The following is a 72,089-nucleotide window of genomic DNA, read 5'->3' as shown; positions in this document are numbered from 1 at the left end:
GCAGAGAAAAAATAACTTTATCAAGGTCCTAGAGCTAGTATATAATGAAGCCAAGAACCCAGGAAACCTGAACTCAAAACAGGTACTGAACATCAATGCCTATTTCTTTATAATCTGATGTTGTACAATTATCTGAATATCAGATGAGGTAATACATGTAATTAGCTCAGGACCTGAAATGAATACTTTTAACATAGGGTAGCTATTTTAAACTACTTCAAAAAACATAGTTAGTCCTGTGGAAGGAGAAAGACATGGGCACAGATAAAACCAATAAAATGTTATGAATGTGTATTAGTCTATTATTGCTGATGTAACAAATTACCACACACTTAGTGGCTTAAAAAACATGAATTTGTTATCTTACCACTCTGGAGGTCAGAAGTCTCAAATGGGTCTCAGTGGGTTAAGCTCATGTTTTTAATAGGGTTGCATTCTTTCTGGAAACTCTAGGGAATAATCTGTTTTCTCTTTTCCAAATATCCAAATGCTACCTACATTCCTTGTCTTTAGACCCTCCCATCTTCAAAGACAGCAATGACATCATTGCTTCCTCTGCTTCCATCATCACACCTTTTCTGACTGACATGCCTGCCTCCTCCCTCTTCCATTTTTAAGGATCCTAGAGATTACAGGGAATAGTCCAGGAGAGTTCCACCATCTCAAGATGTGTGACTTCATCTCATTGACAAAGATCCTTTCTCCACATAAAATAGCGCATTCACAGTTTCCAGGAATTTGGGTGTGAATGTCTTCCGCGGTGGTGAGGGCACTTTGTTCTGCCCATCACAATGCATTTTATTATTTATGTATTTATTTGGCTGCATCAGCTCTTAGTTTCGGCACACGGGAATCTTTGTTGCTTCACGGGGGATCTTTCTTTCAGCTCACATACTCTAGTTGTGGTGCTCAGGCTCAGTAGTTGTGACACATGAGCTTAATTGCTTCATGTCATGTGGGATCTTAGTTCCCCGATCAGGTATCGAACCCGTGTCTGCACTGCAGGGTAGATTCTTAGTCACTGGACCACCAGCAAGTCCTCCACAATGCATCTTAGAGAAGTGTGTTCAAATACACAAAGGACACACATGCATACACACGTACGTGTGTGTACACAAAAATTACAAAGCAGAGAGTGAAGAAAGTCAGGAATGTTTTTTGAAGAAGCAATACATGAACATAATTTTTGTTTATCATTTTTTTTCATTAGTGAAGCAAAAAGGGAGGAAAGATATTTCCCAGATAGCCCAAACCTGAAAACAGTTGTAGTTTCAACAACTGGAAGGTTGGATTCTGGGGGTAGTAAAGTATGGAGTGGAAACCAAAATGCTAAATAGTGGAGAGATAATTAATTTCACTGAATGACAAGCTAAGGTGTTGGATTTTATTTGTTGATAGTGAGCTTCTTTTTCTCATGAGACACAGTAGGGTACACATTGCAGATACTTAGTCAATACTGCTGATTCACAAACCACCCAACTGAATAAACACAGAGGTTATCACAAAGTTTGGTCAGGAAAAATAAACCTACTGATAACTCCTTCTCTGTTCTGAAAGCAGTATCTGACTTGAGCATTTCATTGATCTCCATTATGTTCCATGGAGAAGTGGAGGAGCATTATTTGTCCAAGAGCTGCTCTAAGCAGCCTTAGTTACATACTGTGGTTGATTTAAAGGAGCTCTTGCTCTCTCAGGCCAAAATGTACTGTGTGATGGTCAGTTGCAATGGTCAACTTGGGACCTAAACAAGTATGATGGCACATTAATGTGCCAACTTGGGGGCATCCCACCCGACATCTTGGTTCTCATGCACAGAGTAATGTCAGTAAGCTATGAATCCAGCTGTGAACAAGACCGTGTATGTGTAGGTGAGACAAGGATGCTCACCAACAAGGCAAGGTGTGTTCTCTGGACTCACTGAGTATTCCAATCACATTCTTTCACCTCTCTGTGCTGACATGCTTGTCTGAAAGCAAGCTGTGCCCTGTGGCCACAGAAGTAATAAACAAAATCATCAGTTTGATAGCTTCTTTCTACAAGTGGCTCCAAGTTCTAGAGTTGTCTAATCATTGCAGCTCCAAGCCTCAGGAGAGGAATGGACAGGTGCTATCAATCATGTTCTGAAGAAAGAGAAAAGGACAGAGCTGTGGCTTTACCATAAATTCCCTCCTCTGACCACTTAGTGCATTTTCTTTCTCCAGACTCATTTGCTAATCTCAAGGTTGTCTCAACACTTTGTCATTTTTATAATTTGTTTCTTATCTGTTCATCTTTCCCTTTGTAGAATCAAGGAGAATACTGGAATTTCTTGAGTTGAACCATCCTGATCACAGTTTTCTGCCTCAGTCTCTAAAGCAGACAGAGAGGATCCCCTTTTCAAAGAAAATAACCATCCTCTATTCATTTGCTTATTCACTGACAGAATATTAGCTGAGTTATTACATACTCCGTATGTGACAGTTTGAAAGATACTGATACAAGGCAGAAGCACTGTTGCTATTTTCACCAAATGATCCAGTTGGTAGGGAAATTTGACCTTGGCAAAATAAATAAATGAATAAAATAGGAACGCTTCACTGAACCTACATCCAGGGCAGGGTTGGGCCTAAATTAGAATGCTTTATTATCTGTAGATCCCCACATTGACTCTATGAGGTATAGATGATACTGTCCTATTTCTACTAACTTGTCAGAGAGGTCATAATTGTTGGAACTGGGATTCAGCTTCCAAAGCTTGTCCTCTTAGGATCACGGCTCAGAAAAGAAGTACGAGTGCCCCCAGGAGTCTGCCATCAATTAAGATTTGACATTTCCCCAGAAGACCAGAAACCCACAGCCCCACATCCAGGCAACCGATTTTATAGCCAGAGCTGCATGTTGCATCTCATCATCATGGTAATGAGATGCATTCCTCACTAACCTCTCCCTAGACCTCCCCAGATCTCCCATCCCCAGGGGAGCTCCTTGAAGATCATTTATGAAAATCAGCGGTAAGCACCGGTGGCCTTTTGAAACCTCTCAGAGAGTGCTTAATGCAGTAATTGTTTACTCTGGTTTGTAATGAGAGAGAGTAACATGGCGATGTTAGAGACTGATTAATTTTTCTGAATGTATTCCAGAGCAGAGGCACCTTGAAGAGCAAAACTCATTCTCTCCCCATGTGGATTGCCCTTTCTTGATTCAGGCAGCCTTCCTGTACCCCACTGGCACACCTCAAAGCGCAGCTTGCTTTAGATTTGCATAATGTAAAATTGCAGTGCTAAATTATTATCATATGTAGCATCACTTATCACTTTCTTACCTCCAGACTGGCGAAAATGTTTCCATGGAACCACTGATATAATGAAGGTGGTCCATGGCTCGCTACTTTACTCAGGGGATCCACAGTTTTATTTCTCCCCTGGACAACAAGCAGAAAGCAGCTAGCATTTACAGGGCTCAGAGTGGCCATTTTGAGATAGCTAAGAAGAAAAATAAATACTGAACAGATGTTGCAGGCCATCAAATAAATAAGAAAAGGATGTTTTTCTATGAAATAAAGCAAGTGAATGCTTGGATAGAGCGGAATTTCTAAGATATGTGTGTATGTGTGTGTCTTCTATTTGGAAAAGGCTCATTTATGCCAAGTAGGCTTTTGTTACAGGGCAGCATGTCTGTTGCTGGGAACTGAGGCCTTGTAAATTGGCCCTCACCAGCTGCTTTGTCTTGTCTTCTAAATTGCTTGAAAACCTATTAAGATATATGACCCACATAAAAGGAGGACCAGAGGGTTTCTCTATGATGGCCCTTGGGGATCGGATTTTACTTTATCGCCTATTAATGCAGAAGGGATTTCATCAGTCAGCTTACCCTTCTTTCACCCCCAAGGGTTATAAAAATCCCAAAGATTAGCCTCCCTGGGATATAATCAAAGACGTGAATACCCAGACAGTCGTTTGACAGAAGGATATGCAGGGAGTGAAGGCAGGGAGAAAGCATGGGTCATGGGGTAGAGATAGAAGTTGAGTTTGTGCAGAGAGTTGGTTGGCAAGACAGAGCCTCAGAATATCAGAAATTTTGTCTTGTACTTAGAAATGTATGAGCAGATCTTTGTTACTGATTTTCTAAGGAGATAGCCGGTCTTTTGTTTTTCTTAAAAAGAAGGACATCCTCACCAAGCCATCTCTGTTTAAAATCCTGGCTTCAGTGGCCTGGATCATGCTGCTATCTCAGCATTTTAACCAAGTTTAGAAGTTGTATGTTCAGTGCATGTGTGTTCTAAGTCACTTCAGTTGCGACCCCATGGACTGTAGCCCACCAGACTCCTCTGTCCATGGGATTCTCCAGGCAAGAGTAATTTAGTGCATGGTCATGGCCTCCGCCATAGGATCTTCCTGACCCAGCGATCAGGCCCCTGTCTCTTATGCCTCCTGCATTGTCAGATGAATTCTTTACCACTAACACCACCAGGGCTGTGTGTTCAGATGGAGCTTCAATGCCCTCATGCTTAACACTGACAGAAGAAAGCTGAGGCTGGCCATTCAGCCAGAAGAGGTTTGAACTTTGAGCCGATATGTTTAATTTCCTAAGCCAAAGGGCATAGAAGGTTGGTCTAGGGCTAGGTTGGACTTACCAACATGCTTTGCTTGGCTTCTACTGTATTTAAAGCTATTGAATTGCCAGTATATATAAATTGAGAGATCCAGAAAAACAACTGGTTTTCTAGGTGCTCTTGATAAGCCTTCATTGTCCCCTATGATTGTACACCCTCCCGCTTTGTCCCTTTTATGCTACTTCCTGACACCGGTGAATATTTCAGCTTGTTATACTGGAATGAGCCAACTGCGTCATTCGAGCCTTGTTTAAAGATGTGTGATGGGTCCCTCAACCCTCTACTTCTATCTGCATGACAGCCTCATTGAGGTCACCCTCACTCTAATCGCCGGACCTCCCTGTGCCTCAGTGTCCCAATTTGTTCTGTGCTTTGGGCCTCACTTCTTTTGCCAAGGACACCACAGAGATTTAATAGAAAGGGTCTGTGAGATTTCTAAGTTCCCAGAAACAAAGACACCTCTCAGGTCAGACATGTCACATTACTACTCTTTGAACGGGTGGTTTTGATCTCGCCTCTGAGAGCTGGTCTTGGGGCTTCTTCCAGCTTCAGCTGTATTGTGCACTCCGGCATCGTAAGGACACAAAGCGCAGTCGCTCCCTCCACCCCTTTTATTCCTCAGCCCACAAGATTGGCAGCCCGCTCTCCGCAGCCCTGCATTTATTACTTGGGAGATGATTGCCCTCCGTTTATCTGTGACTGGGTTTTGCTTAAAGAGGGTGGCTTCCTGCCAAGACGAGATGCATGCCTAATGAACTTGAATGCTCAGAAGCCTGGGCCCCATAGAATCCCTTGATGCTAGCCTGCAGCCACTGGAAAAATGGAGACAATTCCAGAAGGTTAATCCTGACTGAGTCACTTTCATAAGTTTGGTTTTCCATGCACATAATTCTGCTCACAGAATTGTAAATTCTTGTTTTCTTTTCTAAAAACTGTACCCTAGGAATCGAGATGGGTGCTTGCTAGTCTCTTTTTTTTCCCCAGTAGAATTGTACTTTCCATTGTGTTTGTTTTTCTTGAGAAAAAGGCCAGTATGAGTGTGTATAGAAATGTAGAGTGGGTGGGAGAGTGTGGGATATACGCTTATAATCCAGACAAAATTCTTCTGTGGTAAGGAGGGAGATGAAGCTCTTCAAGTTTCTCATCTAGAAGCGAACACTGGGCTCGGAGTGCACAGTGCATCTGACTCAAGGTAGGAAATTGGAAAAACTGGGCCAAACGATGACCGCATAGATTTCCGATCTCACCTTGCCTTGTCAATCCTGTAGAAGATTAGATGGTAGGAGTAGAATGAGTCCTGAAGATTGAGTGATCTCAGGCTGTGTAATACCCTGGTATGGGCTTTGCAGACGCACAACTGATGGTTTGCAGAACGTAGTGGCTGTTCAACCCGTGTCTGAAAGGAGACAGATCGCAGCCTACCAGTTGTGACCCTGAAGTGACAAAGCCAGAGCAGCCACCCGGCCCCATTGTTAACTCTTTGATTTACATGTGGGAGGCTTCAACTCATCTCATTGGCAATAAAGTCGCAATAATGTGGTCCCTGACCTCACGGCACCCCCGATAAGCTCCCTTCCCCCCAGGGCATTAGCCACACACCAGGAGGAAAATTAGTGCACTGAAGCAGGGATTTACCAAATGTGCTCCCTGGGGACTGAAAAGAGTTAATGCAATTTTCCAACCTGCCTAATTTACTCCAAACGGGTATTGTGTCCTCTGAGAGAATTGTAGTCCATGTGTGCCTAAGGGTAAGGAGGGGGTGCTAAAGTAGGGAAAATACAAAATGATACTCTTGCCCAAGATATCACATTACAATATATTTACATACAGCTCTTTTCCTAGCCTACAAGTGCTTTAGCATTCCAACAGTCTTGCAAAATAGATCTTTTCTTTTTTTCCTTTTCTATTTGCAACACCTAAAGAGTATGAAAGAGCACTGAAAAATCAGCAAACCTGAGTTTAAAACTTATCTCTGCTGCTATCTTTCTGTCCCTGAGCCGGTCACTTTCAGCCTTGTCAACCATAAAATAAATAATTAGAGTTAGATGACTTCTGAGGGTCATTATGCTTTATGATTTAGTGGTTTAAGTGTTTGCAAATATCAATATACTCAGAGCACCTCTTTATCACAACATTATTAAAATGCATATAGCATCTTTTCTCCTCATTACTCCGGGAACTATCTAAAATAAATTTATGTATTCCTCCCTAATAGAATACTTAAGAACAAATGAAGCTGGTAGGGCTGTTAGGTCACTTTTATCAGCAGCAAACACAGCAAAATTGCCACCACCTTTGATTGCATCTACGTCTGAATGGTAAGAAAGGCTTGACGACTATAAACCAGGCCACCCAGGACCTTCTAACTTTTTTCACCTCTTATCTTGCCCTGATTAGTGACCCCAGTGCCTGTCAGAAACACCTGGAGTTTAAATATATCAGGTAGGCAGGTAGTATCTTTGAAGGGTAGATATAGTCACTATACACAAAGCTATCTCACGAAAGTAGAAAATCCCACAAGTGATTCCAGTTTTATGGGTAAAAACAGAATAAAGAAGAGACAAAGGAGGGCCGTGGATGGAAAAAAGTAAAAAATTATTTATGTTGTCATTCAAACAATGAATAACACTTTCTGAAAACTTTGTTCTGAGTCCAAAATATAGTCTAGTTTTCTGTTGTTGATCTTTAACTTCAGTTTAATAGGGTAGTTATACGCACTTGTAGGCATTTGAATTTAAATTAAATTTATATAAAATTAAATATGTAGGTGCTCAGTTTTACTAGTTAACTCGAAAGTGCTTTTTCTTAAATTTTATTCACATATGTGGACTACTTTATTCAACAGTGCAGATACATAGCACTCTCAGAAAGTTCTAATGGACAGCTCTGGAAATAAAGGAATGCATATTTAAATCTTCAGGAGCTGTTTGGTTTCTCATTTAATCATTCATTCCAAATATATTAATTTAAGCTCATTGTGCTGGATGCTGAAAAAATTAACCACTTACTAAATGCTCATTAGAGACTAGGCATTGTGAAAAGTACTTGAATACATTATCTGGATTTATCCTTTGGTGCTGGGCATTTTATATCTATTTTACAGAAGAGAGAACTGAGGCCCATGATCCAATAGTAGTTGGTCAGTTCAGAGCTAGGATGCATTATTAGTCTTTCAGATGCCAAAGCCTATGTTACTCCGGGATAAAAATGGTTTCTGGCATATTATCTGATGAAAAATTAAATTCCTAGACTCAACCACATTTGTGAGAACTCTTTGAGGTTGTGTTTTTATAATTTTGGAAAGAATTCTCTTTGATAACAAGAACCTAGGCTTTTAATGTGTGGATCACATCAAAGGCAAGGCAGAGCAAGCGAAAGGGACAAAAAGGAAACAAAAGGAAAAAATATAAAGACAAGCATACATAAATAACTCAAGTATTTGTATTTTAGGTGTGTATGTTTAATCACTCTGGAACTGCTGAAGACTTCACTTTTGTCCCCTGAGCAGCAGCATCTTTCCCAGCCTCCTAGGTAGAAATAAGTGTTAGGTACTTGATATGCAGTGTGTTTCTGCCCTGTAAAGCAATTCAGTTGAGAAGCAAAGAATTGCACTTCAGACTTTATACGTTTTATCCCTTGGCAACCCACTGTAGTGATATTACAAACACCGATACTGTTAGGCTAATGGAAGTAAATATTGTAAAAGCTGTGAAAGATGCTGTAACGTACTTGCTCCTTCATGTAAAAATAATTTACTGAGCACCCACTCTGTGCTAGGCACTGTGCTACACATAGACAAGCTCTAAACAAGATGTCATTAAAATAAATCCTTTCACTTGAGAGCTCACAATTAAATATCAGACATGGGTGCTTATTCCACTAGCTATAAAATTATATAATATAATCAGTGCATGCTTGCATGCTAAGTTACGTCAGTCATGTCTGACTCTGTGACCCTGAGGTCTACAGCCGTACCAGGCTCCTCTGTCCATGAGATTCTCCAGGCAAGAATACTGGAGTGGGTTGCTGTGCCCTGCTCCAGGGGATATTCAGGACCCAGGGATAGATATTTAGGTCTCCTGCATCAGCAGGCAGGTTCTTTACCACTAGCGCCACATGGGAATAGTATTGTTAAATGTTGAACCAGCTCATCAGGAAAAACAGCTCAGATTTGTATCATTTGCAACTGTCATGCTACAAATACATACTCTTACCATGATGAATGTTACCTAGGTAATGCTCAAAATCATTCAAGCTAGATTTTAGTAGTACATGAACTGAAAAACTCCAGATGTATAAGCTGGGTTTAAAAAAGGCAGAGGAACCAGAGGTCAAATTGCCAACATGTGTTGGATCATGGAGAAAGCAAGGGAGTTCCAGAAAAACATCTATTTCTTCTTCACTGACTATGATAAAGCCTTTGACTGTGTGGATCACAACAAACTGTGGGAATTTTTTAAAGAGATGGAAGTACCAGACCACCTTACCTTCTTCCTGAAAAATTTGTATACAAGTCAAGAAGACACAGTTAAGAAGTCACAGTTATAACAGAACATGGAACAATGGACTGGTTTCGAATTGAGAAAGGAGTATGAAAAGGCTGTATATCGTTACTCTGCTTACTTAACTTATATGCAGAGTACATCACTCAAAATGCTGCACTGGATGAATCACAGGCTAGAATCAAGATTGATGGGAGAAATAGCAGCAGCCTCAGATATGCAGATGATACCACTCTAATGGCAGAAAGTTTAGAGGAACTAAAGAGCCTTCTGATAAGGGTCAAATAGGAGAGTGGAAAAGCTGGTCTGAAACTCAACATGAGAAAAAACTAGTATCATGGCATCTGGTCTCATCACTTCATGGCAAATTGAAGGGGGAAATGGAAGCAGTGACAGATTTTATTTTCTTAGGCTTCAAAATCACTGTGGATGGTGACTTCAGCCATGAAATTAAAAGATGCTTGTGCCTTGGAAGGAAAGCTATGATAAACCTAGACAGTATATTAAAAAGTAGAGATAACACTTTGCTGACTAAAGTTCATATAGTCAAAGCTATGGTTTTTACAGTAGTCACATTCAGATGTGAGCGTTGGACCATAGAGAAGGCTGAGCATCAAAAAATTGATGCTTTCAAATTGTGGTGCTGGAGAACACTCTTGGGGGTCCCTTGGACCACAAGGAGATGAAAGCAGTCAATTTTAAAGGGAATCTACCCTGAATATTCACTGGCAGGGTGATGCTGAAGCTGAAGGTCCAATATTTTGGCCACCTGATGTGAATAGTCACATCATTAGAAAAGACCCTGATGCTGGCAGAAAGCCTGAAGATGAAAGGAGAAGGGGGCAGCAGAAGGTGAGATGGTTGAGTGGCATCACCGACTCAATAAACATGAGTTTGTATGAACTCTGGGAGACAGTGGAGGTACAGAGGAATCTCAAGTGCTGCAGAGTTGGATACAACTTAGCGACTGAACAACAACGACAACCATGACGGATAATGTGTTACTAACATGACATCACTGAATGTGAAGCTGGGCAGAGATTGGTAATCATGAGCAATAGCAGTCAGCTTCAGCGTACCATATATTGAATTATACTATATTGTGTCTTATGATAGATCATGTCATATTAGAACATACACATACATATATAAATATGTGTATTATATGTGTGTGGGGGGGTGGGGGGTGCTTCCCTGGTGGCTCAGATGCTAAAGAATCCACCTGCAGGGCAGGAGACATGGATTTGATCCCTGGGTTGGGAAGATCCCCTGGAAAAGGGCACGGCGACCAAGCCCAGTATTCCTGCCTGGAGAATCCAATGGACAGTGGAGCCTGGCAGAGTCCATGGTGTCACACAGAGTCAGACACAAGTTAACGATAAGCGTAACATATATCAGAAGTTGGCATTCTTCTGTAAAGGACCAGATATTAAGTATTTTCATCCTTTGGGCCACACAAGGGAATGGCTTCCGACTCCAGTTTTCTGGCCTGGAGAATTCCACGGACAGAGGAGCCTGGCAGGCTATAATCCGTGAGGTTGCAGAGTCAGACATGACTGAACAATTTTCACAAATATATATTCAAATACAGTGTAATGTAAAATCATCTATGATAATTCCATGTTACGATGATATAGTCTACTAGTTAAGAGTTTAGGTTTTAGGCCTCAAAATGCAGTCAGTCTTGTCATCTATATGGTATGGGCCTCCTCTTATCTGACCTGCTGAAGTAACTCATTCTGCACTCTCTGTTTAACCACATGGATTGCTGCCCTCAGCATACAGATGTCTTCTTCAGCCAAAAGCTTCTCTTTAGCTTTCCCACGCACTCCACCTCTTACCGGTTAAGCTACCTTCTTTTCAGCGGCCAAATGTACTCTGTCTTCAAACCTGTTTAGTCAGTTGTCCTTCTTATTTTAATTAAGTAGTTTAAATGAAGAGCAAATGAACTGCTCAAACGCAAAGAGAAAAAAAGAATCTAGGTTTTGGGATCAAACAAATTTTGACCTTAAATTTCAGCTTAACTATCTATTAGCAGTGTGATTTGAGTAAATTACTTAAGCCTCTTAAGCCTGAGTTGTCTCAAGCAGCAGTGCTAGTCTAGTGGTTTTTCCGGGGGAATATTGTGCTTCAAGCTGATTTGCCCCCTCCTTTCCCCCCAAAATAGCTAGTAGCTACCACACATGAGCTCCTGCTGTTAGGAGCACCATCTTCCCTACAACCCACTGAGTCACTCGGGATGACAGCCATATATTGCCAATCCCTCCCGAGCTCTTAGTATTTCTGTGAAGAGCAGGCAGACACCATTTTGTCAATCGCCTTTGTTTACTGAAGCCCCAGAAGCTGGTGAGGGAGATGTATTAATGGTGGGGCTTCATCTCTATTGTATTTTACTGAAATTGCATTTCAGCTGCAGAAATGCCAAATGCCTGCCAGTGAAACATAATTTCTTGAAGTACCACATATTAAAGGGCATCATATTTCATCTCTCTGTGCCTGTGGTTTATCCAAACAAAGGAAATGGGTTGTTACCACGAAAGCATAACTCAAAATTCCAATTATGACTGTTAAACCACATGTGAAATTACTTTTAATAATTAAAAATAGCTCTTGCCACTCTGCGGTCCCAGCTCAGCATTAGGTATGGTGCCATTTTAAGGAAAGCTAATAATCCCAGGAAATCCCAATGACCTTAATTGCCTTCACATCCACCCTTCAGTGACCTTTATCGCTTAGATGGTTAAAATCTGAAATAAATGATACTAATATATCTGATGTGCAACTGCATCATGTTTCATTTATTTTATGCATTTGTTATGTTTCCATGACAAGTTTTCTTTAAAGAGGTGAACATTCTTTGTAAAGAATTTTTATTGTCTATTTTTTTAATTCAAATTTTATAGCAGAGAGAGCAAAATTTCAGTAAGGAAATCATCATTTGAGAGAGGAGGCAAAACCATGGAAGGAAAAGAAACTAACTGAAAAGGTTGGAGACATAGACATGTGTAGTTAATTATAAACTCCACTGGCAAAATGCAAATGTAGCATCCAACCATAAAAATGCATGAGAGGGCAGTGAGAGCTATTTCCAGAAGCAACAAATTAGTAGAAATACTTGAGTCTTGTATAATAATTTACTTTAAGATTTAGAGAGCCATAGCATCAAAGCCAGACTCCATCTTGGCTACTTATCATAGGAGTCAGTTTTTATACCTGTGTATCTCATATCTAAGAATATTCTGAGATTCAAATGGTAAATAGTCCCTAGTATAGGCATCCCAAATTTAATTGCTTCTCATACTTCAAATAATTGGTGTCACTTTTATGAAGGCACTTCATTCTTCTTTTCAAAAATTACTCTCTTTTTACATGCATTTAGTCATTTACATGCATACTCTGTCATTTGTTTGTTCATTCAACAAATGTATCCTGAGCATATATTATGTGCTAAGATTGTATTTGTTGCTTGAAACATACAGATGACTTGTATATCATCTTGTCTTTAAGCAAGAGAACAGAGTGAGGCGAGAAGAAAAACATCATAATGACTAAAAACTAAAATAGGATAGATGTATGTAATACTGAATGGTATTTGGCAGCATGTCTGTAACCCTGCCTGGTTGAGGGAGTCAGAAACGGAGAAAGACGGTTATTACCCAGCTCCTTCTGCCTTTCTCACGAAGGTAACAACATTAGGTAGGACTTGGAGTTGGAGCATTGTGCTTGGGACATACAGTGAAGGCTTTATGGCCTCTGTCCATGGTGCCGAAGGAAAGCCTTTGGTTCTCCCTTCCAGCGGTCTCACCCACACACCCATGCACACACCCAAATGTACACTCATGAAAGCAACCATGCGTCCTTTGATCCTGATGAATACTTTTGCCCGGAAAAAAAAAATGATTTCCAACTTTTTTTTTTTTTTTCCTGTGTGCGTGCATGCTAGGTTGCTTCAGTCATGTCTGACTCTTTGTGACCCTATGGGCCATAGCCTGCCAGGCTTCTCTGTCCATAGAAGTCTCCAGGCAAGAATACTGGAGTGGGCTGCCATGCCCTCCTACCACACTTAGAATTAAACGAAATCCCTCACTCTGACTTATGAGGCATACATGAGTTAGTGTGAGCCTGTCTGTGTGGCTTTGTCTCAGTCCGCACTTCTCATTTATGCTAATCTCCAAGAGCACTGACTTTCTTTCTATTCCTTGAACAGGTCAGGCTTGTGTCCATTTAAATCCTTAGCATAAGTTTTCTCTGTGCCTGCCATATTTCTTCAAAGAGCTTCAGAGGCTTGAATCCTTTTTGTCAATTACATCTTAGTCTAAAAGCAACCTGTAAGAAAACTTACTTAGCAATGCTATCAAAAATATCCCAGTCTCATCACCCAGTTAGGCTCTATCATTCTTTCTCTTGATAATAGTGGCTATCTGAGTGTGACAATTTCTTATTTATGTGAGTTTATGATCTGCCTTATTCAGAATATAAGCTCCATAAGAGAGGGAATTTGGCGGCTCATACTAAAAATCTACTCACTGTACACAGAAGTGAACCTTTAGCCATTTGCAGTCAACCTATAAACCAGTCTAGTAATCCTCTCATGTGGCTATTCACATCCTTGTATAATCTTCTCCCAAACGGAATATAGCTGATCTGGTTACCAATGGGACAGTATGGAAATTGCAATGTATGACTTACAAGACTGGGTCATAAAATAGATTCTGACTGCTGCCTGTGTTTGAAATTGTTCACTCTGGGCAGTCAGGCACCTTTTCACTCAAGCAGACCATGGGGAAGCCCAAACAGGGAGGAACGAGGAGGGAGGATCCCTGCTAACAACCAGCACCATGGGAGTCAATCATCTTGGAAGTTGATTCTCCAGCCACTATACTGATGGCAAAATCATAGAAACCCTGAGCCAGAACCACACAGTCTGCTCCTGAATTCCTGACACGCATAGCCATCATGGTGTGTGTGTGTGTGTGTCTATGTGTCTTCATCGCTCAGTCTTGTCTGACTTTGTGACCCCATGGACTGTTACCCCCCAGGCTTCTCTGGCCATGGAATTCTCCAGGCAAGAATACTGGAGTGGGTTGCCATTCCCTTCTCCAGGGGATCTTTCCGACCCAGGGATCGAATCTGGGTCTCCTGCATTGGAGGTAGATTCTTTACTGTCTATGATGCCCATAGTCATCATGAGATAATGAATATTTACTTTACTCTGTGCTGCAAAATTTCAGAGTCACTTACTAGGCAGCAACACATATTAATACATCCATGCTGTGTAACTGTCAGGCTCTTCTCTTGAGACACTGCCTCTCACGTAGCAAACAGTCAGTATTTGTTGGGTATATTAAAGAGTGGAAGGATGACTGAAGAAAACTCCTTCATTTCATTTAATTGCATTTACAACTAAGACTAACTGTAGCATCACAGCAAGATAAAAAAATGTAGCCGATTATAAACATGTTTACTTTGCAAAAGAAGGCCACGGTGAGATCAATACCACATACGTGAAAACTAAACTCAGGAGAGGCCTGCTTTCCTATTTAACTCCCATTTTCCTTTGTCCTAACAGAGTAAATGAGAGGGAGGGCATTTGTCTCATTCGCTCTTTACTCAAAGGTCTTTAACTTCTATTTGCAGGTGTTTTTGCCTTCTAATCTTTCTCCTCATTGTTTCTCCGGCCTTTGTCATGATAACAGATGTACTTTTTGTACTCTTTCAAACCCGGCCATTTTGGTTAAGAAGGAAAAAGATTTAAATCAAACTGTGGTTCATTTGTGGTGCCCTCCACAGACATTTATAACTGACAATTGAATGCATCAGTTGCTTTAAATAGCCTGACTAATAGTCATTCATAACAAAAAACAAAGGGGCTGGCTGGTGAACACTTCTGCAGAATGGAGGGAGCTTGGGATAATTTAGATTTAGAATATAAGTTTCCCCAGAAATCTCTGAAACATGTCTGTATTATAGACACTGATTCAAACTTAAAGCAGAGAGCAACATTTTGGGGCCCAACTGGCGCACTCGTACCTCTTTGCAATAAGTTCTGCCTCTGTAAACATCATGGTTCACATTTCAAACATTTGCCCTGCCTCTTCTGAGGGCTCATTTTCACTAACAGTGATGAGTAACCTCCATTTCAACCTGTATGAATTCCATGAAAGGCAAAGACACAGCAAAACCTTTTTTGAAATTTGCTGCATGTTGGAAAAACTGAGTTCATCCTTGTTACCGCGGTGGGTCTTTAGCTGCCAATTTTAAATGGAGAGACACATTGAGAAGCATAAGGTATTTTGTTTTAATGGTATTTTATTCCTGTGTTTCTCATTTTTGGACAGATAAAATAGAATATCGTGGAATCAGCACCATTGTGATATCTTGCAGTGTTAAATTCTCCAAGTAGGAAATGCTTAAGCTTCTGTAGTTTTTGACCATGGATTCACATTTCAAATGAAACTACATTCGGGGTGTGAAAAACAGCAGATGCAAAGGGAATTTTTAACTATCTCTCTTTACTATTAGGAGGAAAAATAAAATTGGCAGCAATAGACTTGTTTATCTTTTGCACTTCTATTCTTAATGGTAATTATATGACCAAACGATATACATTAGCAATGGCAGCAGGAGTAGCAAATTACGGAGCTTTACTGGCACCATCCTACAAATAGAAAACAGAACTGGAAAAAAGAGAGATTAGAGTTACCATTGATCAGCTGTAGTGATTTGAGGTTAGCGTTTTGCAATGCACAATCATAGTAAATTCCAACTAATACAGGGTTTTCCAACAGCAGCACTGCTGACGTTTGGGGCTGAGTAATTCTTTGCTGTAAGGACCAGTCTTGTGCAATGCAGCATGTAGGTATAGCTGCATCCCTGGCCTCTACCCATTAGATGCCCGTAGCATCGCCCCCCATCATGACAATCCAAAATGTTGCCAGATCTGGCCAAATGTTCTCTGGGAAATGAAATAGTACCCTTCTCCAAGTTGAAAATTATTGCTCCAGAGTATCAGTATATAAGTAAAATCACAGAACATGGAGAAGCATTAAATTAAACTTTCATTGTTTCTATCAAAAAGATTCCCAGAAAAGGTCAGCCAGCAGCATTGACCAAACAGAAGCAGAGGCTCACACAGATGAAAGGTGCTTTAGGTGAGAGATAAGCTCCTTTTATTATTGAATGGCTCCCTGAGATGTTGAGGGTGGTATAGATTCACTCAGAGTTGCAGAGCTGGCTTGAGTCAGGCTGGAAACTTGATGTTTTCCTACATGCATACTGTTCTCTCTTCCTATCTGTACCAGCTGAGTTTCTGTAAAGCCTGGGTTTACATCTTAATTTTCTAGTAAATGAGGAAGGTTTGCATTCTCTTAGCTTACTAGAATTACCAATCGTGTTGCAAATAGAAACCACCACTCCCTTCTGGAGCAACTGTCTGCCCCTTCAAGGGGGTGAGTAATGGGGGTTCTTGATGTTGGATTTGTTTTTCTGTGCTAAATGACTGCTATAATTGTGCTAATGGTATGAGTTTGTGCAAGCATGCTCAGTCATGTCCGACTCGATGTGACCCCATGGACTGTAGCCGACCAGGTTTCTCAGACCATGAAGTTTCCAGGCAAGAATACTGAGTTTAAAGACTATGAAGTGTGGCATGTTCATTACAAATCTACAGAATCCAATCTCATCACCTGAGGTCAAATTTTGGCTCTGTTACTATCTGTGTGACCAGGGGCCTATTAGGTAACTTCTCTAAGCATGTGTTTATAATTGAAGTGTGGAGGGTAAAACTGAACTTAAATCATAGGGTGACATAAAGATGAAATGAAATGTTGTGCATAAGTAGCTGATCATAATTTTCGCATATAGAAAGCATTATCTAAAGTAAGTGCTATATTGCTGCTGCTTTTGTTAGTGTGTGCATGCTTAGTTGCTCAGTCATGTCCACCTCTTGGCAACCCCATGGACTTAAGCCCGCCAGACTCCTCTGTCCCTGGGGTCCTCCGGGCAAGAATCCTGGAGTGGGTTGCTATTTACTCTTCCATGGGATCTTCTTAACCCAGGGATCTAACCCGTGTCTCCTGTGGATCCTGCACTGGAAGGCAGATTCTTTCTTATTGATAGTACTGTGATTAAATTGAATGATTTCCAAATGTGCATGGAGAGATGTGAGTATTCTTTGTAGAATACACAATGCAAGTGAAAAAGAAAAAGTGTTTGCATTAACAGAGAGAGTTCCCAATCCCACCGAGGACTGACAAAATCTCTGTAGGAAATATCCAAGAAATCTAATTCTGAGAAAAGTATTTTAAAATACAAGGCATTCTCAGAATTGTTATAGTTTAAACTAGACTTCACTACAGAAATAGTTTTAATATGCTGCTGATAGCCATGTAAATCCATGGCTGATTCATGTCAATGTACGGCAAAAACCACTACAATATTGTAAAGTAATTAGCCTCCAACTAATAAAAACAAATGGGAAAAAAAATATGCTGCTGATGAATAAGACAAGCTAGCACAAGTCTTTGTGTTTGAATGGGGAAAAAAATAGAAGATTTGTATGTTCTTTTTAAATCTCATGTAGTGTATGACTCCTCTTATGCCAGGTTCAGCCCCTCTCCATGGCTCACAGCCTTCCCCAAGATAGGTCGGTAATGAGACATGCAAATTGCTGATGCCTTTGCCCTCACCAATTCAACAACTGTGGGACTCTGAACTATTAATAAAATGCAGTAAAATATTCCAACATGAATTGTAGCTTGAAAAGAGATTTTAAAATGTCATGCCTTCTCTGAGAACCCTTCCAAATGAAAAATGAAATGATAGATGGCAGAGGGACACAGGAACAACTACAATTTATAGACTTTGAAATAATTTCAGAAATTTCCTGTTGCCTCATATCATTTTTTAATAATTAAAAAAGACAATACTGTTGATTTCACGTAGTCTGTTGTCACTCTGCTTGTGAGACTATCTAGGCATGTAATTTGGTTGCCTTACTTATTAGGCTTCATTGATATCCACTTAAGACCTGGCTTTTGTGCAAAATATAGGCCCAGTGTTTTCATTTTGGTTCCTCAGCAGGTTGTAATGATGCCTTGACACTTTATGATAAGTAACTAAAATACTATGCTGCATCTATATATTTAGGGGGCAATGCATTATTTAACATATATATGTTAATTATATATGTGTGTGTGTATATATATATATACACATATATATATTCCATGGTATTGAATGAGCAACAATTGAAATCCTGCTGTTCACAGGCAAACTGCCGTTCTCCTCTGCATAATAAATAGCAAATCCTCATTGTTTGTCATCTGCCTGCTCACTGTCCTGATAGCTTCTCATGTGGAAACAAATTAATCCATGTTCAGCTCTAAAGGAGATAGCAGGATGTGATAGAAAATGGCATGGATTTGAAGTTAAAAGAACCTGATCTAACCCACTTACCGGCTATCTGAACTTGAATAAGGCACGTATTTTGAGCTTATCATATAGAGGTAAAACGATCCTGACTGACTCCCTCCGAGAGTCACCTTGAGAAACAAATGAGGTAACATACATGAATTACTTTATAAAATGGGCAGCATGATGCAAAGTTGAAGTACTATTGGGAGGGGCAAGGAATGTGGAACCTGTCTATCACCAGGGTTCAGCCATGTCTGAAACTGACTACTGAATGCTGGAGCAATTCTCCCAGGAGTCTGTTTGCGTAAGAGCCTTGGCGCCTGCTTGAATCAAAGCCATAATAAGAGATGATAAGACTGGCAGCAAAAACAAAAACAAAACAAACTTTGATCACTTGCGAAAGTGAATGATTATGAAACCAGTGCAAGAACTGTCATTAGATTTCTCTTCTGGTTCCATCTCTTTGGCCTCTTCTATGAGTCACATGCAAAGAGGGTAGGGATGTTCTAAACAAAGGCTGGTAGAGCCTGTAAGAAATTTGGAGAAGCAGCAGCTCTTAGAGATCATTTACATACAGTGAAACTTAAAGTGAGAAGACACATTTCTCTCACGTACCATAAGAGAACATCATTTAACTTTGACAACTCAGATGTTCCAATTCATCACTGACATGGCAGTGCCTGACATTGCACACCTTCCAAGGTCATCACTGAAATATTGGCGAGCATCTGTACAAGACCTTGACAGCCACCAAACCTATCAGATGTATTACAGTTCCCACTCATAGGGGGCTACCTATCTCCTGGTGATGTGTAGTAGCCCTGACACCCCAATTTCGGCTATCTGTGGCTCTGTCTTTGCTTTCTGAACCTCTTTCTTCTTGTGATTTTTTATCTGGGTTTGACATGATTTGGAATGACATTAAGATTTGCTTTACATTAAAATTCAATTTAACCTAATTTAAAATGTTGAATAAAGAGACAGATTCAAAATCACAAAAGCTTCCTCACATGATTGTTAGGGTTATTGAGAGAGCATCTTTTTGCTGAATTTTTTTAGATATGTCTTAATTCTTTCTCCTATAGAAGCTGGCTTGTTCAGTGACTCTTTTTATTTTTAATACACTGATAGAATTATTCCATCAAATACCACTGTATGTCAGTCACTGAGTTGTGTCTGACTCTGCGACCCCTGGTGGACTATAACCCACCAGGCTCCTCTGTCCAAGGGATTCTCCAGGCAAGAGTACTGGAGTGGGTTGCCATTTCCTTCTCCATCAGATACCACTAGAAAGAACTAATTTCTATTGTTTTCCACCAAGAGAAGCTTAACTAATACATGAGGAAAGAGAACTTTACAGGTGACTGGAGATTCAACTTTAGTAAGGAAGGGGGAAAATCAGTGTAGTTTGAGTTATTCAGCTGTATATTATTCTGAAAGTTTCTGTGAAGGTTATTTTCATGAGGAGATTAATATTTAAATAAGTGGACTTTGAGTAAAGCAGATTGCCCTCCTCAATGTGGGTGGGCCTCATCCAGTCAGTTGAAGGCCTGAATAGAACAACAACTTACCTTTTCAAATAAGAAAAAATTTTTCCATCAAACTACCTTTGATTTCAAACTGAAGCTTTCTTCTGGGTCTCTAGACTACTGGCCATATCCTGCAGATTTTAGATTTTTTGGAAAGATCCTGATGCTGGGAAAGATTGAAGGCTAAAGGAGAAGAAGGCAGCGAAGGATGAGATGGTTATATAGCATCATTGACTCAATAGACTTGAGTTTGAGCAAATTTTGGAAGTGGAAGATAGGAAAGCCTGGCATGCTGCAGCCCATGAGGCTGCAAAGAGTCAGACACAACTTAGCAACTGAGCAACAATAATCATAAATCAATTCTTTAAAATAAATATGTCTCTCTATATGTAGACATGTTGTTGATTCTGTTTCTCTGGAGAATCCTGACTAATACACTGTCACCTGGTGAGTTGGCATAAATATTAGGCCCTCTGAAACAGCAGTTCTTAGACTTACTGCTATAAAGTTGATAAGAATCTGTTGAAGACAAAGGAGTGAAACTATTGATAATTAAAGTGGAGATTTTATAAAACCCCTGGTTTCTCTTGTCTGTACAGCAGACTGGGATGTAAATGCTCTCTAAATGGGTGCATGCCTTATGTTATTTCCCTTTTTCTGTTGTATCAAATTACCAGAAATGTATTGGCTTAAAACAACACAAATGCATTATCTTACTGCTGTGGAGGTCAGCCGTTTAAAATGAGTTGGCAGGGCTGTGTTTCTTCTGGAAGTCAGAGGAGAATCTGTTTCCTTGCTTTTCCAGTTTTTCAGGGCTACCTACACTCCTTGGTTTATGGCCTTTTATAAGAATTCTATTATTATACTGGATTCACATGCATAATCTAGGTCAGTCTCCCCAGCTCCAGATCCTCAACTTCATCAAGTCTTCAAAGTTCCTTGTGCCATGTAAGGTACCGCATTCATAAGTACTGGGGTTTAGGACATGGACATCTTTGGAGGGAGCCATTGTTTTGCTTTCCATAGTGCTGCACATGGAAATGTGGTCCTGTAGGGGTGTTATAGCTCAGATAAAGGTCAGGGGCTATTTTTTTGAAGGTAAAAGAAAGAAAACCCATTTACTTATTTGTCTGTATTGTCTTGAAAATATAGATTTAAAATCTTCTCTTTTAACTTGGGACAAGAGAAGTAGTGGAAGCAATCACAAAACAGGAGAGATAATCACTGAAAGCATAAGAATGCTTACTAACTAGTGAGAATAAATGTGTGAACATGAGAGTGAGGGCCCTTGTTTATGTGGAAATTAAATTCCTTGTGAAAGCAGATAAACAATAAGCCTACAACAGATTGGAACACATTTCAAGAGTGGAACCAACAGAACTTGCTGGTAGATTAGACATGGGAAGTGAGAGGAAGGGAGAAATAAGACTCTGAGCGTCTGCTCGGTGGGTGACCCTGCGTTATCCTCCGCAGAGACAGCTAAACACGGCAGAGGCCAGATCCTCCCTCAATGGTCAAAGTTTAGTAAAAGGGTAAACTCAAAATCTAAGAATGGAAATGTAACTAGCATCCTGTTATACACAGGAAAGAGCAGACCAAAGCCCAATATACATTTGAAGAGATCTTAAGTCACTGCTCACCAAAGAAATGTTAATTAAAATGATGACTTTTTTAATAGAATTGGAAAATACTGAAAGACGTAGTAAAAATTACAGCACAATGAAGCTACCTGAAAACCTATCTCAGTCATTAGAAAGTGACATCAAACCTTAGAAAAGTGGTAGGGAATTAGATATTTTCCATTACTGTTGGGAGGAGGAATGGAAACTGGTACTAGTTTTTTTTTTTTTAAGTGTCTCTATCAATATATCTTTTAAAATTTGAATTGTGCCATTTGTATGGCTCAGTAATAACACATTAAAATCTAAAGGAAAATTACAGAAGTGTACAAAGAGATAAGCACAGGAGATCAGTGCAGTCCTGTTTAATGGAAAAAAAATCAGACCAAATTTAAGTGCCTCTTAATAGAACACTCATTAGATGGACTATCCATATCCATGTAACAAATACTTCTAATGAAAAGGAGAAGGTAGATTTACACATACTGTTGTTTTTGTTTGTTTTTTTCAAATGTTAATCTTCTTGTTTCGTATTGGGGTATAGTCAGTTAACAATGTTATAGTAGTTTCACACTCAGCCATACACACACATGTATACATTCTCCCCCAAACTCCCCTCTCATTCAGGCTGCCACTTGACATTGAGTAGGGTTCCTTGTTGGTTATCCATTTTGACTATATCAGTGTACATGCACTATTAGATATATGGAATTTAAAAACACATTGGTAAATGAAAAATGCACTGCACTATCTACAATTTAATATATGTCTGAAACCTTAAAGAAACCAAAACTTTATAAGCTGTATGTATATTTATAAATAGGAGCAGAATTCTATTTGAGCGGAGAGTCAAGAATGGTATTTACTTATATTTTTTTATTATTGTAAAATGATATTGTACTAATGTGACATTTGTATAATTAAAAAATTCTAACAGTGACAAATTTTAAAAATAGAGTTGGTTCAGTAAGAACAATGGATAACAATGACTTACTTTCTCTATGGCTACAAATATTTGTCAAAGCTTTGCCCATTGGATAAGCCCCAAATTCTCTTGATCTTTTAGTGCTTTTTGTATTGATGTGAAAATCAGATACTTTTCCCCCTCAAAAGGTGGCAGAACATCTTTGAAATGCAAAGCAACATAACAATGCAATACTTAAGGGCTTTATTCAACTGCAAGGTCAGTAGAAATCAACCCCATGATGAGGCTTCCTGCAAAGCTATCGCCATCATTACTTGCATAAAAGGGACACTACATCTCAAGCAAGAGAGGAAACCGGGCCTCTCTTCTCTATGCTGTTCATACTCTACCTGAGGTCTTACATCCAGGTGTGTACGCTACATCTGAAGCATGTGCAAAGAAAAAAAGTATGGCTGTTAAAGGACTTGAAACAATGTCCAATGGGGAATTGTAAAATGAACGAGGATTTACTTAAGCAGGAGAAAAAGCATCCTCAAATGACATATGATGGTTGACTTTAAGCATTTCTAAGACAGCTATGCAGAAGATGAAAGGAGCTCATTCTGTCTGCATGCAAAATATAGAAAATAATCACTAGTGTTTCACAAAACCTCGACGTGCACACCTTCTCAATCCTGGGAGCTATTGTCCTATTTGACAGCTGTGGCAATACTAAAAAAAAAAAAAGGTTGTTTTCCTTTTCATAGTGCTATCCCTGAGAAGTGGCCATCAGCCAGGAGCTACGCATCCTAGCCCCTGTGAAAGTTAGACGTGGCCCTGTGAATAGGTTCTAGTCAAAGGAACATTAATGAAAAAGTTGGGAGCCATTTCTACATGTGATATATTTAAAAATGCACACACATGTGTCCCCTCAGCCCCTGTCACACACAATATCCTGTGTGCCTGCTTCCATGTACTTTTCCCCTCTGGTTAAGTGGAGGGAAAAGTTGCAGCAAGACCTAGGAACCCAGTGCTAATTATAGTGGATCCTACATCATCCTCGGTCCCTGACTGAGCATGTGAAACAGGGCTGGCCCATTAACTTGTTTACCCATCCTTTTCTGTGAAGTAGTCAGAACAGAACTCAACTTCTAGTGAGTTTGGGCCATTGCACACACTTCTGTTACAGCCTTCAGCCTACCTCAATTCATTCAACAGATGGAGAAAGTGAAACTCAACAGATGAGTGCCGAATTCAAAAGCAAGCTATGGAGTGGTTCAATTAGACTGGAACTCAGGTCATCTCATGCTGAATCCAAATCTTTTTCTCTTGTATCTCTCTGCCCTGCAACGTAACTAGGATCAACATTACAAATGAGAGGAACAGAAATGAAAGTTTAAAATGACAAAACTAAAATAAGATAGTAATGAGGACGATGTACTTCATTCAAAAGAAAACAATCCATGGACTGGGGGAGTGCAGTGCTTCACAAGAATGTACCACTGTTCCCAAGGGATTTGGGTCAAATGTGAGTCTACAGAACATTGGAAGAAGCAACATGGGAACTGGGTGATTGGTGAGTGATTGTAAGGACTTGACTTACAAGGCCTGCAGGTCCTGTATTCTAGGGTAAGGTAAGCTAGCTAAAGTTGAGTTGGAAGACTGTGATTGTTACATGTTAGGTTTCCTTGGCAGCTCGCTTCCCGTTAAGTGCAGGTGTACTTAGCTTTAGATTTGTGATATGGGCCGGGCCGCTGATGTGGTCTCCATTTTGTGGGTCCTGATTCACAGGTTACCTTTATGACAGCCCAAGGAGAGCTGTGTAACAGGCCTATATTTACATTTCTTCAAGAAGCAGCAGTGTTTGCTCCCTCTTCAGAGGTGTTCAAAAGGGAGCGTTAGAAAAAGAATCTAACAGTGGATGAGCGTCAGAGTTAGATGATTCAATGTTTTTTATGACCTGAGATTCCATGATTCAGTGCACATTTGAAGCACTCAAATCATATTTATTATACAAACACTGTGCACTCAGCAACAATTTAGGGGCCCTGTGGTCTCCTTAGCAAGGCTTAATGGAAATGCTAGGAACTGAGCTGGAAAAAAATGGATCAGGACCTTAACTACTGCTGGTTCTAATGGATTTTTCGTTTGGATATGTTTGTGAGATTGAGATTAATAAAGAACTTCATTACAAACATATGGATTCTTTGAACAAATAAAGTTCCTGGATAATTTGTTGACTATGGAAAAGCTTACACAAATGTAAAAACCCATGTTGTTAAGCATCTGTCCTTCTTACAGGATGCTGAGGATCATATCCAGGGAACCATGAGTAAGGGAATGAAATGTGAGAGCAGATTTCTTTGGTGGATAGTAGTGAGGTTGATACATGGATATGGGCTGTAATAGGCAGACAATGACTTCAGGTTAAGTAGCTGGACTGTGATAATTTTCACAGACTTTTATAACTCATACCTGGTAGGGTTTGAAGCAAATTCACATTGCAAATTCATGTTGCAAATTCATGTGCAACTTCCCCTCCCCACAACAAAGATGAACATACCATCTACTTTGTGTCTGTTACCTTGTTCTCTAGAAAGGAGAGGGGAAAAGAGTAGAAAAAGAAGCCAGGAGAATATTGAGGTAAGCACAAAATAGATTTAGCTCAAGTCCAGGTGGGTTTCCCAGGTGGTGCTCGTGGTAAAGAACCTGCCTGCCAATGCAGATAGATGTAAGAGACTCAGGTTCAATCCCTAGGTCTGGAAGATCCCCTGGAGGAGGGCACAGCAACCCACCCCTGTATTCTTGCTTGAAGAATCTCATGGACAGAGGAGCCTGGCAGGCTGCAGTCCATGGGGTTGCCCAGAGTTGGACACGACTGAAGTAACTTAGTATACATGCATGTACATCCAGGTAACTAGCCTAAATTTTTGTCCTTAAATAAACATTTTTCCAGACTTCACCCAATAAAGAGACAGGTGCAAAAACTTGAAGTTATTTGTGTTGGTGCTCATCATGTAAAATTCCAAGGTGATTTCTTTGTTCAACAAACACTTTTTAATCCTCTACTATACATCAGACACTGATCAAGGTACCAGGGAGGCAATGATAAACAGAAAAAAAAACAACATAGATTTTATATTCCAGTGGAGGAGATAGGCAAAGTAGAAAACTGTAACATGCACCATGTGTGATAGTGATAAGTGCAAAGGAAGAATTTAAGTAATATTTGTTGGAGGACATTTCAATAAAAGTCATTAGGAACTGCTTTACTGAGATGAGGAGTTTTGAGCAAGTTGTGAAGGAAGTGAGGATGTGAGCCAGACAGATGGCTGGGAAAGCTTCATTCCAAGTAGAGGGGACAGCAAATGCCAAGGTCCTAGGCTGTGTCTGGTATCAGAAAGCTGCATGACTGGAGCAGAGGACAGTTGGGAGAAAGGATGAGACAATGACATTTGAAAGATAACAAGGGTTAGAAAAAAGTAGGACCTTGAAAGGCCTAGTTAGAACTTTTAATTTGGTTGCAATGAAAACTCTGGAAAAGCTTAAGCAGAAGATTGACAAAATCTTACTCTTTAAGGTGATCACTCTAGCTAGTGTGTAAGATAGATTTGGAAAAGGTGGAAGCAGGGAGATGAATTAGATTATTGCCAAGAATCCAGGCCAGGTGGTTTGGTCAGAGTGGTGGCTGTAGGATCCATGAGAATAGGATGAATTGTCAATGTTTTGAAGTTAGAATTGAGGGATTTACTGGTAGATTGGATATGGACTGTAAGAGATAGAGAAGAGTTAAAGAAGATATAAAAGTTTAAGTTTGAACTACAAGAATAGATATTAACCAAGAAGGAGGATCTTGCAGAAGTTTTGATTGGGGGAAAGAACGTTTGTGAAAAAGAAATCATGACCTCACTTTTACTTACAGTCAAACTGAACTTACCTCTTAGGCACTCATGTAACAGTGATCAAATAGGCAGATGGATATACAAACATAGATTTCAGAGGAGAGGTTGTAATGGAGATAGGAATTTAGGAGACATCAGCATAGAGTATTTGAATTGATACCACTGGTGTAGATTACTTAGCAGTGACTATAGATATCAAAAGCAGAAGAGGTCCTAGGATTGAGCCCTGACCTCCTACAACATGTTGAGGTTGTAGAAAAGAAGAGGAACCAGCCGAAGAAATGAGAGAATGAAATGATCAGAAAGGTAGGAGGCAAATAAGACAAATGAAATGTCTTGTAAGCAAAATAAGGAAAATTTTCAAGTAGAGAGAGATGAACTGTGGCAAATGCTCATAAGAGGTTGGTACTTTGTGAACTGAGTTGTAATCTGGGATTTAGTAACATTGAGGCCATTTTCCACATTCAGAAAGCCAGTTACAGTGGAAAGTGGGGTTAAAAACTGGCTATAGCAGTGGCAAGAGATATGAATGTGGAATAATTGATCACTTGGAATATAGATATCCTTTCAAGGGAAGAAAAGAAATTGGGTGATAGTTTAAAGGGGAAGGTGGGATCAAGAGAGACAGTTTTATTTAAAATGGGATAAATGATGACATATCAGTATGTTTATGGGAATGATTCAGTAGATTTTTTAAAATTGTGTTAAAACTGAGAGGGGAAAATTGCCAGAGAAACTTGAGAGAACAGGAAGGAGGAAAAGCTCTGGATCATGTGTAAGTAGAAGGTTTGGCACTGCTGCGGACACAAAGCAGTCTGTGTTTACTGGTAGGATAAAGGAAAGTGCATGAAGCCAAGTGCAGGAAGATGGGCAGATGTGACGGGTACTGCTTATAGAATTTCTAGTGTGATTTTGCTGAAACTTTCTAATAAAGTAGGAAACAAGGCCAAAGTTTAACAGTAAGTTTGGGGAAATACATCATGAAATTTTGAGAGAGGAAAAAAAGGTTTGTAAGCCTCATTCTGTCTTCCCTTCTTAACGCACGAGTAGCAACTGACTTTATCTAGGAGCTTACTAGGAATTCAGAATCCTAGGTTTCATTACATATCTGCAAAATCAGAATCTGTATTTTAACAAGAGTCCCCAATTTTGTTTTGATTTGTTTTGCCCATTAAAGTTTGAGAGACACTGACTAGAAACCAAGAGAGAAAATTGACAAATGGTATATACTATGCTTGACTGGCAGTGGTAAGGACCAACTTGAGGTTTTTGATGAATTTAAGATACTGTCAATCAGAATATTTTGTGTCTTCTCCAGCCAATTTCAAGACTGCTAGTGGAGGCATGAAGTATACAAAGACATGAATTTAACTAGGGGTGTGGTTTTGCCAAGAGAATAGAGGGGTGATACAGTTACAAGAAAATAATTATAACAGATTAAATCATGAAAGATAATAGTACCTGACCATGACATTCAAGCCGACTATGGAGGGAAGAGAAAATTTGGTGGGGAGGCAGTGAAGGACAATAAAAAAAATTGATGGGATCAATGCATTAGCGATTTTGGAGGGGGTGACTGAGCGACTCAGCACAGCACACAGCACAGTCTCATTGGAGATGAAATTCTACAAGAAGGGAATGAAAAGTAGAATGGAATGTGATGCAATTAATAGTCAAACATATGCCAGTGATATAGAGGCTCTAGGATAGGGTGTAGGACAAAAATCATTGGAGCAGAGAAGGTTAAGAAGTTAGAAGAAGGGCGTTAGAAAGATCATCTGTGTGGATATAGAAATTATCGATCGTTCTGATATCAGTAGTGTTGAAGAAAGTGAAAGTGTAACAGAAGAAAATTTTTCTAAAGAAAGAGAGTGAACAAAAAATTAGGAGGGGTATTGTATGAGATAAATTTCAAAGCTAAATGTTTAAGATTCGACGAAGGATGGACGAGAAGAGTCGATGCAGAACGTAGGACGTCAACCCTGCCTCTAGGTGCCGTGAGAGGAGAACTGGAGGAGAGAAAGAGTCACCCCTTGAAAGTGCTTTAGGAAAACCGACGCCATCGGAGGAGATTTCCATTTGATCGAGAAGAAGCAGGTGTTTGCTGATGATTGACCTAGAACTCCACGAGGCTCCTTGAAAGAGTGTTAGGAGATAGGGAGGGAGGAATAAAGGTCACAGAAGGCAAGGGGGATAGAGTCTGGAGCCTGGAGGATGAGGAACAGTGTGGGAAACATGGACATTTTGTGATGGTCAAACTAACCCAGGCAAGAAGCATAGTGATTAACCTCAGTGGTTCCAAGGTAGAAAGATAAAGAAGCTGCTAGCATGGAGGGAAAAGAGGGATTAAAGGGGCTCTTGCCAGAGCAAGAACAATTGTGGGGTTCCCATTTGATTCATGCTGTTGCAGGCAAGATATCCTGCCGAAGGGTAGGTAGTCTTCCTCTGAGATTGCAGACTCCTGCTGAATGGAGCCTTGCGGGGCTTGGATTGTCCTTCAAGCATAGCCTCTCTCTCGACTTATGCTTGTAGCAACCTACAAAGGAATGCTTAACAATAGCTTATCTGATTCAGTTATAACAAACTATAGAACATCAGGAAAAAAATTAGAATATGAGGAAGAAAGAAATAGACCCAAATAAACTCATTAAAGCAAAAAAGATAATGTAGTTGATGGGCATATTGGTCAGCATCCTGTCAATTATATGGTGTATTATATCCTGCCAGCTGCCTGTTTTAGTCATTTACTTTGTCTTAGTTTTCGACACTTGCCTCATTGATTAGCTGTTGTGACTCTGCTAATTCTAATATTGATTATAAACCTTATGACTAAAACCAAACATTACATATATATTTTTTTCTTTGCCTGTTAGTTAATTCCAGAGACAAGCTGGACAGTCTTGGGAAAGCTTGAGAGTTTCTAGGATGATGCAGAAAAAACAAAACAAGCACTATTTAGTGATAGAGGAAAACTTAGAAAGCTTTTCTCCTTATCCTTTTTTTTCTGAGGCCTGCCATGCTATCTTTACCACCTTACATATGATCCTGTACACCAAAGGCTTTCTAATGCCTTCAAATTATGATTTCATCAAACTGTCAGAACTTTTGTGAGTACCTTGAATTCAAACCCCCAAACCTAGCAAATAGTTCCATCATCTGTGTTTAAATCTCAATGGGACTTCTATAGTTCCTTCCCCGGGGAGCAAAATTCATGTTCTTAAAGCTAAGCTTACATTTCATGCTGAAAAATTGCAACAAACACATGAAGTGTTTTTTTTTTTTTTTTTACAACCATATAAAATTGAAAGACCAAAGAGAACAGTATTTCAAAGTGTCTGATGTAGTGTTTGATCACAACCTGAGGGAATCAATGCACCTTTAAAAAGAAACTCTTGGGGCTCCTCAGGCAGCAAATTCAATCATTTGATAATCTACTCATCATGATTCTATTGTACACTTACCATGTGCTGTGCTTATCCGAAGGAACTCAACAGGCTCTTGCAAGAGTAGTCTGTAGGAGTAAAACCTATTTTATTTTGAAAAGTCAATATAAAGAAAATACAACACATGAACCATGAATTTTCCAGGACATGACTATCATGATAAAAAGATATTGTTATCAGTTTACATCAAAATAATAATGCCATAAAAATGGCATGAAGAGATTCTCATTCATGAAGAGATTTAGCAGACCACTCTATAAGATTTACTGCTTAGGCGTTATCAGAAAGCCTGCCCAAACTAGGTGAAGTGAAAATAGCAATAATAAAAATAAAAGAACACTTTGGTTCCTGAAGCGGAGAGATCCAGAAGTAGAATAGCTTCAGGCACAGCTCACTTCAGAAACAGTGCTTTTTCTCTCTTCTTTAACTAACTTCTCAAGCAGCCTTCACTGTTATCTTATGCTTATTCTCCCTAACCAAAGGTAGGTTTCTCCCAAGAGATTTTGAGCTATTAAAAGTTTCTGAGAACTAATGGCCCACATCAACACAGTGAGTAACACTAAGAAAAAGTGATAGCTTCCCTACCTCTCCCACTTATCTTCATCATCTAATTAGAAATCCCCAAAAGGGGCTCTGATCTTACCTGAGTTCTATTCTTTTTTCAAAAAAATCTTTTTATTTTGTGTTGGTGTATAGCGATTAGCCATGTTGTGATAGTTTCAGGTGGACGGTGGAGGGACTCAGCCATCCATATACACGTATCCACTCTCCCCCAAATTCCCTTCCATCCAGGCTGCCACATAACATGAACAGAGTTCCTCGTGCTATACAGTTGGACCTTGTTGGTTATCCCTTTAAAATATAGTGGTGTGTACATGTAGAGCTGTTTTCTTAATTTTAGGCCAATCATTTTCCCCAGGAGATGAAATATTAATTTATTCAAGGTCACCATAGCCAAGGATGGGCAATAGATTATGCCTGACATCTCTCCAGAATTAAGGGAGTGGCAGCCCCCCAAAAGCACTAATATTGAGGAGGAAATGAAAGCAACATATATCTACTACAGGAAACATAGCAAGCAGAACTGAAGCAACCCAGAAATCCAAGAGATAATGTAATCATGGTACAGCTAAATGACAAAGCCCTGTGACTTATTATAATTGGGTTATCACAGAGTGTCATGTCATGAAAAATATTCATAACGAGTGATTGTTTAAAAGGTAGTTTACAAAACAGTAAATATAACAGGATCCTAACTGGATAACATTTTGCCGTTACAAATGAAAAATGTATATATTATATGAGAGTGAAAGTGAAAGTTGCTCAGTCATATCTGACTCTTTGCAGCCCCATGGACTATACAGACCGTGGAATTTTTATCCAGAGGAAAAAATACTGTAAGGAAATATAATAAAATATTAAATATGACCATCTTTGGGAGAAGGGAATATAGAAATATTTTATAATTGTTTTGAATATTGAAATATTTGCTGCGTTTCTATGATGTTACTGGGTTGGATACTATAGGATACCCATTTAGTATTATGAAGGATTCTTCTTTATAGTAAATTTTCCTATAAAAACATTTCTGAAGGTGAATATCTCACAGCAGGTGACATTTTTAGCCATTTCACATCTATGCAACTTTTATTTCGTCTACATATGCAAAATGCATGTGAGATGGAAATATGAAGATGATCGAGTTATTTCTACATGTGAGAGTTTGGAGAGAATGATATTATGTGATGCAGTGAAGCTAACAATAATAATAGTAATGCAAAAACAATGTCTTATATGAGCAGAATGGATAGAAGAAGCAGAAATGCATTAGCTGTAAGTAACAAAAATAAAGCTACACTGGTTTAATAAGCAGTAGTTTATTTTTCTTATATAATAGGAATTCCAGATATAGTAGTTAGGGGCTGGTTCAATAATAGCTCAACGCCCTTAGCATGCTACTACACTTCGTCCCTTACATTTCCCTCATGCCTAGCTCTTCCTGTTCTCAAGATGATTATTAGATGTCATTTCTACCTTCATGGCAAAAAAATAGAAGACAGAAGGGAATAGGGTAGAACCAGCTCCACTGATTTTCTTTATCAAGAAGGCAAGCTTTTTTTTTTTTTTTTTCAGAAACCCCAGCAAGCTGTTCCTTACATCTTAGTTTAGATCTTTGTTTTTTTGTCTTAAGTCTTTTGAGCCAATACTGAGACAATTGGCTTCAGGCAGGTATGAACTTACAGTACCCCATTTCAGCAGCACGGTATCTTTAACACTTTCTACCTGGACGTCATTAACACAGGGCGTGGAAACCTGTGGAAATCTGTGACTCACTCTTATACAAGCTGAAACTAAGGAATTAGCAACCTATGAGAGCGATTCTCGGCTACTAGGGACAGAAGCATTGGATAAAGATACGGTGCCTGTCCTCAAGTCAGTGTAGTCAAAAAAGAAGAGTAAAAAAGAAAACAGATTCTTTTCACCATTTAAGGGGTGTTCTCTGGGGTAGGCTATGCAGGCGCTGTGGACTGAATTGTGTCCTCCAAAATTCCTATATTGAAACCTGACCCTTAATGTGGTATCTAGAGATGATGCCTTTGCTAAGTGGAGTTAGATGAGATCATGAAGATGGGGCCCTCATGGTGATATTAGAGAGTTTATAAGAAGAGAGAGAAACAGAGATGGCTCCCTCTCAGCCACGTGAGGACACAGTGAGAAGGTGACTGTCTGCAAGCCAGGAAGAAGTCCTCACCAGGAATCGGCTGGCACCTAAACTGGAAGCAGGAAGTTCCTGCTTCCAGAACTGTGAGAAATAAGTGTCTCTTGTTTAAGCCACTCGATCTGTGGCATTTTGTTATAGCAGCTCAAGCAGACTTAGACATCAGGTTTGTTCTCAGATCACAGGGTACAAAAAGCTAACCTTATCTGGATGTCAGGGACAATTTCCTGGAGGCTGCTGCTGCTGCTGCTAAGTCGCTTCAGTCGTGTCCGACTCTGTGCGACCCCACAGACGGCAGCCCACCAGGCTCCCCCGTCCCTGGGATTCTCCAGGCAAGAACACTGGAGTGGGTTGCCATTTCCTTCTCCAGTGCATGAAAGTGAAAAGTGAAAGTGAAGTCGCTCCGTCATGTCCTGGAGGCTCAGATACCTGAAATACTTCCTCCAGACTGTATTATATCAAATAAAGTTTCCTCTCAACTATGTTTCTATATTCTCTAGTCTTTTCTTCAACACCCACACGTATTCTCCTGTAATTAAGTGACTGTGATTGTGTGCTTATCAATTTCCCAACCTTATCTACCACAAGCTCCTTGAAGCCAGAGTGCCTTATTGTTTGTGACCATTTTTGTATGCCGCTTGCTTAACACACAGTCGCTACTCAAGAAATTATAGTTCCATGAACGAATGAAGGCATGAATAAGTAATTCATTTCAATAATCAAATGAAGCGTGCTTTGGAGATAGCCAAAGAAAGAAGAATTTTGATGTAGACAAAGGAAACATTAAGAAAAGGGTGAACACAGAATGCAACATGGTACACTCAGGAGATGACAGGTAGATCAGAATGTTCGAAGCAGACAGTTGGGGTCTGAGAAACATTTATAGAGGGCTTATTCTGTATTAGGTAGTATTTTTATTCACCATATTACTTCATTTAATGCTCATAGCAACATTTTGAGATAAGCAGCAGTATAATCCCATTTTGCCGACGAGGAAATTGAGGCACAGAGTTGTAGAGAACTGTGCTCAAGTTTGCACATCCAGAATAGTGAAGCCAGAATATGAAGCCAGTTAGCCTCTTTAGTCCACTTTGCAGTGATGAGGTTTGAGAGAGAGGCAGTGACCACACTACTAGCCCCTATGAGGAGATTGGATTTTATTAAGTAGATTATTATTGGAAGCCATTTGGTTGTGAGAGCTAGTTTGTCAGCTCTCATTTAAAGGCAGATTCGAGGTTTAAGAGAGGAGGTGCAACATTTCAACTGAGAAATGTGGAAAACCAGGAATTGTAAATGAGACAGATTTCAGAAACACGTATTAGGTAAGGCTGATAGAGCATTGGGCCCATAAAAACTGAAGAATATAGAAATACAGTGAGTCAAGGATGATAGTTGGGACAATAATTTAGGTGACTGGGTAGACGGTAAGGCAATTAACTGAGATGGGGTATCCAGGAAGAAAAGGTGGTAAGGAGAATATGATGCATTTGGATTTGCCTATGTTAATTTTGAAGTGCCTTGGGGCATTCAGTTGCAGAAAAGCAATTGAATATAGAAAGCTGAGATTCAGATTTTAAAAGTTGAGAGGAAAAAAAAATAAAATAAAAAAATTAAAATTTGAGCGGCACCAGCATGTAGGTGGCAGTTGAAACATGAGAGCAATGAGATTGTTATTGTCAAATTTATGTGCATGATTATTACCTGTCAGTACACACACAATTTTGGAAGCCCAATTATTAAAAGAAAAAAAAAATGTCTTCCACTGGGGTCTACTCAAGTTAGCTGAATCTGCAAAATACATTGCAAGATGCCCAAGTAGCTTTATTGGTTTTAGTCTCTAAATGTGTCCCTAAAGACCTCTACAAGAAATAAGTAACAGTCTGCTGACCTAAATGCCCCTAGAGGAGCAAAAATAGAATAAATGGGAAATAAAACAATCCCTTCCTGTCTGCCAAACGTAAATGATGCCCATATAGAAACTGAAATCTGATGGCTTTTCAGTACTCTATTGCAGGACGTTTTTTTCCATATATGAATATAGGTTGCCTCAATTTGTCTCAAATCTTTATCTTGGCTTGTTGCTTATAAAAACTTTATTTGTGACATTGGGAGAGGACTTTGAAACATTTCTTACAAGGGCAGACATAATTAATGTATCCAGTTGTGTGGGACTTCCTAAGCCCCAGGCAATGAAGACAGAATACACTAAAGAGAAGGTTGGCCTGTTTTCATCCTTTCAAGTCTAATGATTCTTGATCCCAGCTTAAGAAGGTGTTGAATTCAGGTGAAAACGGAGCAATGTTTAAAGGGGTATCTTTAAATGACTCTTGACCAGACTTTCAATGACCAATCTTTCAATGACTCACTTTTTTCTCAGCCATTTGCAAAAGTAAGTGTTCCATTCAATTATTGACTTCTATGCTCTGAACAAGACATGTGTGCTTACAAAGAACAGGACACTGGACCTAGTAAGGAGAATTTTTTGGAGTATAAATACATGGGAATTTGAAATCAAGAGATGTGTTTAAGGCCCGATGTGATGCTGATTTGCATGTGCTTTTCAGAAAGCCTTTTAACCATTCAGGCTCTCTGTATTTTCTTTAGTAAACCATGAACTGTGCAACACTCCAGTCTGACATGTTACAGAGTCACTTAGCTATTGCTGCCTAGCAATCCGTCCCCTAGCTCAGGGGCTTGAAAAGGCAATTGTTTATTGTTATAGTTCCTGCAGTTGCTGGGCAGCTGAGAGCTTTGCTTAGGTTTGGCTTGGTTGGGAGAGATTTTCTGGACAGTTCTACTCCCTATGTTCCTCAGCCATCCCCTGGAATCAACAGACTAGGAATGTTTCTCATGGTGGTAGTTGAACTAGAAGAGTACAAGCAGAAACCTGCGAGATCTCCTGAAATCTAGGCATAGATTAGGCATATATTCAATACAATCTTATTCTATTGGCCAGAACAAATCACATGACCCAAGTCAGGGTCATCTCAGGGTTCCACGGCAAAGTGCATACAGACCAGCATGCATACCAGGAGGGGTGTAGAGAATTGGAACTAGTCATGTAATATACCATATTTAGGATAAGTTAAAATATAAAAATACTTTGCTAAGTTTGAAAAGCTGTTTGGATATTATATATATCATGATTAATCAAATTTCAAAGAAGTATAATTAATAAAATTTATCCAAACTTTCATCAAATAAAAAGTTCTAACTTTTAGTATATACAACACATTGTTCAATAATCTGCTCTGTTTCAGGGGCAGAACAAATACTCTTTCATCATCATTGTAACATCTCCAGTTTATATTTTAGAAACAAAAATCCATGGTATTAACAATAGAACATTTTGTGGTTTTTAATAGGCCAGCATAAGGTTGCCAAAGAACGGACAAAGACAATCACAAAATCTCCTGTGTCTGTTAGTAAATTACCTGCCTGGCATATGCTTTTGACGAAATATCACCTTTCTTATTTTTTTCCCACGTTTTGAAGAAGACTGATACTTTTCTTCCACTCTAATCACATATCTGAAAGGTGAAATTCTTTTCACTTTGACATTACTACATCATTCTAGAAACCAGAATTTTCTCCTGGGTCAGCCTGGTTAAGCACCACTCAGAAACTAGCTTTAATCTGTAAGCAGAGTTCTCTGTGCCTGAAGCACTTGTGAAAAGATAGGATAATAGACAGAAGCAGGTTGGGCATTTGTGAAGATAGCTAGAAAGAGTTTAAGCAGCATTCAAATTTCTATTGCTATTTACTGCTTACTTATCCAGGTATGTTGTTAATTAAATGCATTTTTTTGTTTAAATTAAAGAAACAATGATCTGAGTCTTCTTTGGCATTCCAATGGTTAAGACTTCACCTTTCAATGTGGGGCATCTGGGTTTGATCCCTGGTCTGGGAGCTAGAATCCCACATGCCTCTCGGCCAAAAAAACCATTCTATAAAGGCTTTTAATTTAATATAGAATTTAATATAGAATTTAATATAGAATTTAATTTAATATAGAATTCTATAACGAATTCTATAAAGGCTTTAAAAATAGTCCACATCAAAAAATGAAACTTAAAAAAAATAAACAATGATCCAATCAGATAATTTCTTTATTTTGGATTTTTAATATTTCCCTCAGTCAGCCTGCATTCTTGAGGCAAAGAGATGGATATGGGTGGTTTAACCACCCCCATAACCATCCAGCTTTATTTGATGGTGGCCTTGGAAATGAGCCAGATTGCATTGTTATCCTTCTGTCAATTACAAATGTGCCAGACACCCAAAGCATCAGGGAGGAAGTGCAATTATTAGAAGTTACCCAAGAGAATATGCCCAATGTCATCCCTGACTTACTAGGTGACCTTTAGAAAATCAGATGCGTAAAAGAGGGATGATAAATTGTTCTGTAGGACAATCATGCAAATGAGTAGAAGCCCCAAAGATAGAAACTAAGGCAAGGAGAATTCCAAAGAAACCAAATTTTGCTCATAAAAGAAATGTCTTCTAATACAAAGAGAACATAATCCGAATAATGACTAAAGCTCTTCCCCAGATATCAGTCATAATTTATCACCCCATCCCTATTCATGTGTGTTGATCCCCAATGCCTTTCTCCTGCCAAAAACCCATGTCTTTAACACCCATTCTTTTATTTGTTGGTGAAGCACTAATGGCTTCATAAAATAAGTTCTGAAATCCTGATCTCATGCCAAAAAAAAAGAAAAAAATTGCTTTCTGTTGGTGTGGGACTGTGGAACTTAAGAGTGAGAGCATAAATGAGAACGCAGATAAATGCATTTACACTATGTGTCTGTGATGATAACAACTCCTCTGATCTAATTGAGGTCCTCCAGTGAGGGGACTGTATTGTCAGAGCAGGTAGTTAAAAAGGGAATTTTTCTTCATCACCAGAGGATTTACCTTTTCAGAGTCTGTGCCTGTTCAGAGATCTTTTAGTTATCAAAAAAGTTGAGTAAGAAGAAAGCCGATATGAACTGAGCACTGCACATGCACTGATTACTTTCCTCGGCATCTTATAGGTATGTGTGTATATATATCAACTAATGAGCAGCAAAATAACTGTAAGAACTCCTACATGTGAAGTGAAGGACATTGTTTAAAAATCTGTACCATGGACAGAGCCAATCTGGGCCTCATTGTACACTGTTCTCAAAGGATCTTGATAACTTAGAAAAAAGGTTATGTAAAACATTGGGCATACAACAAGGTATTATCTTAGAATGCCATGTGTCATTCATGTTTCCAGACCTTCATCCTTCATATAATGTATACCGAAGCACTACCATTCGATTCTGAAGCTAACCCACTTGGAGTTAACATCAGACTACCACAAATGAGAGGGCATGATCCCCCAAAAGACTGTCTTCATTTAGATGCCAGCAGTGATTTTGGGGGTCCCCAGGCTACCTGTACTTCTGACCAACTGGTTACAAAACAAGGAAGTTCTCATGATCCCTAGCCAAGTTCAATAATTCATTCATAGGACTCATGAGACTCAGGAAAGTACTTTGCTTACATTTATTATAAAAGATATAAACCAGGATCAGCCACCTAAAGAGACAAATAAGTTGATGTCTAGGAGCATGCCAAGTGCAGAGCTTCCATGCCCTTTTCCCATGGAACCAGGGCATGTCACTCCATTAGCACACTAGCATGTTCATCACCCAAGAATCTCCCCCAAACTCTGGTGTCCAGGCTTCTTCCTGGAGTATCATTACATAAACAGGTGTGATGGAATCATTGGCTACGTGGCTGGACTCAGTCTCAAGCCTCCCACTTCCATCCCTCCTTGGAGTTTAGACTGATTCAAAGCCCCAGTCCTCTAAACAAAGGTTGATCCTTCTGATGGACACAGCCCTATCTTTAGTCATCTGGTTAGCATAAGCTGAGGTTGATCTAGGGGGCTCATGAATAACAGAGACACTTACTACTTGAGAAATTCCATAGATTTATAGTCTTTCTCCCAGTAACCAAAGGAAAAGGCCAGTCAAATTCCTTATTAAGCAACAATTACGTACACATAAATTTACACATATAAATAAGTATAAATCTGTACATGTGTGTGTCTCCTTTATATATCTCTCTATATATATAATAAGATTCTATTAGCAAATTATGAACTAATTAATAAAGAGATAAATTAATAAATAGATTAATTTATCAATTAATTAATAAACTAAATTGATAAACATATAAAAATCATTATAATATTTCTATCAGATGAAACAAACATTAGGCAGTGTTCCAACAACCTTACTCCATTTCAAGTTTAGTAATTTGCTAGAAGGACCCAGATTAGCACGGTGACTGATTAAAAAATAGCTTGTAAATCAGTAAGTTTTAAATGACAGGGGTTTCAGTTAGGTAGAAACCAAAATGTCCGAAGACAGGGACTGCAACTGAAATAATTAAAATAAAGACAGAAACTATCCTATCACTTAGGAAACATACCTGAGGGCTTTTATAATTGAAGTATCATAACCATTCAGCCTTTCTGTCTTTCTGTCTTATTAAACCCATCTCATATTATTTTATGCTTGAAGTGAAGTGAAGTGAAAGTCATTCAGTCATGTCCGACTCTTTGTGACACCATGGACTATACAGTCCCTGGAATTCTCCAGGCCAGAACACTGGAGTGGGTAGCCTTTCCCTTCTCCGGGAGATCTTCCCAACACAGGGATCAAACCCAGGTCTTCAATACAGGTGTATTCTTTACCAGCTGAGCCACAAGGGAAGCCCAAGAATACTGGAGTGGGTAGCCTATCCCTTCTCCAGCTGATATTCCCAACCCAGGAATAAAACTGGGGTCTCCTGCATTGCAGGCAGATTCTTTACCAACTGAGCTATCAGGGACGCCCTATTTTATGCTTATTCCCTATAAATACTAGCATCACCTGGTTAAAGGCCACATCCTTCACATTTCATAATACTCATCACATTGTACTGCAGAATTTCTTTCTTTCTGTTACCCTCACTGAGCTTCCTGAGATAAGGGGTATTATCCATAAATGTTTAATTTTACTGTACACACTCCAGAGCTTAACACATAGCAGATGCATAATAAGTATGTATTAAATGAATGGCTGAATACTAAGAATAAATGACACACTAAGAAACATTTGGCCTTGATTGTCCTCTAGCCTGACTGGAAACTCCACCAGGAAGTTATATTCTCAGAGGCAGTAGGAATAAGAGAAAGTTTCCTTTTTCATTTTACAAGAATTCATCCTCTCAAAATCAACCTTCTCCCAAATTGAGTGATGATCTAAATCCATGATGAGAATTTGACATGATTCACTTATTTCTAGTCTAAAAATTGGCAGTTTTAAATTCTAAAGTCTATCAGGCACTTCTCCATCTGCTAATACTGATAGAATTAATTAATTACTATTGATAATTAATTATTATTGATAAAGAGGCAGAAATCACTGTCCTCATGGATCTGTTACTCTCAATACAAACAAAAAATTATATTCTTGTATCCTGCTCATTCTTCTCTTTACCTTAGTCCCTACTTCTCCCTCTTTTTTATCAGTAGGGCAACTTTGTGTCTGCTAGTTGTTCTCAATATCCCAAACTTGTACCTTTTTAAAAAGTAGAGAGATAATCATCATCAGAAGGGAAAATATTGAGTATCCTTTGTTCAAATCTCCACAAAAGCCCCAGGTTTTAATGCACTATAAAAGCTGACGTACTGCTTGTTTGATTTGCTTAGCAGGAGCACATCATGAAGATTCCTTGAGCAGGGAAAACAGCTGGTTTGCCAAATCTGCACATTTGGCTGTACAACTGCCTCTATTGGTTGCTCTAGGCTAGCAATATTTTTTCCTGACAATTTACATGCTGCTCCAGCCCAAGGTGTCTGAAATGAAGTCTTTGCATACACAGAGAAAAGAACTTGGCTCTGGACTCTGGTCAGAACTCCGCTTTGAAAAGGAAATTCACACTGATCCATGGTAATGCGATAGGGAAGTGCATTTTCAGCACAGATTTGTATGCAAGGCTCATTGTTTTATCTGGCTTTATGTAAAATATAGTGTCAATAGTCCATACTGTCTGCGTTAAGACTGTTATTCACATTGTATTATCATGCCTACCTTAGCTGGAACCCCTCACACACATAAAGACAGAGATAACTGGAGAAACACGATTGCATACAATTATACCGTCCTGACAGGGAGTCCATTCTCTGTTCCTCTCAGACAAAGCCTTTTAATTCCTCAGGTTTGGTTTGATTTTGGTTTGGTTTTTTAGAAAGGAAAAAAACAAGAACAAAACACCCAACAGATCATTTTCTTGGATCTCCAAATTTCAAACCACTTGAAAGGCAGATTTCATCAAACTAATTAAAATTTCTTTGTGGCTAATCACTTTGGGGACTCACTTAACTTCTGGAGAATATCTAAATAGAATTTTAATTCTATCTGATTTCACTCTGAAATGAAATTAAATAGGCACATTTGAAACAAAGTATAAGAATGGTATATGCTGTCATAGGGCTTCCATTTCATTTTGTTAACAATTGATTTTCCCTATTATCCTTAGGTCCCAGGGTACAGTGTGTAAACACATCACCGTGAAATATAAAATGAGCTAGAAAAATAATTGAATTTTACAGAAATTCTCTAGGGTTTTAAAAATCTGACATCTATTAAAATTCAGAGATTGTAAAAGTAATTAGAATTATTACAACTATCTTTAAATTGGGAGAATAACAAATCACATTGTGAGAAACTCTGATCCAAAATTTTCTTATCTTTCTAAAAAAATTGAAACAGCCACATACTACAGGAAAAATTGCAAGTACAATAAAAGAGAAACAAAGACATTCTCCTCTCATTACAATACAGCTCTCACGAGCAGAAAATTAGAATTGATTCATTAACTGCCATCCAGTCCTGAAATCCCATTCAGATTTAACCAGTTGTCCCAGCTGCATCCTTTGCAGTTAAAGGAGCAAGTTTGGGATCACAACCCATGTTTGGGTGTAGAACAATCCCTTGGTCTTTTCTTGAATTCATAACCTTGACACTTGAAGATCATAGGCCAATTATTTTATAGACTGTCCCTCAATCTGAGGTTGTGTGAAGACTTGCTAGGATTAAATTTAGGTAATGCATCCTTAGCAGAAATATCACTGGAGGCTGCTATATTCTTCTCCCTGGATCCTTACATAGGTTGTGATTTCAGTTTCTCTCATTATTTATTCATTTGGTCCTTCTTTTAAGAGTATACTGCATATTTCTCCAATGTAAAGTTACACTTTTATCCTTTGTGAATAATGGTTGTTTCATTAAGTACATGGAAATTGTATACATAACCCATTCCTTACAATACTTTCAATTAACTAATTTATTTATTTATATCTATATAATGAACTCAGAGGCTTTCCTAGGGATTCACATGGAAAAGAATCAGCCTGCAGTACAGGAGACCCAGGTTCAAACCTGGGTCGGGTAGATCCCCTGGAGGAGAGGATGGCTACCCATTCCAGTATTCCTGCCTGGAGAATTCCATGGACAGTGGCTCCTGGTGGGCCTCAGTCCATGGGGTCCTGAAGAGTTGTACATGACTGAGCGACTTTCACTCACTCACTTGTTCATAATAAATTTATGGTTTTCTATTTTATTTCGTGGTTTAAATTATTTGTTAGGTTTATTTTGATGCCTTAATGTCTCATTTTATCAGTGGGAATTCTCTATAGCTGGCTGTTGCACCTTCTTGAAATGTTCTCATTATTATTATTATTTTTAATATATCTATGTTTGCTGTCATAACAAGATTTTCCAGGATCACATTTTACTTTCTTTTCCTCCTTCAGTCCTGGAATTAGCCATTTCTCCAAGGAGCTCCAGAATGATAGATTTGGGGTGCTCTTTGCCATTGATATGTCATTGTATACGGATCTGTGTGTATAATATATATATATATGAAAGGGCTTCCCAGGTGACTCAGATGGTAAAAAGTGTCTGCCTGCAATGCAGGAGACCCGGGTTCTATCCCTGGGTCAGGAAGATCCCCTGGAGAAGGGAATGGCAACCCACTCCAGTACTCTTGCCTGAAAAATTCCATGGACAGAGGAGCCTGGTAGGCTCCAGTCCATGGGGGTCACAAAGAGTCAGACACGACTGAGCATGTATAGGTCTGTGTATATATTCACATTTTCATCTACAATTATTTACATGTGCATCATTATATATATAAATATATATACATATATATATATAGAAAACAAGTTCATGGCAATACTGCCCATTTCAATCTAAAACTACATATTTCAACCTAATTCTCTTCTTTATTTGAGAATAATCTTCCTTATCAGCCTTTCTCTGACATTGAGAAACCTGGCTTCTGTTCATTTTATATACTTATTTGATCAACCCTTCTGTATCTAATAGCCTATCTTGGCCAGCACACTCTCTTCCATAAAATTCCCTCCTCAACCCACTTGTACTGAGACACCTCACACTTGGCATCCCTTTAGGTGATACCCTCAGATCTCCACCAGGTTACTCCTCTGCATGGATATCTGTCTCACCCCAGGCAATCTGCAACATGTGTTACAGAGTAACCCTGCTACATAGGCATGCCTCCCCTTCCCTCCCACTTATGGTGCAGGTACTTATTTTGTTCTACTCTATTTAAGTCTTTAAGATGGTTCTAGAAGAGAAAGAAAGAGAAAGGGAGGGAAGGAGAGAAATAGAAAAGAATCAGGAAAGGGAAACAGAAAAGAAAAAGCTAAGACATCTTTTAAAGTTCCAACTTATCTCCATTGTTATATATTTTCAAAATACAGTGTCATATTGTATTCACACACCAAACTCATTATGTATAAAATTTCTATAACATTGAATATTCCCATGTGTTCCTAAAAAAACTATATGTGTTTTTCTTGAACTTGTGGTATTAATGAATATTTAGCTTGCTCACATTGCTCTTATTTTGCCAGCTCATTGTCAAGAAGTCAATCAGATGGTGGAGATCAAGGTACATTTTAATAATGTCATGAAAATATATTGAAGGGCACCAGAGTAAGACTAAGCAATTACTCACAGACATGTCAATTTCCACAATTTGTGTTGATATCTATTTTACAAATGTTAGGAAAGAAGTCTTTATTTTTCAACACTGGTTTGTAGTCATATGTAAAAATAATAAAGTAATAATAATAATAGTAAGAATAGTGAACAGACAGTAAAGCCATGATTTACAGCAATCTGATTTACTTTTAATGCACACTAGCAAATTACAAAGCAATTTATCATGTCAAACAAATCTATGATATTACAGAATGGGTCATTTACTATATTACAGCATTTTTTATTAGAGCTTTGAAACTATTAAGATACCTTCTCGGCAAGCATTTTTAACTTTTGAAAGAATCTTTGTTTTCCTTTTTTGCATTTTCAGTGAAGTAAATCTGTTTCACTAATTAACTTACTAAACATGTAATTGAACAACAAAAGCGCAAATCCATAACCCTTTTTTTACTACAGTAATGTTTTCATTCCAATTTAAATTCAGCTACCAAAACATCTATATGCTTACATAAACAAGGGGAAATAATGACCTAGGATAAGTCTATTGCAAATGTATTTGTAGAACTAAAATACTGACAACTTTATCTTCCTTCTCAATCCATGTCTGGGAAGTGTAAAGATTTACCCCATTCAATTATTTATGGCCCTCTTCTGTCCCCTTCACAGCTACCTGGGTTACTTTTGGATTCATTAGCCATATTTCATCATATCCCCCAATAGACCAGAGTGTCACTAATGAAGTGGTAAAACAACACTGGGCAAATGTCAATGTTTTTATCCAACCCCTGAAACAACAGAGTCTATATCTGTGCATATGTTTTCTATACAGTTTCTTGTTATTGTTCCATTTAAAAGTGTTGTCATTTTAAAAGTAAAGACTCGTGGGACTTACTGAGTGGTCCAGTGGTTAAGACTTTGTACTTCTATGGCAGGGAAGTGGATTCTATCCCCAGATTGATCTGGGAATTAGGATGCCATAAACTGTGTGGTGTGGCCAAAAAGAGAAAAACAAAAAATTAAAGACTTACCACCCTCTCCTCTTCAAACCGTCTAAACTCATGCAAAAATTTTAGGCACATCATATATTTCATTTGTGTTTGTGTTGTTGGTAGTGTTAGTGCACAAAACATAAAGTACTGTCTGAGAGAGTATTTTGTAAAAGAGTAGGGCTTTGCCGATCTGTAGAAGTGAGTGAGGATTTGAGGTGAGTAAGATTGTGGTGCTCTGTATTCTGCTGACTTAAACTGTTACCACTTCCTGCTGGAACATCCCTGGTCCTGACGCTCCTAGGTTCCCTAGCTCCTTTCCCTTCTTCCTATTTCACTGTCCTCATTCAGGACCTGGTGAGGAGTTGAAACTTTCCATCTTTCTTATTTCTTCTGTCATGAACTTGTTGAAATTTACTGGTACCATGACCCATTTTCTTGGAGCTCTCTTTTCTAAAGTTGCAGTCAGGTATTCCTGATGGTGTTTTAATGGATGGAGGGATGGATGCTACTCTATTAATAGGGTAAGGTGCAAAGTGACTCTACCTTAAATATAAAGAGGGACACTAATAGTGGTCATTACTGAGCACCAGATGGACTAGAAGGCAAGCATTTATAGAAGGAGATACTTCTGGTAGACTCAAGTTCTCTACTAGTAATGAGAGCCAGGCCAAGTAGAAAATACTTTTTTTTTTTTTTTTGAAAATACTTTTTAAAAAGAATTTTAAAAAAAGATTTCTTTCTTTTATAATAAAATGCACATCACATAAAATTTACTATTTTAGCCACTTTACATGTACATTGGTATTAAGCACATTCTTATTGCGTAGACATCAGCACCATTCATCTTCAGACTCATTTTCATCTTGCAAATCTGAAACTCGAAACTAAAAACTTTCTTTTTCAACAGCACCTGTGGTTGTGCCTCCAGCTGAGGCAGTAGAGCCAGGGTGCAAATCCTGGCTCCCCACTTTTGCTAGCTGAATGACTTTGAACAAATTGCTTAATCCTTTTGTCTCTCAATTTCCACACTCACAAGATGGAGAATCAACAAATAGGAAAAGGAGATGATATAAGAATAATGTTAGGAAATACTAGTTTTTAGTGGCTCAACCTGTATTTGTTTAATAATTAAGGGAGGGCATGAGGGAGACACTGGAGCAGGACTGCCTGGATCCTAATCCTGGTCCTTCCACTACAGCAGGTGTCCCCAGCCTCCAGGATCTACTACCTGATGGAGTTGATGTAATAATATTAGAAATAAAGTGCACAATAAATGTAGTATACTTGAATCATCCCCAAACCACCCCCCCACTCCCAGTCCACTGAAAAGTTATCTACCACAAAACTGGTCCCTGATGTCAGAAAGGTTGGGGCTGCTGCTCTACTTACTATATGTAAGGTGTTATTAAAGTTACTTACCTTTTCAGATTCCTCATTCTTCATCAGTAAAGCTTAGTATTATTATACTCCTGAAGTTAGCGAGAAGATTAAGGAAACACCTGAGAACACTTTAACATTATTTGTCCCATTGTGGGCATTCAATAAACATTAGCTAAAACATTAGAAACTCTAATATTCAAATAATAGTAGTATATGCTACAATAATGAATGTCTTCAAATCTATATAACAGAGAATGATAATAAATATTTCTACTTAATGTTTTATATATTATCCTTTAGACATACTTTCTACTTTTTAAAATTTTTCTAAAACAAAAATGAGTCATGTGTATAACTCTTTTTAATGTAAAAGGCATTTACAACAACAGCAATATTGACGAGGAAAAATAAATGTGAATTTGTTCAAAATGCATTGATTTCAGAACTGGTTCTGAAAGGGCTAGTGGTAAGTCTTTTTACACATATGTTGTGTTCACAGGGGGGAAATGTGGCTTTAATCAAAAAAGACCACATGCAAAGCACTATGGATTCTCTGCCAGAATGAGTTTGTATAGCCCTAGTAATAGCTGAAGCATTACATTCTGTTAAAGTATTTAAACAAGGAGGCCGTTAAACTGAGGTTGCTCTAATGCCTTGGTAGCCTATGAAAGCAAACCAAAACCTAAGCCAGAGTCAATGCACTTGAATCTTAGAAAGCAAAACTTAAGAACAACCAATCACAGCCAACCAGGATTCCCAAACACAGCAACCACTTAAACTATAGCTATAACCAATTCAATATTTCTTTTGCTTTGCTTCGGGGTCTTCTCTATAAAAACTGTGTCCCTAGAAGTGAAGCACTGAATACCTTGCCCCAAAGTCCCATGATAGAAAATCAGACAGTCTGTCTCCAGAGCATTCTTTTGTTATTATTGCTTGTCTATGTTAAAGTTGGTGAATTTTGAGAAAAGACATTGTCCTTGAGGATTTTTTTCCCTCTTCTACTTGGACAAACACACTATACCTTCAAGAGTTATGTGTGTGTGTGTGTGTGTGTGTGTTGTGTGTGTGTGTGTGTATGAGTAAAATTTATATCTTGAAACAATCATGTTGTCTGTTTGATATTCAATGGTATGTGAAGTCAGCCAGCAGGCTTGGTCTAGTAGCTGAGATGTGGGTTCTAATATTACAAATATATAGTGGTACAGACTTAATGGGCATTTAAGTTAGCAGGCAATAGGAAGAAGGGAAGAAAGGTAAATAAAAAACCTTCACCCTTAGCAGAGGTCACTGTTGTTTGGAGTTATGGGTTAGTGGAATAAGGCTGCTATTCTTTTCAATGTAGAGAGATTGTGTCTGTATTTTTCTTTTTTGCTTTCTTAAAGTCTTTATTTTTCACAGCATTTTTAGGTTTAAATATAAATTGAGAGGGAGGTACAGCAATTCCCCATATGCCCCCTAGTCCCATACATGCATAGCCTCCTCCATTATCAATATCACTTAGCAGAATGGTATATTCTTTGCTCACCAGGGATAAACGTTCACGGACACATCATGGTGATGGTGGTGATTTAGTCGCTAAGTCGTGTCCGACTCTTGCGACCCCATGGACTGTAGCCCATCAGGCTCCTCTCTCCTCCTGAGAATCTCTTGCCTGAGATTCTGCAGACAAAAATACTGGAGTGGGTTGCCATTTCCTTCTCCAGGGGATCTTCCCAACCCAGGAATCAAATTCGGGTCTCCTGCATTGCAGGCAGATGCTTTCCCAAATGACCTATAAGGGAAGCCTCGGACACATCATAACTATTCAAAATCTATAGATTACTTTATGGTTAACTCTTAATGTTTATATTCTATGGGTTTGGGTAAATTTATAATGGCATATAGCCATTATTATAATGCCATATGAAGTATTTCCACTGCCCTAAAAATCTGTGCTCTGCCTATTCATCTCTCTCTCCCCCACCCCCCAACTCCTGGCAACCACTGATCATTCTGTTGTCTCCATACTTCTGCTTTTCCAGAATGTCATGTAGGTGAAATTGTACATGTAGCCTTTCAAATTGCCTTCTTTCACTTAGCAATATGTATTTAAAGTTCCCCCATGTGCTTTCACGGTTTAGAGATCATTTCTTTTTAGTGCCATATAATATTCCATCATCTGGATCTACCACAGTTTATTTTTCCATTTACCTACTGAAGAGCATCTTGGTTGCTTCCAAGCTTTGGCAATTATGAAAAGGGTGCTATAAATATTCATGTGTGGACTTTTGAGTGCACATTTTTCAACTCCTTTTGAGTAGATACTAAGGATTATGATTGATCATATGGTAAGAGAATGTTTAGTTTTGTAAAGAAACATTCAAACTGTCCTCCAATCTCTATTTTTCTTAATATATTTGTAATTGTGCAAAAATATGTGAAACAATTCAGCCAAAAAGTAAATAATCTAGACTGGAAAGAGGGCAGGCGATCTGAATAGATATTTTCTCCAAAGAAGATATAAAGATGGCCAAAAGGCATATGAGAAGGTCCTCAGTGTCAATAATCATCAAGGAAACACAAGTCAAAACCAAAATGAGACATTACTTCACACTTGTTAGAATGTTTATTTTCATAAAGACAGGAAATAACAAGTATTGGCAAGGATGTAGAACAAGAAAATTTTGTTGCATTGTTTTTGGGAATGTAAATTGTAAATACCAGACAGCATATTAAAAAGCAGAGACATTACTTTGCCAACAAAGGTCCATCTAGTCAAGGCTATGGTTTTTCCAGTAGTGACGCATGGATGTGAGAGTTGAACTATAAAGCTGAGCGCCGAAGAATTGATGGTTTTGAACTGTGGTGTTGGAGAAGACTCTTGAGAGGCCCTTGGACTGCAAGGAGATCCAACCAGTCCATCCTAAAGGAGATCAGTCCTGGGTGTTCATTGGAAGGACTGATGTTGAAGCTGAAACTCCAATACTTTAGCCACCTGATATGAAGAGCTGACTCATTGGAAAAGACCCTGATGCTGGGAAAGATTGAAGGCGGGAGAAGAAGGGGACAAGAGAGATTGAAATGTTGGATGGCATGACCAACTCAATGAACATGAGTTTGGGTAAACTCCAGGAGTTGGTGATGGACAGGGAGGTCTGGCGTGCTGCAGTCCATGGGGTTGCAAAGAGTCGGACATGACTGAGTGACTGAACTGAAATGAACTAATAGAAAACAGTATGGAGGATCCTCAAAAAATTAAAAACAGAACCACTGTATCATCCAGCAATTTCACTTTTGAGTATTTATCTGAAGAAAACAGAAACACTAATTCTAAAAGATGTATGTACCCCTCCCCATGTTCATTGCAGTGTTATTTATGATAGCTAAATGGAAACAAGTGTCCATCAGTGAATGGAAAGAAGATTGATATATATACATATGACATATATATATATATTACAATAAATATCAAACAGAGAAAGCCAAATATTGTATGGTCTCAGTTACATATGGTATCTAAAGAGCAAATAAGCAAACAAACTGAAAATAGGTTCATCGATACAGAGAACATACTGGTAGTTGTGCAACGATGAGGGTAGGCAGTAGGCAAAATTTATTAAGAGTGTTAAAGGTCCAAACTTCCTGATATAAACTAAATAAATCATGAGGATATAGCATACAGCATGGTGACTATATTTAATAAAACTGTATTGAATATTTGAAAGGTGCTGTGAGAATAGATCTTAAAAGTCCTCATCACAAGAAAAAAATGGAAGAAAAAATTTGTAACTACATATGATGACTTATTATGGTGATCGTTTCATGATGTACACAAATTATTATTTTGTACACTTGAAACTAATGCTATATTACTTGTCAATTGTATCTCACTTAAAATAACAATTGACATAAAGGTATATATTAGGAAATTATGAAATTTTATTAAGGGACTTAAATAAGAAAGCACTTTTATTTTCTTGACTGTGAATTCAAGTATTTGTTTACTTTAAATAATATATGAGTTGAACATATGAAAAAAATCCCAAATCATTTTTAGTTGAATAAAATTAAAGATTTTTAAAGTATAAAAATTTGTCCGTATCTCACAAATTAAAAGAACAGCAAGGTAAAGATGAAGAATAAAATAGTGTCTCTTAGAAACTAGTGTCTAATTAGTCCTTAGCAGAAATATTTGTGAGATCCACCCCATTGGCGCCTATGCCCTTATGGCATTTGGCATGGCTTAGGTGGATTAAAGAAAACTATTTCTGGGTGACCAGGAAACTGAAGTTGGTGAAGATATACTGGCAAGCTACACTATTTCAACCTGTGGGTTAATTGTGAAACTCTCTCACCATCAATGTAAAATATTTCTTCAATAAATTCCCACATACAAAGAAACAGGAAAGAGAAGGAAACAGCCTTTTTCAGTCAAGGCAATTTGTTAGCATTGCTCAAGTCTGTGAAAGAATGCAAACTAGCACTTTTGTAAAATGTCTTCACTTATATTCAGATCAGTTCTTCCAAATCCTTATGTTCTCTCTGAGCTCATTTAGTTGCACATTGCTCCTGGGAAAAAACCAGGAGGGTTTGTGAACCACATACATTTGTAATCTGAATGACAGCAATTTAGTGTGAAAAGTCTGACAAATATCGGCAGATTGATTATTTACCAAAAGTTAATACTGCTGTTGGATCAAAAGGGGACAATTTATTAATTAAATTGGAAGACAAAGGCTTCATCACCCTGCTATTATTAAAATATGAGTAACCACCTGTTTTCTTGAATTTTAATCTAATTCAAGGTTCTCGTTAAGAATAATAAAAACATTGTAATCAAGCTGCAACAAAATGGGAGCTGGATAGTTCTATATGTGCCCTATTAGTTATCAAATATTTGACTTGATAGAAGGATGAAAGCTTACTTTGTGATGGCCATTCACATACTTAAATGTGAGAACTATTAGCTAAAAATATGTAATTTCTAAAAGCCACTATCTGTCCTTACTTTTAATCTATTTTGACTAAATAGTATAATAAAAATAGCTAATATTTATTCCATATGTAGGATAGTCATGTTAAAAACTTGACAGGAATAAGTGTATTTAATCCTCAAAACAATTCTATGAAGAGCAGTATTATTACTCTCAGTTTTGCAGATGATGAAACTTAGGCAGTGGTAATTAAGTAAGGTCCCAGGTCACACAGAAGTAATTATCAGAGAAGAAGTTAGAAATGCTGCCCATCTGACTCAAAGATTTCACTCTTGACTTCAAGTAAAATGCGTTATGCATTTAACAAATATTTAAAGAGTTCAGCTACTATTTTCTAAACAAGGCATTAAAAGTGAAATTCATTCAGTCATGTTCGACTCTTTGCAACCCCATGGACTGTAGGCCACCAGGCTCCTCTGTGCATGGGGATTCTTCAGGCAAGAATACGAGAATGGGTAGCCATTCCCATCTCCAGGAGATCTTTCCAACCCAGGGATCGAACCCTGGTCTCCTGCACTGCAGGTGGAGCCTTTACCATCTGAGCTACCAGGGAAGCCTCAATAGGTATTGCTTCAGGCCAGGATTCTCCATGCCAGAATACTAGAGTGGGTAGCCTATCCCTTCTCCAGCAGATCTTCCTGACCCAAGAATCGAACTGGGGTCTCCTGCATTGCAGGCAGATTCTTTACCAGCTGAGCTACCAGAATGACACTTGTTAAACTTATTACTTAAGAAGACTGTTTAAACCAATTTTGTCAGCTTAATAGTTTGCTTTTTTAAAACTGTATAGTGTTAGTCACTCAGTCATGTCCGACTCTTTGTGACTCCATGGTCTATTGCCCTCCAGCGTCCTCTGTCCACGGAATTCTCAAAGCAGGAATACCGGAGTGGGTTCCCATGCCCTCCTCCAGGGGATCTTCCCAACCGAGGATCGAACCCGGGTCTTCTGCATTGCATGTCGATTCTTTACTGTCTGAGCCAGCGGGGGAGCCCATTTTTCAAATATTTTGATGTACTTCTTAAATGATGCCAAACAGCCCCCTTTCCAGTTTCTGCCTGTGGCGAGGATACTCTAAGATAGTCTCCATCTTCCTTTCCTCCTAGTATTCATATCCTCATGTAATCTCCTCCAGTCAGTGTCACTGCTACCTATAGCTTTACCCAAAAGAAGTCAGATAAAACGTGATGAAATGTCTCTCTGTGGTTCTGCTATATAGGATTGTAGTGTTTGTCTTGCTATAAGACTTTCTTCCTTACCGGCTTTGAGGAAGCATCCTGCCGGGTTGTGGGTAACCCTATGGTGAAGGCCACGCTGTAGCCGTGACCAACAGTCCATGGAATCCGTGTCCTCAGTCCAGCAAGCTAAAAGAAACTGATTTTGCCAACAAACATGATCCTGGAAGCAGATCCTTTCCCTTTGAGCCTTGAAATGAGACCCCAGTTCTGTTCAGCACTTTCATTATAGTTTGTGAGAGACCCTGAACCAGAGGGTCCAGTTAAGCTGTGCCCAGATTGCTGACTTACAAAAACTGTAAAATAATAAATGTCTGTTGCTTCAAGCCACTAAATTGGTGGTACAATTGTTATGCAGCAATAGATAACTAGTGAACTACCCATCGTGGTCTGAATGTTAATTCCCCTTTAAGAAGCTTCATGAATAATAATTAAATTATATTAGTATTGTTGGTTTTACTATAATAACAATAGAGACTGCCCTTTATAGACTACCTACATGTCCCAGATGCTTTCACTTCACTATGTTATTTACGCAAATTATCTCATTCATCTTTATAACAACCTTATTAGGAAGGCTTTATTATTTTCAGTTTAAGACTCTCAGACTCAGAGGATGTAAGTAACTGGCTCAAGGTCACACAGCCAGTGCGTAAGGGAAGCACAGTCAAAAGCCAAGGTACACTGCGTTCTTCACTGTGCCATCCTGCTTCTTATTTCATGTGGTTAAAAAAGGTAATTTAATGTTTATTAAATTTATTTCTCTGTGGCCAAACATGGTTCTAGGAGTCAGATGGCTACTAGCATATCACAGCCATGTGACAGCATGATGGATATAGTTTTGGATCGTTTACTTCTACGGGCTTCCGAAGTAGCTCAGTGCAGAATCCACCTGCCAGTGCAGGAGATGTAGGTTCGATCTCTGGGTCAGGAAGATCCCCTGCAGAAGGAAATGGCCACCCACTCCAGTACTCTTGCCTGGAAAATTCCATGGACAGAAGAGGTGGTGGGCTACAGTTTTGGGGCATCTCTAAGAGTTGGAGGAGACTGAACATGACCGGTTTATTTCTCACCTCTTCCATCCCCTCACCAAGTCTTGTCTATTATAGACTAGAATTTTCTGGGCTACAATCACTTTTACCATCTCCCATATGATGTATTTTTGAGTTATTTCATTTCCCTTTGGCTTCCTCTTAGCATTTTCAAGTTTTTAGAAAAAAACTTTATACCAAAAAATTTATATCCCACTGACAGTATGGTATCTTTGCAAACACACAAAATTGAAATACTCTCTGTAATACTAATAGAAATAAAAGAACCTTCCCAAATCACAAAGAAAGTCATTTTCCTTTTAAAACTTGACATCCAGTTGACATTGAGTAAAGAAAGTGAACATGAATAATATGATTAATAAATTTTATAGGATTAATAGGTATATCTAGATATTTTTAAAGTTAAAAAGATACCTGACACATATTTTTAAACACATGAACCAAAAAATGCTGTGTATTAGGTCAAAAATAAAAACCACAATAGAGTCTCCAAAGCAGAATAATTGAGTCAAGAGATAATGAAGTTAGATGGGTAGGAATTAAAGAATTGCCAAGCATCACTCCTTGAAAGATTGTAAGAAGTTACACTTCTAACTAAGCCTTGAAAAGAGAATATGAAATACAGATATAGATAACTCTTCCTCGACTTACAGTGTGGTTCCATCCTGATACACCCCTGGTAAGTCAAAACTAGGTAAATCAAAAGTATATTTAAATACATTCAACCTATTGAACATCATACTAACAGCTTAGCCTAACTTAGGTTGTTGTTATTCTTTAGTAGCTAAGTCATGTTTGACTCTTTTGCGACCCCATGGACTATAGCCTGCTAGGCTCCTTTGTCCAAGGAATTTTCCAGGCAAGAATACTGGAGTGGGTTCCCATTTCCCAATTCAGGGGATCTTCTCAACCCAGGAATTGAACCAGCATCTCCTGCACTTTCAGGATTCTTTACCACTGAGCCACCAGGAAGCCCAGCCTAATGTATGTTTAATAGACTCAAAACACATTAGCCTACAGTTCAGCAAAATCATCTAAAATAGAGCCTATTTTATAACAAATTGTTGAATATCTCTTGGAATTTGTTGAACAATGTACTGAAAGTGAAAAACTGGAATGGTTGTAAATGAGTGGGTTGTTTCCGCTGGTGCTCATATGGCTGACTGGGAAATATGACTCCCTGCCTCTGTCCAGCATCAAGAGGGAGTCTCATATTGCATATTGCTAGCCTGGGAAAGGAGCAAAATTCCAAATACAATTTCTACTGAATTTGTATTGGTTTGCACTACTGTAAAGTCAAAAAATTGGAAGTTGAACCATTGTAAGCTGGAGAGTTCCTTATATTGCAAACGGTTTAGAAACATGAAGATTTTCTAAAAGCTTTATTTTATATTGGAATATAGCTGATGAACAATGTTGTTATAGCTTCAGCTTGACAGCAAAGGTGCTTGGTCATGCATATACATGTATCCATTTTCTCCCAAATCTCCCTTCCATGCAAGCTGCCACAAAATATTGAACAGAGTCCCCTGTGTGACACAGTAGGTCCTCGTTGGCTATCCATTTTAAATACATGTCAATCCCAAAGTCTGTCTCTTTCCCCCCATGGTTTCCCCTGGCAACCATAAGTTTGTTCTCCAAGTCTGTCAGTCTGTTTCTCTTTTGTAAATAAATTTATTTGTATCACTTCTTTTTTGATTCTGCACATAAGGGATGTCATATGATATTTCTCCTCTGTCTGACTTCACTCAGCATGTTGCTGCAAATGGCATTAAGAAATGTGAAGTTTTAAGAACATCACATTGGGCCCGGAAGATTGAAGCCATGGTGACATCAAGAGAAACACTTAAAAACCTAAGAGCAAACACAAAAAATAGGAAAAAAATTAAATAAATGAAGCAAGCATACATTTCAAGAAGATAGAAGAACAACATAGGAAAATCAAATAAATGGGTGTACGTGTTTGCTGAGTCACTTCAGTCGTGTCTGACCCTGTGATCCTATGGACTGTAGCCCTCCAGGCTCCTCTGTCCATGGGATTCTCCAGGCAAGAATACTGGAGTAGATTACCATGCCTTCTGCCATGGGATCTTCCTGACCCAGGGATCCAACTCACATCTTTATGTTTCCAGCATTGGTAGATGGGTTCTTTACCACTAGTACCATCTGGGAAGCCCTAAATAAATAGGCGGATGTATTAATAAACATAAAAGCAGAAATTAATTACACTATGTAAAATGGGCTATTCCACAAAGCACCTGCACGTTGACAAGGAAAAAATATCAAATACCTTCATCCAGCTATTGAATTTGTTGGTGCTTTTGGTCAAATTTTCATGAGATTTCAGGATATTGCTGTCTTGTATCTTCTACATAAAAGCAAATATGGTAACCCCTCAACTGATATTTTTTGTCATGTTTTAATATCAGCATATGAGAAAAGCCTAGAAAGCAACTGTTCTGTGTATTAATGACTTTTAAACCCTGGGGATTTCTGTTGTTAAAGCTCTTTCTTCATTATCAGCCATGAAAATCAGCATTCCAAAAGAAATTTGAAAACCAATTATTAAGCTTGATAATTATAAATTGGAAAATAAATTTTTAAAAAATTGTTGATTCGAAGATGCTTCCACAAAATACACTGGTGATATTAAATGCTTTTGTGGGTCTATTTCCTTTCTCAAAATGTCTTTCTTTGAGCCTTTTTTCCTCTGGAGACATTTCACTTTCATATGGAAGTCATATTGTATCTCATCTAGAATATTTGCAGATGATTGTCTTCATTTATCAAGAAGCACATATTTAAATAGTTTGCAGCATTTCGGCTTTCTTCGTGAAGCAGAAGTATTCATCATACTAGTTAAGGTTTATATTACCCTGTAGCAAAGCAATTTATCATATCCCTACATCAGCAAATTCTTTGATTATTAAAATTCTCTCGCAGAGGTACACATAGGAGCATACCAAGCTTCTGTCTAATGAATTTTCTTTATTATTTGACCTGAAGTGCATGGAAACTAGATATTAAGACGTGTGATTTGAAAACAGTGATAGAAGATGCAGAGCCAGATTAATTTTGTTAGTATCAGGGAATACCTTACCAGTATTTAACACAATGCATATGACATGCAAACAACCCTTAAGAAGCACCAGCATGAATCATTTTTTCTCCTTTAGAAATGATTTTTATTTCCCAAATTCAGGCTTCTCTAACATGGTACTTTTGTGAAGCTCCAAAACCATCAGATCAATCTTCAATAGTAATTATACATTAAATCAGTCAGTTTAGTCGCTCAGTCATGTCCGACTCTTTGCGACCCAATGGACTGCAGCACGCCAGGCTTCCCTGTCCATCACCAACTTCTAGAGCTTGCTCAAACTCGTGTCCATCGAGTCAGTGATCCCTTCCAACCATTTCATCCTCTGTCATCTGCTTTTCCTCCTGCCTTCAATCTTTCTTGAATTATACATTAAGGGGACATGTAATTGACTCAAGTTACTAATGACCACTCTCTTCCAAGTTGTTCAACTATATTTCATTGAGTATTTATTATGTATTTGTCTATCTACTTAACACTGTGCTGGTTTCCTTTATTTATTTTTTTTTTTAATTTTTTTTTTATTAGTTGGAGGCTAATTACTTCACAACATTTCAGTGGGTTTTGTCATACATTGACATGAATCAGCCATGGAGTTACACATATTCCCCATCCCGATCCCCCCTCCCACCTCCCTCTCCACCCGATTCCTCTGGGTCCTCCCAGTGCACCAGGCCCGAGCACTTGACTCATGCATCCCACCTGGGCTGGTGATCTGTTTCACCATAGATAATATACATGCTGTTCTTTCAAAACATCCCACCCTCACCTTCTCCCACAGAGTTCAAAAGTCTGTTCTGTACTTCTGTGTCTCTTTTTCTGTTTTGCATATAAGGTTATCGTTACCTTTAGAGGTGTGAAAGTTTATATAGTGCTTCTGGCCTCAAGTAGTTTGCTGTTTAGTTGGAGAGTGAAGTCTTCTGTCTAGTTGGAGAGTGAAGATTTTCCCATGTAAGCTAGGAGATAACCACACAAAGAAGAAAATAACTGAATGGCAAGATGTAATCTAATGGGGAATTAAGGAAAGAATGATCCAAGAATGCAAAATATCCATTGCCCACAGGGGCATTGGCAAATAACCTAAACAATAAAGCAGATGCAGTCCTTGGGCATGGAGGGTAGGGCAGGAGAAGAGATGAAGGCCTGAGCTGGGAGGAGGAGAACAGCTATAAACTGAAGACCACAATATCCATCTGAAGAAAGTGTCTACAAGTAAGTGATTCTGCTTCATTCAGTTTATTGCCTTTTGAGAATGAGAATCAATATTGCCATGACTGGGCTTTTTCAAGACCCACAGGATCTCCTGATTTCTATGGAAAGTTCTCAGTTTTAGTTAGTCAACAAAAACCGAATCTATAGACAACAAAAAGTAAATAATTTTTGATTTATATGATAACTATAGGTCATGTTTCTTGAGGCTGGTATTTAACAAGTTGATCTGAAGGCCCCAACCATGCTCACATCAAGTACTGTTTATGCCAAAGAGGTCAGGATCTAGAAACACTTGTGTAAAGGGATGTAAATGAGGTGTGTAGAGGTTTACTTCTTGGCCTAATAGAGCTTTATCTCCCTTTTCACTATCCTTTGCACTCATGGTGCCTCTAGAAGTTACTGTTGTTGTTCAGTCACTAAGTCACGTCCAACTCTTTGCGACCCCATGGACTGAAACATACCAGACTGCTCTGTCCTTCAAACTCATGGCCATTGAGTCAGCGATGCCATCTAACCAACTCATTCTCTGTCACCCTCTTCTCCTCTTGCCCTCAACCTTTTCCAGCATCAGAGTCTTTCCCAAGGAGTCAGCTCTTTGCATCAGGTGGCCAAAATATTGTAGCTTCAGCATCAGTCCTTCTGGTGAATATTCAGGGTTGATTTCCTTTAGGATTGACTAGTTTGATCTCCTTGCTGTCCAAGTGACTCTTAAGAGTCTTCTCCAGCACCATAGTTCAAAAGCATCAATTCTTTGGCACTTAGTCTTTTTTATGGTCCAACTCACATCCATACATGACTACTGGAAAAACCATAGCTTCGACTGTATAGAACTTTGTCGGGTAAGTGATGTCTCTGCTCTTTGATATGTTCTCTAGGTTTTTCACAGCTTTTCTTCCAAGGAGCAAGCATCTTTTAATTTTGTGTCTGCAGTCACTGTCCGCAGTGATTTTGGAGCCCAGTGAAATAAAATTTGCCAGTTTCCACTTTTTCCCCATCTATTTGCCCTGAAGTGATGGAACCAGATGCCATGATCTTAGTTTTTGATTGTTGAGTTTTAAGCCAGTTTTTTCATCCTCCTCTTTCACCCTCAGTAAGAGGCTCTTTATTTTCTCTTTGCTTTTGGCCATTAGAGTGGTATCATCTGCATATCTAAGGTTGTTGATATTTCTTCTGGCAATCTTGATTCCAGCTTGTGCTTTAGCCAGTCCGAAATTTTGCATGACATACTCTACATGGAAGTTAATGAAACAGGGTGACAACACACGGCCTTTTTATACTCCTTTCCCATTTTGGAACCAGCCCATTGTTCTGTGTCTGGTTCTAACTCTTGCTTCTTTATCTTCATATAGATTTCTCAGGAGACAGGTAAGGTGGTCTGGTATTTCCATCTCTGTAAGAATTTTCCACAGTTTGTTGTGATTCACACAATCAAAGGCTTTAGCATAGTCAATGAAGCAGAAGTATATGTTTTTCTGGAATCTCCTTGCTTTTTCTATGATCCAGTGGATGTTGGCAATTTGATCTCCGGTTCCTCTGCCTTTTCTAAACCCAAGTAGATGGTTGCATAAGTGATTATGAGTATCCATATCAACAAAAATATAAGGGCAGTGATCATCAACTTCTGCTGAAAACTTGAATCACCTGGGAAGTTTTAAAAAATTCTGATGACTTGGATATACCTCTTACCAATTATATCAGACATTTTCTGGGTGAAGCCCAGCCATGAATATTAAAAGCTCTCCAGATGATTCCAATTACAATCATGTAGAAGAACAGGTGATTTAATATCAGCCACTACACATAAAAATCATCATTTTAAAACCTCCTGCCCTTGTATCAGCACTTATTGCTACATGACAAATAACCCCTCCTGTAGCTTAGCATCTTAAAAACCATACTTGTTTGCCATCTGAGCTGGGCCCAGCCAGCTGGTTCTTCTGCTCTTCTCACCTGTGGTCACTGGTGTAGTCGTCTGGCTGAGTGACTAAATATGGACTCACTGACATATCTGGCAGTTGGCAAGCCATCAGACAAGGATGCTCATTTCCTTTTGGCATGTCTAATAGCCTCACTTGGGTTTATTCACAATATGAGCTCGGATTTCCAAAAATAGCCAAAAAGAGTAAGCCCTAATGTGCATGTCTTTCTAACTCACCTCTTGTGTCATTCTTCTATCAGTTGACTGGACAAAACAAGCCACATCATGAAGCCTGATTTTATGGGTGAAGAAATAAACTCCACCTCATGATAGGTGGAGTGGTAAGCAGTGTGTGCAGGGGCATGGGAGATTAATAAAGCTGTCTTTTAGAACAATCTACGATACCTCTCATTCCAACTTAACCAGATTCTCTGGAGGTAGAACACATAGAGTGACACTTTAAAGAAACGCATTAGGTAACTCTGAGGAGCAACCAGGTTGAGGACCAGTGATTTCAACTTGCTAAACTACAGATTTGTGAATCCCAACTCCAGAGAAATTGATTCAATACCTCTGTTGTGGGGAGGCTGATACTTCACAATTTTAACATCCTCCAAGGTGAGGTTGATGCTACAATTTTTGCCTCTACATTTAGAGTATGTTAATATAAGCCACAGTACAAATTTATATTATTAAAATAGTTTCTAATTACTTGTTTGGCTCTCTCTTCCTAGTTTATTAGTTCTACTACAGATTGGAACAGTTGGACCCTCCCTACTCTACACTGTTGCCAGAAGTGTGGGAAAGAATAAGTTCAAGTTAGTTACTCTAAGCTGAGCATCATGGAATCCTTGATTCTATTCCTACTATAAGCTCTTGCTTTGTTGCTTATAACTCACTGCACAACCCCCTCCTCCATATCTTACCATGAGGTTCTTTTATTCTTGGTAGAGCTGATCCTTACCCCTGTTTCCAGTGTAGGAGCTGGGATCTTGCCTTGTTCCCCAAGTTCAGTCAAAGAACTAAGCCTTCCATTTACTCTTGAAAATCTTCCCACTGTCTACTGCACAGTTCATGGACACATCCCACCCACTTTATATTGCTCTTGCCTTCTGGGTTTCTTCCCTGCATGTTGATGGTCCCTCCCTGTGCTGACTATTTCCCATTTCCATCCTTAGACTCATAATCCCTCCTTCTCTGCTCTCTGCCTGTTCAGGGAGCATGATGGCTTGTGCATGGCATTTCCTGGGCTTTCTTGCTAGCTGGCTTCTTGTACATGTGTGCTTCTCAGAGTAGGGACCTTATACCAGCCACATCACCATCCTGTGAGATGCTGTGCCACAGGGTTTGGCTGGTGGCAAGCACTAGCTTCCCTAATAGCTCAGTTGGTAAAGAATCCGCCTGCAATGCAGGAAACCCCAGTTTGATTCCTGGGTTGGGGAGATCTTCTGGAGAAGGGATAGGCTACCCACTCCCGTACTCTTGGGCTTCCCTGTGGCACAGCTGATAAAGAAATCTGCCTGCAATGCAGGAGACCTGAGTTCGATCCCTGGGTTGGGAAGATACCCTGGAGAAGGGAAAGTCTACCCACTCTAGTATTCTGGCCTGGAGAATTCCATGGACTGTATAGTCCATGGTGTCACAAAGAGTTGGACCCGACTGAGCAATTTTCACTTTCAGGCACTGACAGGAGACCTATACACAGACAGAAAGAGTAGCAGTTTCTTTTTTCAGTAGTTGCTTCTTTGTCCAGGCTGCATTTTCTGCCAGAGGCTGCATGCTGCCATAATTACAGCTCATATATTGCTGCATGGTTGTAACTCCATTTTGTCTCCAGCAACATTATTTCCTCCTCCCCTCACCTGGAGCTCAAGTGTGCTAATGGTGTCCTACTATTGTTAGACTCTAGGCCTCAGCCACCACTGTTATTTCTTTTAACCTGTCTACACATCTGCAGATCCTTCCTTCCTTACATGATTGGACTCTGCTTCCTACTGGAATCTTTATATAATGTCACCTGTAGATTTCTATTTCCTAGCCTTCCTTACCTTGAGCCACTTTACCAAAGACATAGCCCAGACCATGAGGAATAGTGGAGATGGAAGAAATGTGATTTACTTAAATGTCTGGGTTCTTACAAAGGCAATATCAAGAGCAGGAAGGCCTTTCAGGTCATGACACCAGGAGTTCGGGGTCCTTCTTACAGTTCTTGAAATCTCAGTTGTATAGACAACTTCTCACATAGTGCACACACATTTTGTGTATACAAAAGCACCTATATGTATCTGTGAGTGCATGACACATAAGCAATGGATTGGTGTGTGTGCCAAAAAAAAAAAAAGCAAAAGAATAAAAAAGCTCTTTTGGCAAAATGAGAAATGAAACCTTGAAAATTTCTTGGCAGCTGCTTTGGATGTCAGAATATATTTGTCAGAGAAACAATAGAATCTGGTTTGAAGAGCTCTTCTGTTTAGGGGGAAAAGTGAGATTAAGCAAGAATATGAACCAGTTCATAAACCTAACTGGATGTTAATGCAGATGGTTTGCTTCCAAGTTCAGTGGTCTTGCCTATTCAGCAACATCATACTTGGTTTGTTAGCTTATTGTTTATGTTTTGGTCTGTCTGGGCTGCTGTAACAAAATACCATAGATTGGATGGTTTATAAACAACAGTAATTTATGTCTTACAGTCCTGGAGGCTGGAAATAGTAGGTCAGGTGACAGCATGCCAGGTAAGGACCCTCTTCCTGGTCTCAGACTTCTCGTGGTCTAACGTGGTGGGAGGAGGGAGGGAGCTTTCTGGGGCTTCTTTTAAGAGCACTAATCCCATTCATGGGGTTTCCCTGGTGGCTCAGCCAGTAAAGAATCCTCCACCTGCAAAGCAGGAAACCCAGGTTCAATCCCTGGTTCCAGAAGATCCCCTGGAGTAGGAAATGGCTACCCACTCCAGTATTCTTGCCTGGAGGATTCCAGGGGCAGAGGAGCCTGGCAGGCTACGGTCCATGGGGCTGCAAAGAGTTGGGAGCAACTGAGTGACTAAGTACACACACAATCCGATTCCTGAGGGCTCCACCTTCAAGACCTAGGCCCCACCTATTACTACCATCACCCTGGGCAGTATGTTTGCAACATACAAATTTTAGAAGAACACAAACACTACATCTATAGCAGTTTGTTTTATTTTTAATCTTTTCTGAATGAAACAGCACTTACAAAGCAAGGTATTTCTCCCAGAGCAGGTCATCAGTGGCAAAAATGTCCTTGGCACCACATATAGAGAATAGTCTTGACCATACCCAAATTAACCATTATGCGTGTGTGCTCAGTCATGTCCAATTCTTTGGGACCCCATGGACTGTAGCCCACCAGACTCCTCTATCCATGGAGTTTTCCAGGCAAAAATACTGGAGTGGATTGCCATTTCCTTTTCCAGGGGATCTTCCTGACTCAGGGATCGAATCTGTGTCTCTTGTGCTGCCTGCATTAGCATGACTTTAGTTTATAGTCTAAGTAAGGAAGAGTTGTAGGTGCAGAAACACAGTCTTGTAAAGATTCTACAATTAGACAAGACAGTTTTTTTTTCCTAAAAGCATCATAAATACTTACAATGATAAAGAGCTTTTCTCCTAAGAATATTGGACAAAGTTTTTGCAATTAGGCAAGGGAAATTCTAGCAGCAAAAATGTAGCAGGAAAGGAGGAGCAAAGGAAATTACTATCAACATATCAAAGAATCATAACTCATAAAGTCTCACATATGTTTTTTTCTAAGCAATCTATATGTTTTTGCTTTAATTTACCAGGGTCTTTTGGAGAAGGAAATGGCAAACCACTCCAGTATTCTTGCCTGGAAAATCCCATGGATGGAGGAGCCTGGCAGGCTATGGGGTCACAAAGAGTTGGACACGGCTGAGCAATTTCACTCACTCACCAGGGTCTTTATTTTACTTTTACTCTGCAAATGTTCTTTATGACAATTTTTTAAGAGTTTGTAATTGTTCTAAAAAAAGAAAACTTACCATCATAACCATCTTTAAGTGTACAGTTCAGTAATGATAAGGACATTCACACTGTTATGCAACCAATGCTTTTAGAACCAATTCATCTTACAAAACTGAAATTCCAAACCCACTAAACAGCTCTCTATCTCCTCTTGGTGTGTTTTTTAAGTGTGCAAATTGGACACCTTTTTTATTCATATTTTATGTTCTTGAGTGTTTAATTTTATCATGTATTATAAATAACCCATCAGAATTAATGTGGACTTAAAGTAAATATTTCTCTCAACTAAGATACACTTATTTTACAAATATTTTTTAAACTTGAACTCTGTGAGACACTGTGTCTGCAGTGTTGAGCAAAGCAGATGCATTCCTGCTCATGGTAGGGCAGAATCTGTGATGGAGTGAGGATCAAAACATCCAGAATAATGATAATAATTATACTGACTGACATAACTGTATAAATAATAATAAGAATAACAGCACCATACACCCCGGGGTTTGTTTTATCAAGGGATGTTAAAATTGTGCCTCTTAAATCCACCCCTAAAATTTATAATGGAACATATCAAGGATAGACTTTGGCAGTATATTTAAATCTAGTCCCACCTGTTCTAGAGGCCTGGCCCTACATAACCCCCTGATCCTTACAGTCATTGGCTTCCTTTGGCAGTTCTACTTTGCAGAGCCATAGCTACAGAATTTAAATTCTGTCTTGGGCCAGGAGGGGTTATATTTGCAGACAGACATCAGCTCTGCACAGGTATCTAAAGGAGCTCAAGGATGTTGACACAATCCTGAAATGACGCACCCCTCGAGTGCCCCTGATATCACCATAGATAGTTATTACATTACTTGTTCAGACCACATTTATCTGCTGTTGTTGTCGTTCAGTCGCTCAGTCGTATCCGACTCTTTGTGACCCCATGGACTGCAGCACGCCAGGCTTCCCTGTCCTTCACCATCTCCTGGAGCTTATCTACCTATTTAGAAAAGAAAAACAAGCACAGTACAGTCAACAACAAAACCTGTCCTTCGAGATACTTAAGAACATAGATGCTGCGGTGAGACCTTGGATTTCCTATTCTGGCTCTCAAAATGACTAATTGTGTGACCTTGGGCAAGTTATTTAACCCCAGTTTACCAACCTAGGCTTAAGCTAGTTAACATGCATGAAGATTTTAGAATAATTCTTGGTGCACTGTAAGTACCTGGAACTCTGTAAGCACAGCGCAGGTATGCGCTACTGGAAGCTCGGTGACTTGGTGGACTGTATAGCAATTTGTGCTTCCCCGGTGGCTTATGTGGTAAAGAGTCTGCTTGCAATATGAGGGACCCAGGTTTGATCTCTGGGTCCAGAAGATACCCTGGAGAAGAAAATGACAATTCACTCCAGTACTCTTGCCTGGGAAATCTCATGGACAGAGGAGCATGGTGGGCTACAGTCCATGGGATCTCAAAGAGTTGGACACGATTGACCGACGAACACTTTTACTTTCAAGCTTTCATAGCAATTTGTAGTGGGTGCCAAGATATAAATCACCATATTCCCTAAGTCCATGTCATGCCCATCTCCACATCATTCTGGTGTCTGAGTTTATATAGCTTTTCATACCACCTGGACAAAACTTCAGTGAGTTGAAAGACAAAGCTCTTAGCCAGTAATAATATTCTTGAAACCAAAGAGTTTGAGACAGAGACCAGATGCTGTCATAAAGTCAGACTACTGTCATGGGAAGGGCTTTGGAGGATCAACCTCATTACCAAGTTCACAGACAATGTCTTCCTACTGTTTTTTCCTAGCTACCCCAGGGGCTGAGCAAGAGGATTCTTTGACACTCTAAGTCACTTTCTATAACTATGTTCACAGCATGAACACTGTCATCAGACAATTTCATCTGAGTCCAGACATATCATTCATGATTCTCATCTACAAGGGGTAATATCCAAGATTTCTTCCAATCAAAGTGCCTTTAATTTTAGTAATCCTTTGTATAGCAAAAGGCGGTCATGACAACTGTGACATTCATATGTACATATTACTACTATTCCTGTCTTTAGATCTAAATTTAAAGCTCATTCTTCAGAAAGCCTATGCTAATGCCCCACCTTGATTAGGTCTGGTTAATATCTGTCCCTGTAGCCAACACCCCATACCTCTTCACAGTTACAGTAAACACATTTGCATTATTCGTTTCACTTATACCTTCTCATTAGACTCTAAGTTTCATGAGGGTATCAAGTTGTATGCTTTTACTGATCTGCCTGTGCCAAGGATAATCCTAATTTTGGTCATTTTTGCCAATATCTAAAGCCTATTTTGAACCCCATAAAATGTCAGAATTTTCAAGTTTCTTTCAATTAGTTCTTCCTTTGATTTTTATTACTATCTAATGTTCATAGCCCTTATTTCTAGATTCATTAAGATTATGATTAATTTCATGATGCAGTATAAACTGAATTCAGGGAACTCTTATAGATTGTTGCCTGAAAAAGCTCCAGTGGTTTTGCTATTACTTTGTAATCTAACATCTTACTCTCTGCTGTGGGAATCTTGCTTTGGCAGGATCCAAACAGAATGAGCATAAATCCTAATACAATGTATTCATGGGACTCATTAGACTCATTAGTCCAGCTCCCTTGCCTCACTTAAATATATTACACCTGTTAATTCCTACTAGGTTCTTTCAAGCTTTAAAGTACCCATGAATTCTCACCTAAAACTATATATATTGGTTATATACCACCTCCAAAATTCTTCAAGGTTTATGCCCTAGAACATTTTTATAGGGTAATAATTTCTACAGACATGAATTTTAAAAACATTTTATCCTCCTCTTTTATGTGCTTTCCAGAAACTTAGATATAGAGTTATTATTATTGTTTTCCTTGGAGAGCTAACCATGACATTATATTTTATGTAACTGTTCTTTTGTTTATTAAAAACAGAGATATCAACAATAGCAATAGCAATTAGCATTTACCAAGCACTGTTTCGAATGTTTTTGAGATGTACATTTTTATGTGTAAATTTCATAATAATTCTATAAAGTATTTACTATTACTTCTATTTATACACGAAGAAATTGAACAGTATATAAGCAGATTTATTTAACATGAATAAGTTGGTAAATGAATAAGCATTCAAAACTGTTTCTTTCTGGGTCCACAGTTCACATATTTTCAGTAAGTGCTGCATCAAGTATGTAAAAATTATTTAAATTTAAACAATCAACTTTGCCTGAATCCCTTGTAAAAATTCATAAGCCACAAAATCAGTGACTTGTTTACTGAGGACAAAAGTGTGGCCAAGTATCAGTGTGACTTCTATGGTGTCTTTTCACAGAGTGGAAGGTAGAGACAGAGTTTTTAATGCTGTTTTAAATAGTGCTTGATATAGTCCCATTATATGACATTTATTTCTGTATCTATTTTGAAAGAAGAAGGATAAGAACATTGACAACTACGGTTGTTAGGAGAAGGCAACAGGTTTCCTCTTCCTCCCCAAATTGACATGTTAAAATTAATAATGGGTAAAGAAAATTGATATGCTTGTAACGATATATGGCACCAACCAAGGTTAAATTCAGCATTTTGCTAAATGCAACGAGAAAAACCAGAATTAGGTTGAGAAATCATGGGTAACAAAATATTTATGTAGTTGACATTAGAAGTCATAACAGGAGTCTGTTCAGCTGAAAGACACAGGGAAACCAACCAGAAATATCTTGAAGCAGTTATTCTAAAGTATGGCTGGAATCACCCAGACATTATTTAAAATAATGGCTTCCTGGGCCCCAGCCCTCTCTGTTTCTGATGAAATTGTTCTCTTTCAGGGCCATTGCATAGGGGTATTTTTAAAAAGCTTCCTCAGGCATTCTAATGGCTGCTCGTGTGTTATTCTCTATCGCTACCTAGTAACTTCAAAATTTAGCAACTAAGAACAACAGACATTTATTATCTCACAGGTAAGGGGAAGGCATCTAGGTGTAGCTGAGCTGGGAATCTCAGGCACAGGTTGTCTCCCAAGACTAATCAGGTTGTCAGCTGAGATTGCAGTCATCTCGAGCCTCCACTGGGGGAAGATCTGCTCCTGCGCCCACTCGTGTGCGTGTTGGGTGGTCTCATTCTCTAGCCAGAGACACCACTGTTTTTCCCATGTAAGCCTCTCCAAAGAGCACCCCACATTATGACAGCTGGTTTCTCTTAGAGTAAAGTGATCAAGAGAGCACGAGAGAGAGCCAAATGGCCCTTACCATCGTGTGTAAACTAATCTTGGAAGCAACATCCCATCACTTATGATATATTCTATTCTTGAGAAGCAAGCACTTAGGTCTCCCACATCCTTAAGAGGAGGAGATTACACAAGGATTTGAATACCAGAAAGGGGGATTGTTGAGGGTCTTCTTAGAGGTAGCCTAAGACAACCAGGAATGAGAACTGGTTTAAAGAAAGAGAGTTTTATCCTCTCACAAAACAAGCAGCCAGAAAGGGGTTCAGTAGTGAAAATGTTTGGGGCTGCCAAGAGAGGAGCAGAATGGTAGTTAGCTGTTGGCATCTGATACGAAGAGGAGAGAAAACAAGAAATAAGAAGATCTATGCCAGACAGGCCTTTCCCTTTCATTAGGAAAGCAAATATTTTCTCTCAAGTACGGCTGGAAGATTCTGTTTCAGTCTCTTGAGCCATAATGGGTCACTTGGTCTGTCCTATTTGGAAGTGCAAGGTGGGTGGTAGGTATATAGCTGCAACGTCAGCGTAGGAGTAGCAGGAGAGCTTGGGGCTGACTGTAGATTTGGAGTTCATGTCACTAGTGTGTGTGCCCAGTGCATACAGTTCTTTGTATCTTACTCTCTACTATATCTTAATTCACATTTATAAATCACATTATAAGTTCTGCTAGTACGATCAATTTAATATAAAGACTAGATCTCCTCTGGAGATTTTATTTCCCATAACTTCAAACTTATCACAATATACTCATGGACTGAAAAGTAGCAAATAGCTTTGAGTCAGTGAAAGAGTTGTACTCAAGTTCATGGAGCTAAATTTACAGAAAATTCCTCAGATCTTCCTTTTCAATTTTATTTATTCCTTCTAAATTCATAGCCATAACAGTATTAATGAATAATTCATTCAACAGCTTGAAAAACACATTTGCCTCAGTTTTTCTCCGTAGGGTAATCTCAACATTTTTAGCATTTCATAAAAGAACTTTTATAATCTGGCCACAGATTATGGCCTTTGGCCTTGCTCCCCTTTGCTGCTTCTACATGCTTTTCTCTCCAGCCGCTTACATCCCCTTCTCTACCTCCCTGCTTCCTCTGCCTGCAATGCCCTTCTCGACTCATCTTTCAAGGTCTCCATCACATCATACAATTTCAGGTGCCTACAGGGACCAGGGAAATAATGTAAATGAGGGGGAAATGTGCTGGTAGTTGCATATTAAACACATAGAAATAACACTTGCAACAAGAGATGTGTTTTATTCTATTTTTCTCAACATTTTCTCCATTGTTGATCATTTTTTGGTCTTATTTTGATAAAAAACGGAATGATCAGCCTAGGCTCATCACTGCCATGCAAGATATAACTATAGTACTATCATATCCTCTATTTCCTTAAAGTGTTTTTTCCTAGAGTAATTAGAGATCTAGATTTTAATATGAAATGTGCTATTTTGTGTGTGTGTGTATGTATGCTAAGTCGCTTCAGTCGTGTCCGACTCTTTGCAACCCTATGGGCTGTAGCTCTCCAGCCTTCTGTGTCCATGAGATTCTCCAGGCAAGAATACTAGAGTGGATAGCCATGCCCTCCTACAGGGGATCTTCCCAACCCAGAGATCAAATCCGCTGTGTCGTCTGCTTACAGACAGATGCTTTATCGCTGAGCCCACCCGGGAAGTCCATGCTGCTCTGTACTGTGACCTATATGTAAGTTCTCTTCTGGGGTGGGATATGTGAGGGTCAAATATATATATTTTGATTATATTCCCAGCATAGCATGTGGAGTACATCTCATAGTTGAAACTCTAAATTCTAGTTGCATTAATACATCTTGAATGGAGAAACAAATTTTTTAAATAGTAGCTGATATGGAGAGGACACAATCTAATTAGAGAATAAATAAACTTTGACTTAGAAACAAAATCCTTGAAAGAGAAATTTCCTGGTTGGACAGCTTGGATAGAAGATTGGACAGTTGAGGTCATGGGAGTAAATAGACTGATAGAGATCTTGGTTTCCAACCTCTTTTCATTTCTAAAATGAGATCATGCTTGGCAGAGTCACTGGATCAGAATCTCACCCACCAGCTCAGTCCAAGTACATCTTCTCTACCATCCTTCTAATTTCAGTCCAGCCAGTGTGGGAATGGAATTGCCTCACCACTTGTTTGCACTGCAGACCAGAAACATACTGGGGATTTTCTGATTTTCTCTTATAATCTATTCTCTACTTTGAAGCCAGGGTGATCCTTTCATAATGCAAATCTGATTATGCCTCTCCTACTTAAAACAGTTTAGTATTTTCCCATTTCATACAGCATAAAACAAAACTCCATGTTATGGCCCAGAGGACTCTTTTGAATCTGGATTCTTCCTGTGATGCTAAAATCTTCTCAATCTGTGCTCCAACAAAGCTGCCCTTTTAATTCTTTTTATTCATCAAGCTCCCCTCACATCAGAGGTTTAACCATTCCATTCCTTCTGCCTGGGCTGATTTTTTGCCTTTTTCACCTTACTAATTTACTCCCTTGTTTCAGATTATCACAATGCTGTGTTACTCCCTCTGGGACCATTTCTGTAAGATCTTTGACCATGCTATATAATCTCCTCTTATGGGCTCTGGTGGCACCTGTTCTCTCCCTCACTGCCTATGTCATTCACATATTTGTGTGATGTTTTGATGAATGTCTCCTCTTCCAACCCCCCTCCCCACTAGACTACAAGCTCCTTGCAGGTAGAGACTGTGTCTGCTTTTCTTCACCATTTAGTCACAGCACTTAGCACAATGTCTAGTATGTATATTGTGTGTGTGAATGAGTAAATGAATGCATAATCTGATTGACTTAAAACATATGCTTTACTCATCTTGTTATTTCTCCTAGTTCAGCAATTTGTATTCCTAGAGGCATGAAGAGAGAACAATCGCAAGTGTTGATTGCTGCAAATGTGCTGCCATAGAGTGGGCTGTGCAGACAGCCACTTTGTCCTGTCTGGGGATAAGCAGGCATAGTTTGAGAAATGGCAATGAGAGCCAGAATTCAGCTAGTGAATCACACTGACCACCCCTTGACTAAACCCATGGGTTGAAATCATGTCTGTTCCTCCTTTGGAAGCCTGGGGCCTGATGCCTTTGTTTGCCTGTGTTTTCTCCCTGGCACAGTCTGTGAGCTCAGAATGAAAAGATTATTATCTTTAACCAGCATCTCATATTCTTTGATTTTTATCAAGCTTTTCACATTTTCGTGTCAAGAAAGCCGAAAATGATTTATATCTAAGATTGATTCGATGATATTTTTGCAATCAGTTGACTTTTAAAAAATTACACACCAAAGCTTAAAGAGAAAGTAAAGTCTTGTGATAATTTCATAATGCATCCCTTCTTTCTCTTCCAAAACAAATTGATGCTGTTATGCATATTTTGACTAAACTGATTTTACACACAGGAAGATAAAATACGTCACCTTTAAGAGCTAAAACAAGATTCCACCATAAATCTTAAAACTAAAAATTCTGTCACAACTTGATTATCCAGTTGAAGAAAGATGTCTTATTTTTAGGCATTCCTCATAAATTCTACCTCTTAATTTTCCTATAAGCAGGCTGGTGTATTTCTCTATCAAGCAACTTAAGCATATATTTTTATATGCCCTTGGGTCATTATTCAAACCAGACAAATAAATAGCAGAGGTAGTTGATGCTAACAAACCTTACAGGAATAAATATAAGAACAAAGGGAAAAGAAAGTAATGTGCTTCTGCTGGAAGGAAAGATAGTGGCGAATACTGATTAGGAAAGTGGTCTGGGAGTTGTTGCAGAAAACCTCTAAAGCATGCAGCTTAATGTGCAACCGCAGAGAAAGGGCACAGAGAATGCTCGATCAGATGGCTGAGGAAAGACAATATAAATCAGATTTGGCATCATTAATCTAAGCTTGAGTGTTAGTGTCATCTAAACAATTGTTCTCTACTTTGCTCCTGGTCAAGAGCGGGGGAAGAGGAATGCATTTGATGCTGAAATGGCTTAGTAACGAGGCAGCCATAGGCATTTAGTGGTCTGAGGCTGGCAAGTAGGAAAAAAAAGATCCACAGCCCTGCTGGTAAATGGAGACTAAGATAGGTGTCACTGCCCTTTCTTTTCAGATGGGCCACTGGGAGTTAAATAAACAAGAGATATCACTGAGTTCACATTAAACTGAACCCCAGGCCACTTGGCCCAGACTTGATGAGGCGTCTTCATTTCAGGACACCCTCAGATTTCTACCCTATCAGTTTAGCTTTGCTGCCTCCCTTGACAAGTATTTCTGTAGGTTTGTTGTTAATTCTTTTT

The sequence above is a fragment of the Muntiacus reevesi genome, chromosome 4 (genome assembly GCF_963930625.1).
Source record: "Muntiacus reevesi chromosome 4, mMunRee1.1, whole genome shotgun sequence".
Taxonomy (NCBI): Eukaryota; Metazoa; Chordata; class Mammalia; order Artiodactyla; family Cervidae; genus Muntiacus; species Muntiacus reevesi.
Note: the sequence above shows the minus strand (reverse complement) of the source record.